Source organism: Taudactylus pleione, unplaced genomic scaffold (genome assembly GCF_031769625.1).
Source record: "Taudactylus pleione unplaced genomic scaffold, aTauple2 ptg000201l, whole genome shotgun sequence".
NCBI lineage: Eukaryota > Metazoa > Chordata > Amphibia > Anura > Myobatrachidae > Taudactylus > Taudactylus pleione.
Genome location: NW_028284603.1, coordinates 57,310,283 through 57,382,371, shown reverse-complemented (window position 1 = coordinate 57,382,371; position 72,089 = coordinate 57,310,283). Strand labels below are relative to the sequence as shown.

The 72,089-nt window shown below is 44.0% G+C and overlaps 1 protein-coding gene across 1 annotated transcript; it reads left to right on the top strand.

The window, feature by feature from the left end:
- Positions 1–41,978: 41,978 nt before the first annotated feature.
- LOC148518424 (HEAT repeat-containing protein 1-like) lies at positions 41,979–70,285 on the top strand. Its single transcript, XM_088477636.1, has 4 exons — positions 41,979–42,125; positions 48,142–48,292; positions 65,860–66,018; positions 69,738–70,285. The coding sequence occupies exons 1-4, from the start codon at positions 42,088–42,090 to the stop codon at positions 69,777–69,779; spliced, it is 390 nt and encodes a 129-aa protein (XP_088333762.1). The 5' UTR covers positions 41,979–42,087; the 3' UTR covers positions 69,780–70,285.
- The last annotated feature ends 1,804 nt before the right edge of the window (positions 70,286–72,089 follow it).

Sequence of the window (72,089 nt, the reverse complement as noted above, 5' to 3'; positions counted from 1 at the left end):
GTCACCCGGTGCAGGTCCAGTCGGACAATGCTACCACCGTGGCCTACATAAACAGGCAAGGAGGAACTCGCAGTCGGGAGGCTCTCGTAGAGGTCTCTCGGATCCTGGTTTGGGCGGAGCGCAATCTTCCGGCCATATCAGCGGTCTTCATCCCGGGAGTGCTAAATTGGCAGGCGGACTTTCTAAGTCGCCAGGACGTTCATCCAGGGGAATGGTCCCTGCACCCGGACGTTTTTCAACTACTGGTGGACAGGTGGGGTCTTCCAGAAATCGACCTCATGGCGTCCCGGCACAACAACAAGTTGCCGGTGTACGGGTCTCGCACAAGAGACGAAGGGGCGTCTCTGGTGGATGCTCTGTCCGTCCGGTGGACGTTCAGGTTCACATACCTGTTCCCTCCGGTCTCCCTTCTTCCACGGGTAGTCCGGAAATTCAAACAGGAAGGAGGGATGCTCCTGTTGATAGCTCCCGCGTGGCCCAGACGGCACTGGTTCTCAGACCTTCAGGGTCTGTCCGTGGACAGTCCTCTGCGGTTGCCGCTACGACCGGACATTCTGTCTCAGGGTCCTTGTCTTCACCCGGACCTGACTCGGCTGTCTTTGGCGGCGTGGCTATTGAGACGGCCATGCTGAGGTCCCGGGGGTTTTCCAGCTCTGTGGTGCGTACCATGTTACGAGCTCGGAAACCGTCTTCCGCGAGGATATACCATCGCGTGTGGCATATGTTCTTCCAGTGGTGTCGACCGAGAGGTTATGCACCGCGGGAGTTTCGTCTGTCTCGGATTCTCGCCTTCCTGCAAGCGGGACTAGATCATGGGCTTCGCCTTGTTTCTTTGAAGGTACAGGTTTCGGCCCTATCTGTCTGGTTTCACCGTAGGATTGCTACAATCCCGGATGTGCGCACCTTTATGCAAGGTGTTCTCCGTATTCAGCCGCCCTTTGTTCCACCTGTGGCGCCTTGGGATTTGGCTGTGGTCCTGAGGGCTCTCCAAGGACCGCCGTTTGAACCACTGGGCTCAGTGGATATTAAATGGCTAACAGCTAAGACTGTTTTCCTTCTGGCCGTTGCTTCAGCCAGACGTGTTTCTGAGTTAGGGGCTCTTTCTTGTAGACCCCCTTTCTTGGTTTTTCATGGGAACAGGGCAGTGCTCCGCACTCGGCCCAAGTTTCTTCCCAAAGTTGTTTCCCAGTTTCATGTTAACGAGGAAATAGTTGTTCCGGCCTTTAACTCACCGGGTCTTTCCGTGGGTGAGGCCTCTTTGGATGTTGTGCGGGCCTTAAGGACTTATGTGGACCGCACTTCTTTGTTTAGGAAGTCGGACGCTTTGTTGTCCTCTATGGCTTCTGTAAAAAGGGTTGGCCTGCTTCAAAGCAAACTTTGGCAGCCTGGATCCGTATGGCTATTTCTGAAGCTTATCTTCATGAAGGCCTACCGGTCCCTCCTTCTCTGAAGGCTCATTCCACTAGGTCTGTGGGTCCTTCGTGGGCAGCTTGACGTGGTGCCTCGGCAGTTCAGATCTGCAAGGCTGCTACGTGGTCTTCTGTCCATACCTTCGTGAGGTATTACAGGTTTGACACCTTCGCCTCTCAGGATGCTTCCTTCGGGCGGCGGATTCTCCTTTCTGCACAGGAGCGTCCCCACCCTTAAAGGATACTGCTTTGGGACATCCCCAAGGTATCCTGTGGATACCCTATGGACCCTGAAGTAGAAAATATGAGATATGGTAAGAACTTACCCTTGTTATCTCTATTTCTACGAAGTCCATAGGGTTCCACAGGACTCCCGCCCTGTCGCACCTGTGCTGCAGATGGGCTTTGCTCTGGTCACCGGTTTTCCGTCTCCCTCTGGTGAGAATGTGATTCTTGTATGTGTCCAGATCTTTGTTCTCTCTCTTCCTTCTCCTCCTCCGGCCTATGGCTTGGTAACTAACTGAGGTGCCTTGGCCTGGGGGCGGGGTATAGGAGGGGGACCTAGTGCATCCTGGGAGGCTGAAAGCTTAACTCTTTGGTGCCCTGCGACTGACGTCACACCTATACCCCAAGGTATCCTGTGGAACCCTATGGACTTCGTAGAAATAGAGATAACAAGGGTAAGTTCTTACCATATCTCATATTATCGTGCAGTGTGTATGCCCAATTTGCGCGTTCCAGCGGTCGCATGTGTTATCGTGCAATTGGCTGTGCTGCACAGTCAATCACACAATATCGCATGTGAGCCTGTATATGTTAATGAAGGACAGAACAGTGATTGTTCTGTCTTTCATTACATCTTTTAAGTGTGTACCGGCAATCATGCGATGTCCAGGGTGAAGACAAATCGCCCTGAACAACGGCATGATGGCGGTCATTTAGGTGTGTACCCACCCTAAGGAGCTGGGGGGAGGGAGTGACAGTAGGAGTGCCTGACAGGCAGCAAATAAGAAGGGACTGGTACTCTGTAGGGTAAGAAAACTCCTGAAGTGCACGGCACTCAACACTAGCAGCCATAAGAAACGTTGCCGTATAGTGCTTACTCTCCGTATGCATAGAGCAGATGTGCAGACAAATAGTCAGTTTATTAAAATTAGCAAAGGGGTCGATCCAATTAGCCGCGATGCTCTCGCCGGCGCGAGTCACCGCGGCAGTGGACGCACTTTACGGCAGCCCGAATTCACGGAATTTTGTTCGCAGCCCCGTAGGGCTGCGACCAAAATTCCGCGAATTTGGGCTCATAGCGGGCCGCGAAGGGCGTGAGATGCCGGTCCTTTGCCACTGTTGCAACGGCAACTCGCACCCTTCGCGTCTAATTGGATCGACCCAAAAGACTTCGTTCAGAGTGAAATTTTCAGTATATTTCTGGCTGCCAATCTTTATAAGACAAGCAACGTCCCCATCTAGTGGCCAGTTGTAGCACTTGCCATCTTTCAACATAACCAAATTGGAACCCTCAGGATGAATACTATTTAATATATAGCTATACCTGTATATATAAATTGGAGATTCATTACTTGTTAACTTTCAACTCATCTAGAGACTAGAATATCGTTTTGAAGTTTATTTAAAATAAATATGCATATATAAATACATCTGTAATAGTTGTGTTTTCCCCTGGTACCAGTACTACACATCTTATAATGTGCTCTTACTGATATTGATATAGGTATATGTTATGAAGCTGTAATTCTAGGTTAACATTGGAAACTATATACTAAAACATGTTAAATTGTAATGACCTAAAATCATTTGCAATGTAAGTTATTGTTGTTGTGTGTGTATATGTATATGTGTATGTATATATATGTGGTAGGGTTTTCCCAAGTAGGCCCACACTATTCACTTATACTTGGATGGAGGCACTAACGAAAGGATGTACACCACTTAGAGGGAGAATATAAGTAGGTACACTTAACCACAAGGGAGCTAGTAACCTGGTGTCCCTGTTAGAGAGTAAAGGGGGGTTACATGCAGAATATGATAAATCTGCCCCATAGCTTGTAAATCTTGCCTTATATTATAACTGCCTTTTTATAGCAATAAAGGTTGAGTCTCCCATATCCAAATATTCCGAAATACGGAATATTCCGAAATACAGAATTTTTTTGGCATGACTAAGAAAATTAAACCTTTGATTTTTGATGGTTCAATGTACACAAACTTTGTCTAGGGCACAAATTATTACAAATATTGTATAAAATTACCTACAGTCTGTGTGTATAAGGTGTACTGAATTTCATGTATGTACACGAACTTTGTTTGAGCCACAAAATTATTGAAAATCTTGTATAAAATGACCTGCAGGCTGTGTGTATAAGGTGTATCTAACACATAAATGCATTCTATGTGTATATTTGGGTCTCATTCCCAAGATATTTCATTATGGTATGCATATATTCCAAAATACAGAATATTCCGTTATCCAAAATACCCCTGGTCTCAAGCATTTTGGATATCGGAGACTCAACCTGTATTTTTATGTATTCCTTTATACAGAAACCTGGAGTGCCCCTTGCCAGAAGTACAGTAATCACACACTGTTACAAGGATATGGATTTTATGGAGATTATTTGCAAGTTGGCCACTCCATCTCTGAAGGTTTGGATTTATTATTACTGTTTCTGATGTCATCTTATGTAGCTGATTCCCTTTTAATGCTCCATTTAGCTTTCCCTCCTGGCAGCAATAGGAGGGTTACCGGAAGCCATACTGTATATTTTGTACATTTGTTTTTCTCTTATTTACTTTTGTACAATTATTTCTTCTTGTATATTCTAAAGTGCTGGGCCATAGCTTTCAGTAATTTTATAGAGCAGGAAAAGTAGGGGGGGCAAATGTGGATATGGGTCCTCTGCTTCTCACAGTGGACTGCATATAAGGAAACTGGCTTGGTTGAATAAGCAACCAGCTTTTTAAGAAAACAGAAGGAATGATGGTCAGTCTGCCCACTCTGGACCGCCTGTGGTGGGAGCCTGTCTACTGCTGTTCCAAGATCACTTGTTCAGTTTCAGGTAAAATTTTTGGATGAGGCGTGTCGCAAAGTGGAGATTTATCATTGATCGCATAAAGTCTACACCTAGAAGTTTTTCATCAAAGGCTTTCCCAGAGCCATTCATACATTAATCATGTCCTGTTTAGTCAACCCAGTGCTGGAACGGCAGAAGGGAACAAGGCTTCCTTTCAAGTCTTTTCTTGGTTCAAACAACACAGATCATTTCTGCCTATTTTAAACCTCAAGAACCTGAACCTCCAGGGTTGGTTGGATTCTCTGAGATCTGTCATACACATGGAACAGACCAAGTTCATGGTCTCCATTGACATCAAGCAGCGCTGTACAGAGCCTCGACTGAGCACCTGTATCGGTTAACTACCTGGTCTTTGGCACATTGTGAGCTTTTTGTGCTAAAGTTGCTAGTTTTGGAGCAAAATTGAATAGCAGTGTTGCTTCTGATATAACCCACAGACCAGTGTTTTCCACAGTATAAAAAAGGAAACCAAATTTTTAGTACTTACGTTGAATCTTCTCTGAATCAATTTGTAGACACTGTGGCCCTCATTCAGAGGCGGTCGCAGGAAGCGAGCGCTCGCTCTGAATGAGGGCAGCCGCTTGTTTTTTTAAGTGCGGCCTCCTGGTCGCTAGCTAAGCTGTGGGTTACCACCCACAGCTTTAGCGACCGACCAGGTTGATGGTCGCGATGGTCAAGACTATCGCGACCATCGGGGCTTGCGACGAGACCCTAAGGTTAGGTCTCGGCAACCGCAAGCCCCAGGGAGCATCCTGCTCTGATCGAGCAGGAAGCTCCCCACTGACATCACTGCTGATGTCAGTGCGGCCGCCCACAAAACGGCAGGCGTTCTTTTGTGAAACCACCCCTCCGCCATGCCTACAAAACGGGTCGAGCTGTCGATCAACATCGACAGCTGCCCTTTTTGTAGTGAGCACCGGAGCGAAATTCTCTCTCGTTACAGGGCTTGCGCACGCACAGTGCGAGCGCTCAGCGCTTGCGACCGGGTCTGAATGAGGACCTGTGTCCCCAACGCTTTATGCTTTAGTCCTCCTATAGATGTTTACTTTGTTAATTGTTTCAGAGACTGCTGCTGGTTTCTTTCTTTCATCTATGCCGGAGTGCCCTGTAGGGTGACGATATAGAAGTGCAGAATTTACTGTAAATGCTAATTTCATGGCTGAACACAGGGCAGCATTTATTTTATATGCTAATTTATTGTAAATACTAATTTCATGGCTGAACATTTATATATAACTATCATCTAGTGTTATCCATTGGGTGAGAAGGATTGGTGGGAACTGATCATTGGCTGAGAGGCGGAAGGCTCACCTCTCTCAGCCAATGAACGCTCAGCGGCGGGGTTTCCATGGTGAAATTCCGCCACTAAGCTCTCATTCAGGAAGTACCGTTCTTATAGGACAGTACTTAAGTACTTAAATCATTTTTTTGTTTTGCCAAGTACGCGCTCTGAATCAGGCCCTTTGTACGGTGTGTGTGACCTGTGTTTATTTTAATATTGCTTTTGCAGTGGAACTACAGGTAGTGTAATGTGGTTCTCCAAGTATCAGCATGCGGGCGAGGCTTGCTGGGACCTGCAGTTCCACAGCAAAATACAATATTTTTAGCTATTTGAAATGCACTACACTATCAACCCGTCACCCACCGCCCAATGGGTGCCGGGGATAGCCCTGGGCTATCAGCTAGGCCTGGGGTGCCCTGGAGAGGGGGACCCCTTTATTGCAGGGGTCGCCAGCTACCAAGGGATCCCCAGCCTGGGCTGACTAGCAGTCACGGTTAATGCTTCGGCTGGGGGGCCCGGGAATTATCCCCCTCGCTAGAAAATGTCTGGTGCTGGTTCTTGATAATACAAGGGGACCCTACTCATTTTTTCCCCCTGTATTTCCAGAACCAGGACTGGATCAGAGCCCAGTGCTGGTTGCTCAAAGTACGGGGGACCCCTACATTGTTTGTCCCCCGTATTTTGCACAACCAGAACTGGGTCACTAAAGCCCGGGCTTCGGGTGGGGCACGCCGTTTTTTTTTATCACAGGTTTTAATTTTTTAAACACAGCAGCACGGGTGATCCCGTCCAAGCATCTGTGTTTATCTTTTTACAGACCGATGCATGCATCACGGATATCCCTGATCCGTGCAAGCATCTGTCTGCTATCCTGCACGATCTAAAGATCGGCAAATCTTTATTTCTACATCAGGGTCCATATTGTATCCACAGGATACCTTGGGGTATAGGTGATGACGTCAGGCATCGGGCACCATAGAGTTAAGTTTTCAGCCTCCCAGGATGCACTAGGGTCCCCCTCCTATACCCCGCCCCGAGCCAAGGCACCCCAGTTTCATTGGTGCCCGGCTCGGAGTCGGAGCACCTGTTTAGAGGGGGGCTAAGGATAGCCCCTGAAGTTTTCTTCAAGGCAGCTGTGGCTGCCCATCTGGAAGTACAGCATGGACAGTCACTACTGACGTCCATGCTATCTTCCCTACACCCCCGCCGGTACCAGAACGCCGGTACTGATCCGGGGATGCTGGTAAGCATCTGGGGTCACAGCTAGCGGTGACCCCAGATGTTTTGGACCATGGCTGGATTCAAGGGGGGCAGCAGGTAAGCAGCGGGGTCCCGTGGTGGGTCCCCGCTGAAACATGGTCCAGAGTCCCCAGGCAGGGGGCTCCCTGGGGACTGGCTGCAGCGTGGAGCCAGGTAACAAACCTGCGCTTCCACTACCCCCCTGGGACAGCGGACCGCAGCTGAGCGGTAGCGCTGCGGCATCCCAGGGGTTAATTGCATGCCAGGGGAGCGCGCCTTCCCTGTACACAGCCGCGCCTCCCCCGCTGCACACAGCCCTCTCTGCACCTGCCGATTGGCCCTGTGGCAGCGCTCCTCCCCCAGGCCAGCCTCCTCTCTGCTCCTCGGTGGCCATCTTTACAGAAGCATGGTGAACGCTGCTGATCGGTGGCATCGTGGTCTGGGTCCCCCAGCATACCTCTCCTCCGTTGGAACAGGTCTGTGTATGCAGCGCTGTGTCCTAGACTCTGTGTCTGTGTAGTTGAGGATCAGGGCTGACAGTGCAGGGATTCATTTCTTTGCATCGTATGTGACTGCTGCTAGCGTCTGCTGCCTGTACTTTCACTTTCTACTGTCAGCCTTTTCACTGTACCTGCTCTTCTTCTGCTAAAGCCCTTGCGGTGCGGTGATTGCAGGGCGGTTCTCCCACTATACTAACGAGTATCAGTGAGAGGGGTCACATACTTGCCATCATGTCTGAGAGTGATTTTCCTCTCCAGCTTCTGTGTACTACGTGCAAGGCACCTATAGCGGAGGGGGGGGTAGCGCGGAGGGGTTATGTCGGCAGTGTTTTTTTATTGGCGCGACCAATTACTGTCACGGCTCCGGTACAGGAACCGCCCTGGACTGGTTTCGCCAAAGCGCTTACAACCCTAGTGAGCCAGTTAGCTCCGCAACCTGCGTTCTCTCAGATGGGATTGTCCCAGCAGTCAGCGGTGTCGTCACCCATGCAGGGGTTCCCGAGACAACTGATGGTACCCCACAGTCTCCCTATTTCCCCTCCTCAGGTCTCTCAGGAGCCTGCGTGGGTTAATTCACTGACAAGCTCTGTACAGCATTTGTCGGACATGTTACAAGGGGTAGTCTGTGTTGCGGCCTCACAAGCGGCCGGTGGCGTCTCTGTCTGCTCCTTATGAGGATGACGACGGGACGTCCGATGATGGGGAGATTCTGGATCTTTCTGACCAAGAACCTCTCCGTACTAAAGAGTCGGACGCTATGTCTAAGGTTTATATTCCTGGCCTTATTCGTGCAGTCCGCACAGCTTTAGTTATTGAGGATGATGATCCTCTGGTGTCAAAGTCCAAATATGCCTTTTTCAAGGATATTAAGGGTGACGCCACAGTGTTTCCTCTTTCGGGTCAGTTAGTAGACCATTTAGAGGAGGCGTGGAAACATCCTGGCAAACGGTATCAGCCTCAAAGACGTTTAGCGGTGGCTTATCCGTTTGCAGACAATTATTTCTCTAAGTGGGAATCCCCTCAGGTGGATTCTCATGTGACACGCCTAGTCCGAAGTGCCACATTGCCCATGCCCTACATGTCCTCCTTGAAGGATGCTATGGACCGTAAGGTGGAGATCTGCCTAAAGTCCATTTATTCCCTCGCGGGGGGGCATCCAGACCGGCTATGGCCGTATGTTGGGTAGCCAGAGCTATGGAGCGCTGGGCCGATAGTTTGGAGGCGTCTTTGGATTCCGACTGTTCGGCTGAACAGTCCGAGTTGATAGGCAACCTCCGGGATTCGGCCACTTACATCAATGAAGCGGCCTTGGATATTAGTACCCTCACTTCTCGCATTTCCCCGGCAGCTGTGGCTGCTCGTCGCACCTTATGGTTGCGATCCTGGAAGGCGGACGCTGATTCCAAAAAGGGATTGGAAGCTTTGCCATTTAATGGATAAGTCCTCTTTGGTCCGGATCTGGACAGAATTGTGGCCACGCTGGCGGCAGCCAAGTCTGCATGTCTCCCGTCTGCTGCGGTCCCTTCCAGTTCGGGTACGTCGTCCTTTCGGCCTTATAGGGCCCAGGGTAGGCCTAAGGCACAGTCCTTTCCCCGACAGGCTGGGCCCAAGAAATCGGCCAAGCCTAGGAAACAGGCCTGGAGTACCAGACGTCTGGCCCCTAAGTCTGATGACAAGCCTGCGGCCTGACGGTCTGGGCCTCCCTTTGGGGGATCCCAGAGTGGGAGGCCGCCTGCTGCAGTTCGCCTAGTATTGGTCGGCAACTACGACAGACACTTGGGTTCACAAGGTGGTTTCTCACGGGTATGCCCTCTCCTTTCGGCACAGGCCCCCATCCCGTTTCTTCACCACAGGTCTTCCCTTAGACCAGACCAAAGCCATGGAACTGCGGAAGGTTTTGCACACTATGCTCCAGGCTGGAGTTATAGTGCCTGTTCCATTCTCCCAGAGGGGCCAGGGTTACTATTCCAATCTATTTTTTGTGCAGAAACCCAATGGGTCGTACCGTCCGATTCTCAACCTCAAGGCCCTCAACAAGTCCTTGCGGGTGCCGCGGTTTCGGATGGAGACCGTACGGTCCATCATTCTGGCGCTGGAACCTGGGGAATACATGGTATCATTGGACATACAGGACGCTTACCTGCATGTCCCTATTCTTTTGCATCACCAACAGTTCCTCAGGTTTGCAATCCGCAACGATCACTTTCAGTTCTGGGCGTTACCTTTTGGCCTGGCGACAGCACCACGTGTATTCACCAAGGTTATGGCGGTCATGGCGGCGTCCCTACAGCTGCAGGGAGTCCGCATGTTGCCGTACCTAGACGACCTTTTGTTGGTAGCAGGGTCCCCAGAGCTCCTTCTACGCCACTTGGATCTGACGATTGCAGTACTGCAACGCCACGGCTGGTTGATAAACTGGTAAAAGTCCACCCTGATCCCGTCTCAGAGGATTCTGCACCTCGGAGCCTTATTGGACTCCAGTCAGCAGAGGATCTTTGTGACGGGGGAAAAGATCTCTGCCTTGCAGTTGAGGGTGCGCAGTTGTCTGCAGAGTCGCCGTGTGTCTCTACACTCGGCGATGAGGTTACTGGGCTCCATGGTGTCAGTATTCGACATGGTGGAATATGCCCAGTTTCACTCCAGACCTCTGCAGCAATTGATCCTGTCCAAATTGAATGGACTGCCTCAGAGTCTAAAATCCCAGACGATAGTGCTCACTCCGGAGGTTCGCCTGTCCCTTGCCTGGTGGTTGCAGATGACCCATCTCAACAAGGGTCGTCCGTTTTGGGTGGCAAACTGGGTCCTATTGACAACGGACGCCAGCCTTCGGGGCTGGGGAGCGGTCACGGGTCCACACTTGTTCCAGGGCAGATGGACTCAGGCGGAAACGGAGCTTCCGATAAACATCTTGGAACTCCGCGCCGTTTTCAATGCTCTCCAGCAGGCACAGCGGGTTCTCCAAGGTCACCCCGTGCAGGTCCAGTCGGGCAACGCCACCACCGTGGCCTACATAAATCGACAAGGAGGAACCCAAAGTCGGGCGGCACTCGTAGAGGTGTCCTGCATTCTGGTCTGGGCGGAGCGCAATCTCCCGGCCATATCAGCAGTATTCATCCTGGGAGTTCTCAACTGGGAGGCGGACTTTCTCAGTCGCCAGGACGTTCATCCGGGGGAGTGGTCCCTGCACCAGGACGTCTTTCAACTTCTGGTGGACAGGTGGGGTCTTCCAGAGATCGACCTCATGATGTCACGTCACAACAACAAGTTGCCAGTGTACGGGTCTCGCACAAGAGACGAAAAGGCGTCTCTGGTGGATGCTCTGTCCGTCCATTGGACGTTCCGGTTTGCTTATCTATTTCCTCCGTTTTCCCTTCTTCCACGGGTAATCTGGAAATTCAAACAGGAAGGAGGAACGCTCCTGTTGATAGCTCCCGCGTGGCCCAGGAGGCAATGGTTCTCAGACCTTCAGGGTCTGTCCGTGGACAGTCCTCTGCGGTTGCAGCTGCGACCGGACCTACTGTCTCAGGGTCCTTGTTTTCACCCGGACCTGACTCTGCTGTCTTTGTAGGCGTTTTTGTTGAGACGGCCATGTTAAGGTCCAAGGGGTTTTCCAGCTCTGTAGTACGAACTATGCTAAGAGCTCGGAAGCCTTCTTCTGCGAGAATATACCATCGTGTGTGGCATACGTTCTTCCAGTGGTGTCGGCCGAGAGGTTATGCACCTCGGGAGTTCCGTCTGTCTAGAGTATTGGCTTTCCTACAGGTGGGACTAGACCATGGGCTTCACCTTGCTTCTTTGAAGGTGCAGGTGTCTGCCCTGTCCGTCTGGTTCCATCGTAGGATTGCTACAATCCCTGATGTGCGCACCTTTAAGCAAGGTGTTCTTCGAATTCAGCCACCATTTGTTCCACCTGTGGCGCCTTGGGATTTAGCTGTGGTCCTGAGGGCTCTCCAGGGACCGCCGTTTGAACCACTGGGCTCAGTGGACCTTAAATGGCTGACAGCTAAAACAATTTTCCTTCTGGCCATCGCTTCGGCCAGACGTGTTTCTGACTTAGGGGCTCTATCCTGTAGACCCCCTTTTCTGATTTTTCATGGGAACAGGGCAGTGCTGCGCACTCGTCCTGAATTTCTTCCCAAGTTGTTTCACGTTTCCATATCAACGAGGAAATCATTGTGCCGGCTTTTAACTCACCCGACCTTTCAGTGGGTGAGGCCACTTTGGACGTTGTGCGGGCCTTAAGGATTTATGTTGACCGCACTTCCTCATTTCTATGGCTTCCGTAAAAAGGGTTGGCCTGCTTCAAAGCAAACTTTGGCAGGTTGGATTCGGATGGCAATTTCAGAGGCTTATCTTCATGAGGGCCTTCCGGTTCCATCCTCTGTGAGGGCTCATTCCACTAGGTCTGTGGGTCCTTCGTGAGCAGCTAAACGTGGTGCCTCTGCAGTCCAGATCTGCAAGGCTGCCACGTGGTCCTCTGTCCATACCTTTGTGTGGTATTACGCGTTTGACACCTTTGCCTCTCAGGATGCTTCCTTCGGGCGGCGGATTCTCCTTTCAGCACAGGAGCGTCCCCACCCTTGAAGGATACTGCTTTGGGACATCCCCAAGGTATCCTGTGGATACCCTATGGACCCTGATGTAGAAAATATGAGATATGGTAAGAACTTACCTTTGTTATCTCTATTTCTACGAAGTCCATAGGGTTCCACAGGACTCCCGCCCTGTCGTACCTGTGTTGCAGATGGGCTTTACTCTGGTCACCGGTTTTCCCGTCTCCCTCTGGTGAAAATGTGATTCTTGTGTATGTCCAGATCTTTTTTCTTTCTCTTCCTTCTCCTCCTCCGGCCTATGGCTTGGTACGTAACTGAAATGCCTTGGCTCGGGGGCGGGGTATAGGAGGGGGACCCAAGTGCATCCTGGGAGGCTGAAAACAACTCTATGGTGCCCGATGCCTGACGTCATCACCTATACCCCAAGGTATCCTGTGGAACCCTATGGACTTCGTAGAAATAGAGATAACAAAGGTAAGTTCTTACCATATCTCATATTATCGTGCACAATAAATCTTGTGACACATCGTGCAGCTTTTGCTGCACAACGTATCCTGGAGTAGCGGGAGCTACCGGGGAGGGTTCAAGGGAAATTGCTCACGATATCACTTCGTGAGAACATCGCATAGTGTGTAGGCACCTTTAGAGTAAGTACAATAATCCTAGTTTATTATATTGGTTTGCAGAGCATGACCCTAATGATATTCATATTTGATGACCTTCTCAGCACAGTATCTGAACTCCATTGTGTATTAATGGTATATTCTGGAACGGTGCTTGATACAACATTATCAAGCATGATTAAAATGATACAATTGTCTTATTGAGCATGTAAAGCACTATGCAATACAAAAATATTTTGAAGTCTATGTATTAATTTGAGTGAGTAAAATGTTTTTGAGTCAGTACAGGATAGTTTCTGTGCTCAGGGATTTCCCCCTTTATGTGCAGAAGCTGCTTATACTGGAGGTATTCCACTTCCTACAGGTTCAGGATAGATCAAGGACCTTAGTGCCAGTGCTGCACCTATGTATATGAATGTGGTGTCTATGAGGTGACACTAGCAATGTGTGGACATAAAGCAGTATACAATATTGAGATATAGAGGCCTATTCATCATACCTAAAAAATCGATGGAGGTAATTAAGTTTAGAACTCGCATGGAGTTCTACCTCATTACCGGAGGAATTCATCATTCCTCCTCTCCATAAGTATCTATTCCGAAAAGCTGTCAATTTTGTGATAACAGCTTTTCTGGAAATAGTTTTCCCTATCTACACTACCTTAGCGCAGCTGTCATCAGTGCTGCAGATGCGCTGTTACAGCTGTAAAACCAGCGCATGCGCAGCACTGCCTACACCTGCGGTAATTTTGTGCCCCACCCCTCCCCCATCCGCATATCTCCCCCCTGTCCCGCACTTACCTGGCCGCTGCAGCGCCACTGGCTCCGGTGTCTGCTCTGACACGTGTTCTCCCAGCAGACCACAGTACGGTTTGGTAGGAAAAAAAGCCACTTTTTTTTTTTTTTAAACTTTATTGAGTTCTGCTGGGAGAACATGTGTCAGAGCAGCCACCTGTGCCAGAGGACAGACCAGAGCGCCATAGGGAGACGCCGGGGGACCTGCACACGCTGACACAGGTAAGTGTCACCTGCTATACGCCACCTCACAGTGGCGGATAGTAACTCCATCAAATACCGAAAATACATAATTTTCGGAATTTGATGAATACCATAATTTCCGTATCCCCATACTAATGTATGGGGAGTGTGGAAATTAACGTAGGCAGACTTAACCAGGAGATATCAGTGATATCTCTGTATTAAGTCTCTTCATGAATACTAAAATAACGTTAATTAAGGAAAGTGTCCTTTAAAAATTTTATTTTAGTGTTAATGAAAAGGCCCCATAGGCGTTTTATCAGTGAAAGTGCACACTTGCAACATGCTGGGATATTCAAAAAGTGAAAGTACGCCAACACTGAGGGGAGAATTAATTTCAGCAGATATTGGGTGCCAGAGGGAGCAATTCAATTGTTGCTCCGTTCAGGGCACGAATAGCCGCGGGAACACACATTTCTGCTCGCAGACTCCTGAGGGGGCTAGCAGAAATATGCAATAAGGTGGCGATCGCAGATGCAATTCCGCACAGAACGCAGCTGCAAAAATATGTGAACGATTCCAAAGAGAGCCCAAGCATAAGGACGCCCACTCCTGCCTTCTTACATGCGTATGACGTTGCTTACCTGCGTAAATATCGGTAACATCGATGCACAACTAAATACAACTAAACACTGGAACTTTTAACCATCTTACTGACCATCTGATGTATGTGTACTAAACCACTAACCACTGTTGCAACTAAAGCTGCCCACACTCATAGCAATTTTTCATCCAATTCGACGAATCGTGACGATGAATCGGTTAAAATAAGTCCAAATCGTGAGTTTATACTCACGAGCACGATGACGATGCACGTCCCGCTCGTCGTACCTTGTATCCTCTGATCTGCCGTACTGTAGGGCAGATTAGCCAACCTGGAACATGATGGGAGCCGATCATGAGGGTTTTTTTTTACTTGGGACGAATCGTACGATTCATCGCACAACACGGATTTTGATTGACAGAACCCTGTACACGCCCCTCCGCCATCTTGTGCAGCATTGTGTATGGAGGAAGAAAGAAGCACAGTCCAGAGCCTGCACACTGAAGTGTTTTTTTTGTGAAAGTTCGGTGAGTATTTGTACTGTTTAAATGCAACCACACTGCCCACCAATGTGTGCTCCCCAGGTAATAAATGCATGACACATCCACCGCCTGCCGAAATGAGGCGGGCGGTGGCTGGGTTATGCATTAGGCTCCCACTGCCCACCATTGTGTGCACCCCATGTAAAAAATGCATGACTCAGCCACCACCCACCGTAATGAGGTGGGCGGTGGCTGGGTCATGCATTAAGCTCCCACTGCCCACTAATGTGCGCTCCCCAGGTAATAAATGCATGACCCAGCCACCGCCCGCCGTAATGAGGTGGGCGGTGGCTGGGTCATGCATTAAACTCCCACTACTCACCAATGTGTGCCCCCCACCTAACCAACTGGCCACCAATGTCATGGGCCCATCTAATAATTACTTAGAAAACAATTCAACTTTTTGAAAAATTAATAAACAAATATATTTAAACAAGATAAACAAATACATTACAGGAAGATTCTTCATATTGAAATAACATAAAATATTTGTCAAAACATGTTTAAAAATAAATACAATACAGATAAAATAAAAATACATTTAAAGGAAAACAAACAAAAAAAACCCCACGTCTTTACTGTAACCAAAAAAACACCATACATTACATTTAAAAACACACATCATTCCGGTAAAACAGGGGTCTTCAACCTTTGGTCCTCCAGCTGTTGTGGAACTACAGATCCCAGCATGCCCTGCCAAGGTTTGGAAATATCAGCATGCTAAAACTGTAGTTCCACAACAGCTGGAGGGCCAAAGGTTGAAGACCCATGCTGTAAAACAAAGAAAAACATTAAAATACCACAAAATAAACACATGACATACCTGTAAAAGAAAACACGATTACAATACCATACCAAACCTTTAAAAACCTGTAAAAAAGAAAATATTAAAACATTCAAAAATGTAACCATAACAACATAAAATATAACAAAACTATATACACTAAAATATTTATATGTTCTTTTTTTTCCTCTTCATAGATATGTCCATGGATAGTGAACGTGAGTTCGTTAGTGGACTCACCGAAATCCTGCACTCTAAAGAGTGTCTGTGGAGGATAAGTTTGCGCAAATACCACAAAAGGTCGCAGAAGTTGGCCGCATTACAGCTGCTCTTGGAGTATACGAAACGGTACATTGTCAATGCTGACCTGAGAACTGTCAGGCACAAAATTCAAAACCTCAGTGCAGTGTACATAAAAGAAAAAAAGATGGTGGATGACTACAAAAAATCAGGAGCAGGACCAGATGATATATATGAGCCCACGCTCTGGTACTACCATATGGTGTCATTCATCAGTGATCAAGAGCCACAAAGGGAACCTATCATTTTGATGGCTGAGCGAGAGGGAGAAGAGGAGGTTGCAGAAGTGCCTGGACCGTCTGCTGAAGTGTTGGTAAGTAGTGACACAGTTAATACACCAAAATCCTTAATGTTTTTGTTGTTCAATCCCAAATGTCCAATATAGTCAGTTAGTTCACACAGTCCTCCTGCCATGGCACCGCACCTGGTCCGTTGAAATAGGCCATGTACTCCTCCCTCACTTCTTTGGAACGTGCGGTCGATGTTGTAGAAATTGGTGGTGCACACCAGATGGGCAATGTCCTCCGGAGGTCCTACATTTTCTGGTCTAGCTGGGACTGGTCCTCGTTGGGTAGTTTTTCTTCGCAAAAAGCTATGCAGCAGACAGCACGCCATCACGACCCAGTCTATCTACTCCACACGTAAGTTGATGGTGGTGTGGAAAATGCGGAAGTGGTTGCTCATTATTCCAAAGGCATTTTCCACAATGCGCCGTGCCCGGGATAGACGTTAGTTGTAGATCCTATTCTCTCTGGTCAGGCCCCTATGTGCAAATGGCTTCATCACATGTTCATGTAATGGAAAAGCATCGTCAGCGATGAAAACGTAATTTAGGCGGTGCTTTGTATCGTCCACTGATGGCAAGTTGAGGGTTTTGTTGGTGAGTCTCTGGTAGAAAGTCGTCTGTTTGAAGGACCCACCATCCGAAGCACGGCCATTCTTGCCGACATCCACAAACAAAAATTTGTAGTTGGCATTCACCACTGCCATAAGAACGATGCTGAAGAATCCTTTGTAGTTGTAGTAATATGATCTGGTGTTGGCAGGTGGGTTGATGCGGATGTTTCCCATCGATGGCTCCTCCACAGTTAGGGAAATTACAACGTTGTTCAAACTCTTCAGCGATCCTCTTCCACTCCTCCACGGTGTTAGGAAACCGTAAAAATAGTAAAAAAGGGGTTAAAACATCTTTTTTTTTCTTTGTTTCCTATATAGACTTCCACCCACGACCTTGATTTGGGATCCGCACCGGACCTCAGACTGCTTGGGGAAAGTGATGTGGAGAATACCACACAACTGGCAACACCCATTGCACCTGGACCCTCATATTCTTCCCAACAACCCCCCAAAAAAAAACAGAGGAGAAAGAAGAACCATACGGAACGGGAGGACTTATTTCTCATGAATGCAGAATGCCTGCTTCAAAACCTCCTGATGCAATCGATGACTTTACGGCACATGTAAACAGCACTATGAGGAATATGGATGAAGAAGATACAAAAACTGTTTTCCTAAGGCTAAATTATGACCTATTGAGTAGGTGTATGAGCAAAAACATACACAATTCAACATATATAGCTGACCAAATGCTATATTCCCCTGCCCCAAACACCTATGTCAGCCCCCCCCAGCCAAGTTAGAGATTACTCCCCCACCCAGTACCACAATCACTACTGTGTTTAATGCAGTGCTGGATGTAGCGGATGAATCGCCCCGTTATACAGATATCTATTTTTTTTTGTTTATTTTGTTCTTGCTTTTACTATCACCAAATTTTATGACTCCCAATAGGTGCTGGCTGCATGGGATAGGGTGGTGATGACGTTGTTTGGACAAGGTCACTACACACATGGCACAAGTACACATTGCTGGAAGCCGGGGCCACAATGTGTACTTGTGCCATGTGTGTATTGGCCTGTTCAAACTGGCGTCTGACCCACCCTATCACATACAGCAGGCTACCTATTGGGATTCATAAAATTTGGTGATAATGCTGTTTTGTAAAACAAAAAGGTTATTGCAATCTAAATTGCATACAGTTTAGTGCACAATTTGGGTTGCCTACAGGTCGGTGCACATTGTAGTTAATGCAGCCTATTATTTGCTGCCTAAAAATAAAAAAAAAGTTGTATAAAAAAAAATACATTTGTGAGGACATAGGGCCTGATTCAGACCCGCTCGCGAGCGCTGAGCGCTCGCAAGCGGGTCAATGGTGCCCAAGTGCGCATGCGCACGACGGAGGCGCCTCCGTCGTGCGCATGCGCAAGACCGAATAACGACGGCCAAGCCGTCGTTATGGATCTCGCACCAAAGGGGGCGTGCTGCCGATGTTGATTGACAGCACGCCCTCTTTGGTGGGCGTGCCGGGGGCGTGGCAGCCCAGACGGAGGCGTTCCCATGGGAACGCCTACCGTCTGGGTCCGGCCCCACTGACATCACGAGTGATGTCAGTGGGAGTGCTTTTGGCTCTGATAGAGCCAAAAGCACTCCTGGGCTTGCGGCAGCGAGACCCTACCGCAGGGTCTCGTCGCAAGCCCGAGACCATCGCGACCATCTTTTTGGCCGCTTGCATAAGCTGTGGGTGGTCACCCACAGCTATGCGAGCGGCCAGGAGGCCGCTCCAATAATAGGTAGGACGGCCCTGATTCAGAGCGAGCGGTCTTGTCAGAGCGTCTGGCTCTGAATCAGGACCATAGTGTGCAAGTGTTTTTTTGCCACAGTGGCTGTGTATGGTTCGAATGTTTAAAAAAACCTTTATTACTACTATGTAGTGTTGTTTAAACAAAATGGTTGATATGCAGCACAGTTTTCTGCCTTAATGGCATAGTGTTGTAGTGTTGTTTACACTAGATGGCTGCTATACAGCTCTGTTTTCTGACTTATTGGCACAGTTAAAAACTAAAATTTCAAACAATATTTAACAAGAAATAAAAACAAAATATTTTCTTTAAACAAGAAAAAAATGTGTGGTGTGTTTTTTTTTTTTTGTTTTTTTTTTACTTACTCTGCAATACTGGTACTGCAGAACTTTAACAATCGCTTTGCAGGTCTCCGGAATGATGACGCCCAAGGATTGAGGTTAGATGAGTGTCCCAAACTTCAGGTCTTCAAATGACCTTCCTGTAGCCAGATACCTCAGGGTAGCCACCAGTCTCTCTTCAGCAGGGATTGCCCTCCGTCACCTTGTGTCCTGTCTCTGGATATGGGGGGGTCACTAGATGCAGCAATTCCAGGAAGGTGGCGTCATCCATGCGCAGGTAGTTACGATAGTCGTCCGGGTTGTTCTCCTTGATCTCCATCAGCTGGGCCCTCTTCCTAATCTCCCGGACCCCAGCTTCAGCGACCAACACTCTATACCGATAGGGATCCATCAGCACAGAATTCAGGAACAGGATAGAATGCAGGTAGGTAGCACACACTTGCAGGTAGAATAAACTTTGTAAAAGGCAAGCCAAATACAAAGAGCACAGTAGCAATGTACAGGATTCAGCAGGAATACACCTAGCCTCACTAGTAGCAGAGCAGAATGTGCACAGAGTTTAAAGGGTGCCTGCTTTTTATACTCCCTAGATAGCCCCTCCCATTGTTATGACTATTTAAATTTCCCACCAGTAGTCAAGAGCCTATTTTTTTTGTTTTTAAACTCACGATTTGTTATGCCCAATCTCACGATGCGTATGATCCGATAGATCGTAACACAGATTGGGTGATTTTTTTTCCCCAAAATCGTGATCACGACGACAAGGGAGCTCCCGTGAAAGTTCATGAGGAAGTTGGACAAGAAATCGGATCGTGGGCACATCGGTATGTGTGTGGGCACCTTAACAAACAGATACAACAACAATATTGGAGACCAATGGTTATATTTGCACTACTAATCACTATCAGACTGTTTTCTCATTTAATATGATTGTCTGGTTAGATTGCGACTTATTGTGATTATATTTGGTCAGTTTCTATTAGTGTGTTGGCTATACTCTCTCTGTGTGCACGCAGATACGTTGATATCGTTTTTTTTATTATCCATTTTATAGCTCTTTCGCCTGTCCTTGGTGTATGTTTTATATAATTTCTTTGATCAAATTCTTTATTATTCACACTGTATATTTCCTTATATTGGTATGAAATATTTTTGTATGTGAATTGCTTCAGTGCTTCCTGCAGATAGTTCTTGTATATCCATTTGGGGGATTCAGCTCCCTTGTTTTTAGGTAAGCTGCAGAAGCATTATCACTTTTTGTATTTTTATTATTAGCTCTCATCTGGTTGGACACGCTCATTCTTTAGTGCCCAGTTTTCTCTCTTTTTATTTTTCTTGTGGCCATCGTCCCCTCTGGCATTTGCCAGAAGTGCCCGATGGCCAGTCCAGCCCTGGGGATGTCTCTGGAGGGAGATTGTTTGGGCACAATAATGGACAATTCACTAGGAGACGTGTTTTTTTATTTTTTTATTTTATCATATTTTATTGAAATTTTTTGCGTTACAGCAAAGTGTACAGGCAGAGAATCCCTTATTTACTGCAGAACGAGGGAAATGAGATGTCAGCGCAGCTGACAAATAGCAGAATAAGATATACACATTTCTCAGACTTTGCTGCTGCTGCTGACTATGAACTTGAAGTACGTTTTTTGGTATTCATCCACAAAATATTTAGTACCGTGTCAAATCAAAATAAACATTCCACAACCTAGAAAATTAAAACATCAATTGTTAAATATAAACAGTATTCACATTCCTTGTAGTTGCAAGTTTTTACAGGTGCAATACTGTACAATACATCAAAAGTCACACAATTTATTATGGACTCTGGGCCTACGTCGAGCAGCCATCTTGGGCCTAGGTCGAGCAGCCATCTTGGGCCTAGGTCGAGCAGCCATCTTGGGCCTAGGTCGAGCAGCCATCTTGGGCCTAGGTCGAGCAGCCATCTTGGGCCTAGGTCGAGCAGCCATCTTGGGCCTAGGTCGAGCAGCCATCTTGGGCCTAGGTCGAGCAGCCATCTTGCCCTTTCAGCAGATCTGACCAGCCACAAACACTGCAGCTCTCCTGACATGCAGAGGGCTCTCATGCTGCGAATGCAGTCACAGACGCATTTGAGTAATAAGACACAGCCGCTTGCACCTCTGTTGCCGGCCCTAAGGGTGTCTTTTCTTTACACCTATTTTTTAATAGTAAATAATATACTGTAAGTTCAGGATTATTGTCAGATGTCTGAGATCACTGGGTGTTACTGATGTCTGGAAATGCACCCACTGAAATACTGTTCTTATTGTTTATTGTTATATATGTTTATGGGGAGTAGTATGGAGTAGTGCCCCTGGCCATATGCCCTTACCTATAATAGCTCTTTATATCTTATATGATCAGCTACCCTGGCAACCTACCATTACTTCTATGCAGCCCCCATCCCATCACTCACTCTCTCTCTTCCTCATCTCTCTGTCCTTCCCCTTTGTTTTTCCCTGTCACTCTCCTGCCCCTCTCTGTCTCTTCCCTGTCTCTCACATTGTGCTTCAAATGACCTAGCGGGGACTCAGCAAAGCCCCTGAAGCTGGCATTGGGGACTGTACTACTTATTTCATCTAAAGATGATGCGAGCAGTAAAGTCAGAAAATCGGAATGCATGTCATAACCCCTTTAGCAACTGCTACAGGGGCTGTGACTTGTTCTTAAATGGAGCTCTTGGGAGGAATTAATATTTGCAGTTTAAATTTATTTAGGGTAGAAAAATGTTATAGTTTTCTTTTGGTGTTGCTATTTTTGTTGTTGTTAGATTTTAAAGTGGATTTAAATGGGTGTGGTATGCAGCCAGGGAGCAGTGATGGGTGAAAGGGATTTCAGGGTGGGGGAGGTCTAGTATTAGGAGGTGGTAATATTTGAAGGCTATTTCTTTGGGTGAGGGATGGTGTCAGTGTGGAGTAGTGGGTAAGCGGTATTATATACTGCACCAAGAGATGTGAGAAGTAGATCAGTAGGTTGGTGGTATATTTGGCGAGGGGTAAGTGTAGTGGTACAGGTATAGGGCCTGATTCAGAGCCGCTCAGTGGTACAGGTATAGGGCCTGATTCAGAGCCGCTCCTAAGCTCCGAGCGATGTTTGCCCAACTGCGCATGCGTACGGATCGTAATACGCATGCGCGAACCAGTCAGTGCGGCCGAAAATCGTGTGCTCGCAAAATAGCGAATGCCTGCTATTTTGAGTGACAGAATGAGGCGTATGTGGGTGGTAACAGGGGAAGGTGCTTGAAAACGGGGAGTGGAGATCCGTGCTTAAAGGTCAAAACGGGCGTTTTAAGGGTGTGCATAATTAATACAGCAGCATCATTGACCACGTCACTGGGTTATTTTATAGCCAGAACTGCTCGCAAAATTGTGGTAGCAAAAACCAACCACAAGAATAGCGAGCAGTTCATACCCTGGTCGATGTACTCGATTAATCTAATAAATAGCGGACATGACGTAGGATGCGAGCGGCCAGGGGGCGTATTTTTTAAAAAAACGATCGCATGTTTTGTTCGCTCGTTCAGACATAGAGGCGTGAACAGACCGCAAAGAGCGAACGGTTCATTTGAATAGCCACCCCTATTTTCTGAACGAGCGAGCGCAAATAGCGTCCGGCTCTGAATCAGGCCCATAGTGTCAGGGGTGCTGGTGTGGGACGGTGTCAGTGTGGAGTAGTGAGTAAGAGGTATTACATACTGCACTAATAGATGTGAGAGGTAGATCAAGTGGGTGAGGGATGGTGTTGGTGCGTAGTAGTGGATAAGAGGTATTACATACAGTACTGCACTAATAGATGTGAGAGGTAGATCAAGTGGGTTGGTGGTGTATTTGGTGAGGGGTAAGTGTAGTGGGACAGGTATAGTGTCAGGGGGTGGTAAGGTTTGGATGCTATTTCAGTGGGTGAGGGATGGTGTCCATGTGGAGTAGTGGGTAAGAGGTATTACATACTGCACTAATAGATGTGAGAGGAAGATCAGTGGGTTGGTGGTGTATTTATTAAAGGGGTAAGTGTAGTAGGGCAGGTATAGTGTCAGAGGGTGCTGGTGTGGGATGGTGTCGGTGTGGAGTAGTGGGTAAGAGGTATTACATACTGCACTAATAGATGTGAGAGGAAGATCAGTGGGTTGGTGATGTATTTTGTGAGGGGTAAGTGTAGTAGGGCAGGTATAGTGTCAGAGGGTGCTGGTTTGTGAAGTGAGTGTGGGATGGTGTTTTTAAGTAGCAGTGGGTAACAGACAATATATACTGGTATATCAGAAAGTGTGTGAAGCATTTGGTGAGGGGTAAGTATGGTGGGAAACACAGACACCATTGATCTTACACAGTCCTATTCCTGCGTATCTAGACTGCTAATGCTATCACTTTACTTTTGGGTTTGGATCCAGCTTGCCCTTTGCGCACATGCAGCCATTTTCAACGAGCATGTGCAAATAGTAATTACTGGAGAGGAATCCTTCAGATCTCTTTCTAAGAAGCCCCCCAACACATGCGCTATTGCACAGATGTTGCTACAGTCGCCCCAAACAGTTTCTCTTGGCATGCCTGATCCTGTAAGTGTCTTAGGACTCTATTTACTACAATCCGCATTTGTAATGCAGATTGTAGTGTGATATTACCGAGTGAATTCACATTGCGAATTCAGGCAATATAACAGGGATTTGCTACAAATCCCTTGCAGGGACAGAGCTTGCGAGAAAGCTCTGTCCCTGCGAATCCCCTCCACACACTAGTCACTGTATTTTCGCGAAAAAATACCGAGACAGGTGCCTCGCGCATGCGCCGACCGGCCGCCGCTGCTACCCCCCCGGCACTAAGCCCCCGCACCTGCGATCGCGGACCCCCCGCAACCCCCCCTCTCCCTTAATTACACTTACCTGCAGTTATGGGACCTCCGGTGATGTCCTCTGTTCCTCCGGTCAACTGATATCCTATACTGCACTGGGAGCCGGTCTCCTGATGACCGGCCCGCAGTGCAGCATGGGAGACCAGCGGACTGGAGAGGAGACATCACCGGAGGCCCGATCACCGGTCGATGGACGCAGGTAAGTTATTTATTTTTTTTTTTTACAGTAATCAGCTTGCAGTCTGTTTAGACCAGACAGCTGATCACTGGGGCCGGCTCCCGCCTCTGCTCTCCCCGTTAGAGCAGAGTAGGAGCCCGGTAACCGGGGGAGACCCTGGATAACACCACCTCCAGGTGGCGTTATTATCACAGGGCCTCCCCAGGTATTTTTTTCACTATTTATTTTTAGTAACTTGCACACAGATCGCATTTCCCATTACAATTATGGGAAATGCGATCTGATTACTAAAAATAAGTGATACTTAGGGGCTGGAGTAGAATTTTACGAACTCTACTCCAATTGCCCTGTAGTAACTTTAGTTGAAACTAAAATAATGTGAAAAGGGCCTTAGGGCTCTATTTATTATTATTATTTTTACTAAAATAAAGTGAAAAAGGGTGTTTTCACACCCTTTTCACATGAGTTTAGTTTCAACTAAAGTTGAATAAGTTGAATAAGGGGCATAGCTTCATTGCCCGAACCCGGTACCTGGCCCGTGGTTAAACTTATCAATGAGGTGGTGGGGGGTGCAGGCATGGGCAGTGCCGGCTCCCTCGCTTTGACAGGAGCCGAGTGCTTCACTTAATTCCACAGTGCAGCACCCGGCTCCTGTCACTGAGGGCTAGCCTGCACCTTGGTGTCACCCCTCGGCGGGTGACACCAGGGTGCCTGCCGCACCCCCTGCACCCCCGTTGTGACACCACTGAGGTTAGGGTGCAGGAGGGAATGTTAGGGTTAGCCTGCGTGAGGGGAGGATAGGGTTAGCCTGCGAGAGGGGAGACTTAGGGTCAGGCTATGGAAAGGGAGGTTAGGGTTAGGCTGCGGGAGGGGAGGAGAGGTTAGGGTTAGGCTACTTAAGGGGAGGCTAAGGTTAGGCTGAGAGAGGGGACATTAGCGTCAGGCTGTGGGAGGGGGGGTTGGGGTTAGGCTGTGGGAGGGGATGTTAGGCTGCGGAAGGGAAGGGGTGGTTAGGGTTAGGCTGTGGGAGGGGATGTTAGGGTTAGACTACGGATGGGGAGGTTAGGGTTAGCCTACATGAGGGGATGTTAGGGTTAGCCTACACAAGGAGAGAGTAGGGTTAGCCTGCGTGAGGGGAGGATAGGATTAGCCTGCGAGAGGGGAGAGTTAGGATCAGGCTGTGGAAGGGGAGGTTAAGGTTAGGCTGCGGGAAGGGAGGGGAGGTTAGGGTCAGGCTGTGGGAGGGGAGGGGAGAGGAGGGGAGGTTAGGGTCAAGCTGTGGGAGGGGAGGTTAGGGATAGGCATCAGACATCACATGAGCGAGTGGCTATTACCGGGAAGAGATCTGTTCTGAACTTCTCTGTTCTGGGGGTAAGAAGTGGGTTAGGCTACTTAAGGGGAGGTTAAGGTTAGGCTGAGAGAGGGGACATTAGGGTCAGGCTGTGGGAGGGGGGGTTGGGGTTAGGCTGTGGGAGGGGATGTTAGGCTGTGGAAGGGAAGGGGTGGTTAGGGTTAGGTTGTGGGAGGGGATGTTAGGGTTAGACTACGGATGGGGAGGTTAGGGTTAGCCTACATGAGGGGATGTTAGGGTTAGCCTACACGAGGAGAGGATAGGGTTAGCCTGCGTGAGGGGAGGATAGGATTAGCCTGCGAGAGGGGAGAGTTAGGATCAGGCTGTGGAAGGGGAGGTTAAGGTTAGGCTGCGGGAAGGGAGGGGAGGTTAGGTTAGGGTCAGGCTGTGGGAGTGGAGGTTAGGGTCAGGCTGTGGGAGGGGAGGTTAGGGTCAAGCTGTGGGAGGGGAGGTTAGGGATAGGCATCAGACATCACATGAGCGAGTGGCTATTACCGGGAAGAGATCTGTTCTGAACTTCTCTGTTCTGGGGGTAAGAAGTGGGAAAGAGAGAGAGAGGGGGGGGGGGGTGGAAGGGGGAGAAAGGGAGAGATGACCTAATTTAATTTATGGATTAAGAGCCTGACTCAGATATGTACGTTATTCTTATGGTTAAGCAAATGAAGCCTCTGAGTCGCACTGCGTGTTCGTGACGTGGTGATGTACACAATTATATAACGCAAATCCCAGCATCAAACATTATTATCTATTGTATGCCAGAGCCAGATGGCACAAACTCTCTCACATTCTCTGGTCTGATGTACAGATGTTTTATTCACGCACCTTCATCTTGTCAAAAAAATCCGCCATCTGATAGCAGTTCCTTTCGAACTCTGTAAATAAAAAGCAAAGTAACAGTCACACTGGTGTCTTAGGTTCCGCAGCTGCCCATTTATGAAGATTGTGGCGGGATGTAGTTGGCATCCTAGCGCATGGGATGCCGGTGCTCTAAATGCCGATGCCAGTATCCTGCCCGCCGACATCCTGACGGTAAGTATTGGCATTAGGGTTAGGCACTGTGGCAAGGTTGGGCAATAAGTGCCCCCCCCAGCTGTTGTAGAACTAAACACCCCAACATGCGCAGCTAAATATTGGAGAGATTTACCATCTCCCACCCTCCCTTCAAGTCACGGATGAGTAATGGATGCTAACCTGTATTTTAGGTTTGGCGAGACCTATTACTGAGGTGCGGAGTCTAACGTGCCGGTGGTGTTACCAGGGACTCCTGCAAGGATGTTTGAACTTAGCTGCATCTGACATGCAGGTCACGGCCCACAGACTAGGTTCCCTAATACAGGTGCTGGCGTGCTCTGGAAGCAGAGTACGATGCAGGCGTACAGTGTAGTTGGCAAGCCGGGTCAAACCAAGACAAGACTGTACCAGGGATCAGACATGTGCAGGACACAGAGGATTGTCAGAGGTCAAACCAAAGGTCAAACCAAATTATCAAGCAAAGTACCAAAGGGCAGACGATGATGGATCACAAACAAGCCAAGGTCAGGAATGAGCAGATGGATCACAGTCAAGAGCACTGGAGTAAGGTTGCCTATACTCTGGCAAATGAGAAGTGGCCAGGCTTGTCCTTAAATAGAGCCACTTCAATTTTGCCACCCACAGTAACGTCACTATTGGCGCCACTGTCCCTTTAAGAAAGGGCCTCGGTGGGCTGTGACAGTTATAGACTAAATCTGTACAAGGGATATACATATATGTCACTCAGGGAGCCCTGGTTTTCTGTTTCTCCAGCATCTCCTATGTGCAGCGTTTCCTATGCTCATCTCTATGCTATCACTTAGTGCCCTTATTAGTCTCACTTCTTGGGCCCACACTTGGCTATTTATGCAGACAGAGATCTTGTTTGCAGTGTATCTGAGGAATGCGCTCAGCTTTCTCATCCCCGTTACCCATCCAAGTTTTCCCCTTTTCTCTTTCCTTCCCTTTATCCAGTTTGTTATTCACAATGGACAAATTTGCAGTGAAATGACTGCAGGTGGCTTAGATCCGTATTACTGATGTTAATGAATTGTTCCCTACATAGACCTTGTTACTTTCTGCTATAATTGTGTAATAAAAATGTAAAATAAAATAAAGAGAGAGTATTACAGCATAACGCCGATTATCAAACGCCAATGATCAGAAGCGCCAATTAGCCAAACACAAGCTACGGGAACCAAACATTATATTTCATAGAACATTAGTCCATAAAATCTGAATTGTATAAGAAAACATACATCATAGTGTAATACACGTCAGTCCCAATGTGTTTGGATAATCAGCATCTACTGTATAGGGGCGTTTCATTAGGGGCAAAGCTTTTGGAAGCAAACCAACATACAGTATATTATTCAGTCAGGGGTGTAACTAGATAATGATATTTGTGGCCCCATAGCAACTGTATGTAAGCTCCCTCATGTACTGCCAAATGATGGAAAATTTATATAACACATAGAACTTTTTCAGAGAAGATGGACGCCCCTCAGCCGTAGTCTGCACCCCCAGTACCTATGGTAGTTACCCCTTGTATTCAGCATAGGGAACTGCATGACTCCCCAAAGGTGTATGCTTTGTAATCACAGAGAGGGTTCATGTAATGTCACAACTATATCTACTTTACTTACCAAACATCATCATATCAACACACAGGTTGATGAAGTCCCACATGGGCATTCCCTGTATGTTGGGCATGTTTGGAGCTGTTTAAATAAAAAATAGTAAAATATATAATATATACACATATTAATACATCTGGTTGAGAAATGCAGAACAGTTACATGGACACATCATCCTCAGTTATTATCTAGATGTTAATGTGTGAAATTGTATGTTATTGTCTCACTTGTTCACCTTGTACTATGGGCCTGATTCAGATTTGGGAATAGAGACAGTAACTGTGCACCTGGTCAAACCATGCTGCCAGGGGCGGATTGGGCCACCGGGAAAGTTCCCGCTGGGCCGGTCCCATTCACCTCTCTGCAGGGCCGGCTGACACTGCCTGCCAGGCCGGCTGCCGGCCCAGGCCAAGTGCTATGTGCCAGCTGCCACGCTTCCTGGATTTGCGTTCCACTGGAACTCAAGCAGGAAGCTGTCAGCAGCTCCAACTAGCGGCCGAGCACTAGAAGCAGCTGTGGTGCATCATAGTGTATGGAGGCTGGAGCTTGTGCTTCAGCCAGAGTGAACCTCTGCGGGGGCAGTCGCTGTGTTAGACAGAGCCCTGTGAAACCAAGGGGTGGTCCGTTTGTGCACAAGACCACCCCTTAGCAGTGTAAGCAGCGGCTAGGGAACGCGGCGCTGGTCAGATGTCGGACCCAGCAGTGGGTCACATGGATAGAAGATTTAGCTGGGGGTGGGGCGCCTTCTCAGCAGCCAGCGCGAGTCAGAATATAACTATAAACATACAGTGATCCTAGAGGACCCTGCAGCTCCTGTGCACTGTTATAGCATAGCATGAAGCTCTACTTGAAAAAGTAAGACGTTCGGGGGTCCTACTGTATGCACAAGTAAATCACTGAGTGCCTGTCCAGCTGTGACGTGATTACAAGTCCCTAGCACACCTTGTCAACTGGATGTGTTGAGACTTGTAGTGCCATCACCGTTATAAGGGCCATGAAAAGACAACTGTTTTATATATATATATATATATATAGAGAGAGAGAGAAACACAGCTGATCCGGCACTCATGGTTGAAGCAATAAGTTATACCTGCTCACGGTGCCCTCCTTGCAAGGGTCAGAGCCCCCGAGATATAAGAACACATAAAGGCGGCACTCAGAGACTTTCAAATGGAATGTGCAAAAGCGATACTTTAATCCATCAACGTTTCGGGACCTCCCGTCCCTTCCTCAGGATGTACAGTACAGAATGAGACTGTACTGTACATCCTGAGGAAGGGACGGGAGGTCCCGAAACGTTGATGGATTAAAGTATCGCTTTTGCACATTCCATTTGAAAGTCTCTGAGTGCCGCCTTTATGTGTTCTTATATATATATATATATATATATATATATATATATATATATACATATAATGTACTCCATGAAATGCCTACTCTTGTATGAATTTGTCAATTCAGTCTGCTTTAGTAATATACACTGTGTGTGTGTGTCACAATAATGGTACCTGCCCAAGTGCCCTCCTAGATGCTGGGAACGTCAATTCATAATGGAATAGGACGCGGCACTCCCGGTGGCATTCACACAAGAAATAGACAGCATATGCATATGGATGCGCTGTTTTTTATATATATATAAACCACCCTCCCTGTAATGTCCCCTCAATGTCCCTGCTCTTAATATCCCTGTAAATCCACTCAGTGTCCCTGTTCTCAACCTCACCCACCCTGTAACGTCCCCTCTGTGTCCCTGCCCTCCATATCCCTGTAAATCCCCTCAGTGTCCCTGTTCTCCACCTCACCCACCCTGCCCGCACTATCCCTGTAACTCCCCTCAATGTCCTTGCCCTCACTATTCCTGTAACGTCCCCTCAGTGTCCCAGCCTTCACCCTCCCTGTAACTCCCCTCAGTGTCCTTGCCCTCACTATCCCTGTAACGTCCCCTCAGTGTCCCAGCCCTCACCCTCCCTGTAATTTCCCTCAGTGTCCTTGCCCTCACAATTTCTGTAACTCCCCTCAGTGTCCTTGCCCTCACCCTCCCTGTAACGTCCCCTCAGTGTCCTTGCCCTCACAATCCCTGTAACTCCCCTCAGTGTCCCAGTCCTCACCCTCCCTGTAACGTCCCCTCAGTGTCCTTGCCCTCATCCTCCCTGTAACATCCCCTCAGTGTCCTTGCCCTCACTATCCCTGTAACGTCCCCTCAGTGTCCCAGCCTTCACCCTCCCTGTAACTCCCCTCAGTGTCCCAGCCCTCACCCTCCCTGTAATTTCCCTCAGTGTCCTTGCCCTCACAATCCCTGTAACTCCCCTCAGTGGCCTTGCCCTCACCCTCCCTGTAACGTCCCCTCAGTGTCCTTGCCCTCACAATCCCTGTAACTCCCCTCAGTGTCCCAGCCCTCACCCTCCCTGTAACGTCCCCTCAGTGTCCTTGCCCTCACAATTCCTGTAACTCCCCTCAGTGTCCTTGCCCTCACAATTCCTGTAACTCCCCTCAGTGTCCTTGCCCTCACAATTCCTGTAACTCCCCTCAGTGTCCTTGCCCTCACAATTCCTGTAACTCCCCTCAGTGTCCCTGCCCTCAATATCCCTGTAATTTCCCTCAGTGTCTCTGTCCTCACCCTCACCCACCCTGCCCTCACTATCCCTGTAATGTCCCCTCAGTGTTCCAGCCCTCACCCTCCCTGTAACATCCCCTCAGTGTTCCTGCCCTCACTATCACTGTATATCCCTCTCAGTGTCCTTGCCCTCACAATCCCTGTAACTCCCCTCAGTGTCCCAGCCCTCACCCTCCCTGTAACGTCCCCTCAGTGTCTTTGCCCTCATCCTCCCTGTAATGTCCCCTCAGTGTCCCTGCCCTCACTATCTCTGAAAATCCGCCTCAGTGTCCCAGCCCTCACCCTCTCTGTAATGTCCCCTCAGTGTCCCTGCATTCATATAAAAACATTGCTGCTTTTTACAGATATTTTTTCATCTGACTCAGAATCAGGCCCTATGATGAGGGATTCTTCCCCCCCCTCGACACACCCCACCCTCATTAGGGCTGCTTCCATAAATTTCCCGGGCTGGTTTCACATGCCAATCCGCCCCTGCATGCTGCAATGCAAGGGGTGTATATACATGCATTGTTTGTGCATGTGGAGTATATATTGGCTGTTGTTGCATGTAGCCCACAAATGCTGGACACCTTTATTATTACTCTACACTTTAGATGACAGTTTGGACACCTCCCTCCCAAATCTAAATCTCTCTGCACATATTACATCTGTCCCACCTGCAGTGCAACATGGGTTTACCAAGATGCACAGTTACCTGCTCTATCTTACTCTATTCCCAACTATGCATCAGGCCCTATGTAATCCTAATGTATGTTATGCATCTACATAAGGTGCTACAGAACCCTTGGAACCCCATATAAATAATAGATAATAATAATTATACCCATATATACAGAGGGTCAGCCTCAGACCATACTTGCCGACTTATGAATTATCATTCCTGTGAGAAGCCTGGGGCGGAGTTGGGGGCGGGGCTGACTGGATTACTATGTTAAGCCCCACCCCTCGCAGGAACGATGTCGGTTTCAAATAGGGGCAGAGCTAAATGACGCAATTCTCATAGAATCGCATTAGGCCCCGCCCCCAAAGCATGGACCAGCAGATTCCCACTATTATTCTGTTCATACTGCCCACTTCACTAGAAAGTGGGCAGAATGTGGAAGAAGTGCAATCCCTTCCAGGGGTGCGGGGGAGGGGGGGGGGACCTGAAAAATCGTGAGTCTCCTGCGAATTCCAGACCTGACATTTGCTTTGTTGCTGCTATTTATTATTGAATGCAGGTTTCTTCTGATAATAAGTATACTGCTATTAGTTTCTGCAGAGTTTTACTGCCCATTATGTCCAATTTAAAGCCTGGGAAATCTGACTTACCAGGTCTTGTTCTTAGTCTGCTTGCTTGGCACTGGCCTGTTACAGCCTGGTAGCAATAGTCTGTATGACAGGGTATGACATCACAATGTACTAATTACAGTTGCCAGACCATGGCATGTACAGGGTGTAACGCCATGACATCACTCTCTAATACATTTCTCCATGATTTGCACATAACATGATATTGCTTCAATAAATAAACTACAATACGAGGGTAAACCAATCCTAATAGAGAACAAGAAAATGTTGACGAGCCGCCATTAGAATTGCATTGCTGTAGTATGTAGTCCATTTATTTTAACCAATATCAACAAGCAGCTTCTGTGTCAAACTCTACGTTTTATAATTTGTGACAGTTTTTGACATTAAAAGGATATAGGACCTCATTTAGAGTCGGTCGTACGGTCGTATGGAAAAAGGGTCCGGATATGCAAATGAAGCGCTTGCAAGTTGCGTCGTTAAGATGGGATCGTTAGCTGGACGAGCGAGGGGAGGATGCGGCCGTAAGACTAAAAATACGCCCCCTTCTTGTTCCCATTCCACGTCATCTCCGGGCATATAAGGATTAATCGAGACCATCGGGAACCATCGGAGCTGGTCATAGAGCTTAAGGTTGACCATACCCTCTCTTAAGCACTACGATCAAGTCAGTGTAAAAACCTCCCATGTCACATGTGCCATGACACTACTTTGTTAATTATGCACTCCCATAAAATGCCCTTTGCATACTCAGGCACGCCTGCGTTCGGATCTCCACTCCCCCGTTCACAAGCACCTTCCCCTGTTACCACCCACAAACGCCTCATCCTGTCACTCAAACTAACGACCTGGCCAAGTTGAAGGAGAGAGCAATTTCTGATCATAATAGCTAGTTTGCGCACGCGCACTGCGAATTTTATGCATGCACAGTATAGCGAACATCGGTGGCGTACGACCGTGCGGCCGCAACGACTGACTCTGAATGAGGTCCATAGTTCTTTTTTTAACTTTAATTTATTTAATTCTTTTTGAATTTTGATATACAGTACATAACATTTCATTTTTCTTTTTCTCATTCTTTCAAAACATAAAAAATGTACATTTTAGATTGTTACTTCTTTACTATTATTTCATATCAGATGTATAATTAACACAAAAGGGATGTAGTCAGGAACCCAACTGTCACAGTGCCGACAGAGCCCGACAGTATTAGAGTTAGGCACTAGGATGTGGGTCAGGGTTAGGCTGTGGGAGGGGCGGGTTATGCACTAGGGGCAGTGGTAGGATTAGGGGGGTTAGGTTTAGAGTTAGGCACTAGGAGGGGGTTTAGGGTTAGGCTATAGGAGGGTGGGATAGGGTAGGCTGTGGGATGGGAGGGTTAGGATGCGGAAGGGGTGGGTTAGGGTTAGGCTGTGAGAGTGGTGGGTTAGGGAGGGGGCTAGATTAAGGGTTAAAATACTTACCAAACTCCATTTGGACCATCATGATGACTCTTTCAGGTTTCTGACTGTCGGCATCCTGATCGTCGGGATCCCGTACCTAATCCCATTACAACACAACTACTGACAACCAGAAGCATTATAGCTCATCATAATGTAAAAGGTGTAAGATGTAATAAGGTGTAGAAGGACAGGTGAATTTAGAGTCCATAAGACAGACATGTGTGAGATATGCACAGACATGTATTTGTATCAGCGACAGTAAAAGGAATGGATGATACCCAATGATGGACGTATAGGTAGATAAACGTGCGCTAAGAGCAGGGCAATAAGGTGATACTCACCAAACAGTACATAACGTATTATCCGGGAGACACTGTGGACGCCTTCTGTCCAGGGATCACATCGCTCATGTTTAGGACTCTCAGGGAGAGAAACAGAGTAAATAATAGGATAGTGGGAAATTGCTAAACACTTATTTATTAGTACAAATTAGGAAACTGAGATTCATATATTGGTTAAAACATCTTAGGGAGATGTATCTAAGCTTCTAAAGAGTGTAGAAGTTCCTTATAGCAACCAATTAGCTTCTACCTCTCCTTCTATTGGATGTACTTGATAAATGCTAGTGATAAGCTGATTGGTTGCTATCGGTAACTTCTACACTTGTTCACTTCTCCACTCTTTAGAAGCTCGGATACATCTCCCCGTTATCTGAAGTGCCAAGTATGTCACCAGCCATTCTGGATTCTTTGTATTACTAATATCACACAACTTTGATGAGTAGGAAATCCAAGATTACGCAGCAAGTCAGAAAATACTATGGGGCCCATTTATTAATGATCGCATTTTGCAATTTGATCAGGGCATGCAGTACCGCCCATGATCGCATTGCAAAATGTGATCATAGCGACCAAATGTATGATCCGGCACATGCAGGGTGACTGGCTCTGAAAGGAGTCCGTTCCTGCGATGTGGACACTGCATACGAGATGGCCCTATTAACTACTGATGCTACACTAAAAATGAAAGGGACACCACCACCAATGATGGCATTTAAAAGGAACCCTAGTTTGAAGCAGTTGTTACTTAGACCAATGGTGAATCCCGAGTCGACTGGTTGTTGCAAAAACCCGGGCTTCGTAAGCTGTGGCAACTGTATTACATGCAGGAGTTTGCTTCAAGGATCTTCCTTCCCGCACCCACATACAGGAAAACAGATTAAGATTAGATACCGCCTACATTGTTTGATGGACTATTGGTGTGCCTGTGTAGCCTCTATTATGTTGGGTTAACGTCACGTACATTCAGAGAGAGAATGGCGAACCATAGGTCATCGATTCGGGCAGCCCTTGTAGTTTGCTGAAATCATATAGAGGTTTGAAATGAATATGCATACTATATAGTCATTATGATAGACCTTGGGAAGATGTAAGGATTGAGGTATTTAATGGACACCTGCATATATTGTTTCATCTATATTTTGAGTGAATGGCATCAGTGAATTATTAATAGTGTTGGGTGTGTACAAAAAAAATGGTTCCACTCTGTGTTGGTTTAGATGAGGTTATCTTAGCGATTAATCATAGCCTTTTGTTGTGGGTTGAATTTTGTCTTCCAGGAAAAAGCCTATATCTGATATATGAGCTCATTCAGACCTGCTCGCAAGCGGCCACTCGCTCGTACACGGTCGATTTTAAGCGACCCCGCATGCGCTCTTCGTTCTGCGCATGCGCAAACTACTTAGAGCGATCGGAATCCGCTTGCTCGCCAAGCAAAGATAGCCCAGTGTAATGAGTGACAGGAGAGGCCGTTTGTGGGTGGTAACAGGGGCAGGACACTAATAACAGGGGAGTGGAGATGCGAACGCAGGCATGTCTGAGTGTTTCAACGCCGTTTCAGAGGCGTGCATAATTAACAGCCAGGATCATAGTACACGTCACATGCCTGTTTATTACACTGAAGTCCTCGCAGTGCTTGCGCTAGGGTAAGGCAACCACAAGCGCTGCGTTCGCTTCCGATTGTGCTCGATGTACCAATGTTTTAATACACTTCCTGGAGATGATGTGCGCTAGTGGGCGTCTCTATATAAGCTAATGGGCGTCTATAGATACAAAGTGATCGCTCGCGAAAACAATGTTGGCGTGCTTATGCATTTACGAGCGAGCGCCTGCCATGCCGTCACTTAGCCGAATTTGCATACGCTGAGGGCGAGCGATCGCATCTAGCGAGCGGCTCTGAATCAGGTCCATAGTGTTTATACATCATACAGTTTTGTGAATAAAATAACACTGACTTGTATCATGTTGGCTGGGTCACCAGACCTGGATTACCCTATAAATAGTGAAATTATAATGGAGATACTTTCTATCACACATGAACCTGATGTCATGCACCTACTGGCGAGCACTGTCTGTACTACCCAACATCATGCACTAGCTCATTGTGTTCTGATATAATGTAGTGGAGCGGACTGTAATGTGAATGAGGAGGTCTGTGTTCCAGCGATGGGATGCCTGGCCACTATGCATGCGCAACGGTCTTAAACCACGTATCTGACATGCCCTATGGGAGGTCAGGGCTCTGTGGTCCAGTGATGGATTACTGGGTCATGACACCCGTGGCGCTCTAAACCAGGTTTCTATCTTTTACACTTGAGTTGATGGGCTGCAGGGCGCATGCTCTGTGGTGTGCGCTCCAGCGATGGAACTCACTGCCACTGCTCATGCGTGACACGTGACTGTGCTGACGCTGGCGTCTGAATTCAGTGATCCTTGAATGGGTCACTGGGTTGTGACTCAGCAGGCGCACAGGTGACGTGTCCCTGTGATGGAGAACGTGGTATGCGTGCTGTGGATGGGGGAATGGCAGACATGTGGTATGGTGTGTGGCATCTTTGTTCAATGTGAGTACACTTCCTTTTTACATAGTGGTATTGATAGAAGTCTGGTTCTTCAGTGTAACCACTTGAACTGGAGGAGGGGTATTAATAGGTGGGACCTGGCCTGAGGCATTTGATGAGGGTTGTGTGCAGAGAGTAGCTGCTATTGATTTTGTTGACTCTTTAATGTATCATGTGATAAAGTGAACATGGATTGCAAGCCTTGAAAAAGGTTTACTCTTAGACCGAAACATCGACTTTGTTGACAAGCGCAACCTGGATTTGCCTGTTTATGCACAGATAAAAAATAAATGAAATTGATGTTTTACAAACAAATCTGGTGAGTGCCCTTGTGACTGCGCAAAACAAACGCGTGGTACTTTTCAATGCGTTAGTATTTGGTTTCAATCCAAAAAGGAGCACCCCAGTGAGTGAGACAGGATGAAGGCGCGAGTGCAGAATTACATTAACTATATATTTATATATGTATGCAGTATATAGAGGGCCGGTTCTAGACATTGTGGTGCTCAGGGCGAAAGTTCCCAGTTGCGCCCCCTCCCCACCCAAAAAAAAATAAAGAAATGACTTTTTTTAGATGGCGTTCCTCTGCGCGCGCTACCGGAAAGGAGGTGTGTCCTTGCGTAACACCCCCAATTCATCACACAATGGGGCATGCCCAGCACTTACGAAGTTGCTGGGCTTCCCCCAAGCTCTCCCCTCGTGGCGAATAATTGCCATGTGCAGTAATGCGCCTTACACAGTATGTCTTACACAGTAATGCCCTTTATAACACATTATGCCACATGCTGTAATGCCCTGTATAACACATTATGCAACATGCAGTAATGCCCTGTATAACACATTATGACACACGCAGTAATGCCCTGTATAACACATTATGCCACACGCAGTAATGCCCTGTATAACACATTATGCCACACGCAGTAATGCCCTGTATAACACATTATGCCACATGCAGTAAAGCCCTGTATAACACATTATGCCACACGCAGTAATGCCCTGTATAACACATTATGACACACGCAGTAATGCCCTGTATAACACATTATGCCACACGCAGTAATGCCCTGTATAACACATTATGCCACACGCAGTAATGCCCTGTATAACACATTATGCCACATGCAGTAAAGCCCTGTATAACACATGCCACACGCAGTAATGCCCTGTATAACACATTATGACACACGCAGTAATGCCCTGTATAACACATTATGCCACATGCAGTAGTGGCCTGTATAAGACATTATGACACACGCAGTAATGCCCTTTATAACACATTACGCCACACGCATTAATGCCCTGTATAACACATTATGCCACACGCAGTAATGGCATTTATAACATATTATGCCACACGCAGTAATGCCCTGTATAATACATTGTGCCACACACAGTGGCCCTGATTCAGAGCCGGATGCTTTGACAGAGCGCTCACTCTGAATCAGGGCCGTCCCTCTGAATTTAAGAGCGGCCTCATGATCGTCAAGACCATCGCGACCATCGGGCTTGCGACGAGACCCTTGCGGTAGGTTCTTGTTGCCGCAAGCCCTGGAGTGCTTTTGGCTCTATTGTGATGTCAGTGGGGCCGGCCCCAGACGGTAGGCGTTCCCATGGGAACGCCTCCGTCTGGGCAGCCACGCCCCCAGCACGCCCACCAAAGGGGGCGTGCTGTCACTCGCCATCGACAGCATGCCCCCTTTGGTGCGAGACCCATTGGCCGTTGTTATTTGGGTCTCGCACATGCGCACGACGGAGCCGCCTCCGTCGTGCGCATGCACACTTGGGCAACATCGACCCGCTTGCGAGCGTTTAGCGCTCGCGAGCGGGTCTGAATTAGGCCCTGTATGTCCCTTTATAATACATTATCCCCAATTCAAATTACGCCACACAGTAGTCCCTTATTCATGTTTTGACACACAGTGGTGCCCCTTTTACGCAATGCCCAAATTAGTGCCCCTTATACACAAGGACCACAGTAGTAGTGCCCCTAATACAATGCCCACAGTAGTAGTGCCTCTTATACAATACCCACAGCAGTGGTGCCCCTTACACAAAAGCCCCCCATGCAGTGCCCTCAGTAGTGCCCACAGTGGTAATGCCCACACTTTCTAATGCCCCCAGTAGTAGTGCCCACATTGGTAGTGGCCACAGTTGTAATGCCCCCTATAGTAGTGCCCACAGTAGGAATGCCCAATAGAAGTAGTGCCCACAGTAGGAATGTCCCCTATAGTAGTGCGCAAAGTAGTAATGCCCCCTATAGTAGTGTCCACTATAGTAATGCCCCCTATAGTAGTGCCTCCAGTAGTAATGCCTCCTATATTAATGCCCACTTTAGTAGTGTCCACTGTTCTAATGCCCCCTATAGTCGTGCCCCCCTATAGCCATGCCCCCAGTAGTAAAGCCCCCTATATATAATCCCTCCTGTAGCCATGCCCCCAGTGCTGGTGCTTCTGAAAAAATAAATACATTTAAAAAACAAACACAATACTTACCTTAAGCCCCGCTCCTGCATCCGCTGCCATCCAGTCTGACTGTGGCTCCACCATGGATCTATGGGAGAGATGTCATGACGTCCCTCCTATAGTGCTCTCTGCGGGAGCCAGAGCTCAGGTGTGAGCTCCTGCTCCTCGGATCTATGGGAGAGACATCATGACGTACTTCCAATAGTGCTCTCTGCGGGAGCCGGAGCTCAGGCGTGAGCTCCGGCTTTCGTCTGCCGCTGCAGGGAGGGAGCCGGGTGCCTGCTGTCGAAGCCGGATGGTTGGCTGAGACTTAAATTGTAAAAATAATATTTGCACAACGCCATTTTGCGTTCTCCGCACGACGCCATTTTGCGGCACCTACACGATACCTCCATGATACGCTATGATTATTTGCGTTGTGCGTCTGCCACTGTCCTATATTAAAAATCCTCATTATACAAATACGTACAACCCCGCCAAGCACGTACCATGGTGTACTTCACTAGCACTTAGATGCACAACGCATACTAGCGTCTTTTCTTAATATCCCCACACTTACACATTGCATACTTACATTAACAGGTTCCCTAGCATTAAGGTTAATATTAAAGGTTTTATTCGTTATCAATTATGTTGCAAAATACATGTATTTGATATCTAAGGTTTAGTACATGATAAGCAGACCATGTTTGGTGCCATTCTAAACCACTGTTTATTTGCAGATCTCCAGTTCCATCGGCAAGGAGATTGCAACATGCGTCTGCAAGTTGTGAATTATGGAGAATTAGGTGATAGAATGTACTTTGGGCCTGATTCAGACCCACTCGCAAGCGGCTGTCCGCTCGCAAGTGGGTCGATGTTGTGCTCTACGCATGCGCACGACGGCGGGAGCTCCGTCGTGCGCATGCGCCAGACGCGACGAGCGAAGGACTTTCCTTCGCTCGTTGTGTCTGATCAAAGGGTGCGTGCTGTCGATGTTGATTGACAGCACGCCCCCTTTGGTGGGCGGGCCAGGGGCGTGCCTCCCTGACGGGGGCGTTCCCACGGGAACGCCTCCCGTCAGAAGCCGGCCCACTGACATCACTAGTGATGTCAGTGGGAGTGATTTTGGCTCGGATAGAGCCAAAATCACTCCGGGGCTTGCGGTTGAAAACCTCAACCGTAGGCTCCGGCTCGCAGTTTTGATGGTCACGACCATCGCGACCATCAAACTGCACGCTCGTATAGGCTGTGGGTGGTGACCCACAGCTATACGAGCGTCCAGGAGGACGCTCCATTTTTATGGAGGGCGGCCCTCATTCAGAGCGTGCGCTCTGCTCAGAGCGTACGGCTCTGAATGAGGGCCTTTGTATGTAGTGTCTATTGATTAGTTATTCGGCGGGAAAATACACACAAAGAGCCGTTGGAGGGCTGAACTACTACTGTACAAACTGACCTATGGGCAGTATCGTAACGGAAGACCCACGAGCAAGAACCAATGGGATTATGCAAACTCGTTTCTATTGTATTGCCACTGTCTGTAAGGGTATATATTCAAGCACTCTATTTCTAGTAGTTAGTCATCATATTCTTTCTGTTGACGGAGGCTTCACCTTTGATGCCAGGAAATCTGGATCCAGAGCGCTTGCGTATGTATCGACTGTACATTGTGAATGTATAATCCTTTGCGCTAACTGTATTTAGATCACAGCGTATAACTTAATGCTTTAATGTGAATAATAACTTTTTGTGCTTTGGAACCACACTCAAAGTCGGGAAAACAATTATTTCTTGTGCGACTTACAAAGCTAAGTAGCGACATTAGGGTATAAAGATTCATAGGTATTTATAGTTGGGGGCTCGTAGTAGTGAAGTCACGCTACCACAATTTACACGGTAACACACGGTTATCGATCTCCCACCAAAGGGTGGACGGTGCCATACGCAGTAAAGGCCGAAAACCTGCTACCACTTGATGTTGAGAGACCGATATCCATTATTGTGTGAGTTAAAGGAGAGCTGACTAGGACCTTGGGACAAGGAAGGAAAAGTTTGTTTTCTCTCATTGTTAAAGTTTTGTGTTAGGGGTAATAGCATACGCATATTTCCTGTATTGCTGCCACATGTTCAAACGGTCATTGTATGCATAGCGTGATTGTTTGTTGCACCTCTGAATTACACTGCTATATTTAGGGAAAAGGTTTTATTTTTTTTCTGCGCAGAAAAGGTGTATGTGTCATGATTGGTGCTTGTGAGTTACTTGTCTCAGGTGATGAGCGGGATTCAATGGAGACCGGCATGACTGGAACCACAGATGAGGTGGATAGCTCTATTTGCAAGATTTGTTTAGCAGTGAAAACTGCCTTTGATGATAAAAGACAGGAACTTGGAGGAACTGGACTGGGACCGGCAGGAGGACTTGTTGAGTTGAACTGATGAACTAGGAACTTGATTCTGGACTGGAACTACTTGGCTCGAACTAATGAGCTTGAAACTTGACTCTGGACTGGAATAACGTGGATAGAACTGATATGACAGGAACTTGACTCGGGACTGGTATAACGTGGATAGAACTGATATGACAAGAACTTGACTCTGGACTGGAATAACGTGAGAATGGCTGAAGGGAAATCAGGTAATGCCGAGACGAGGGTTAAACAGGGTGATCCGGAAATGCTGTGACACAGGTTGAAACTCAGGTGCAGGCTGGATTGGATAATTGGGAATTACAGGTTCAGGAAGGAATGGGTAGGTTTGGGATTTAGGTTCAGGGAGATTGTAGGTAAATAAAAGGAGCAGGAGTTGATCCACAGCAGGAAGCAAGGCAGGGTGACACGATGCAGGTTTACAGGGTGCCAGGGATCAACCAGGAGTAAGGCTAGCAGCACAGCACAGGCCAGGTATTGCTGTAACAGGGCGTCTAGATGCCAGGTATTGCTGTAGCTGGTTTTCGGAATGCACCAGGGGTTGCTGTCAGCAGGTTTACTGGATTGCCAGGTATAGCTGTAGCAGGTTTTCTGGATGCACCGGGGGGGGGGTTGCTGCCAGCAGGTTTACTGGATTGCCAGGTATAGCTGTAACAGGTTTTCTGGATGCGCCAGGGGTTGCTGTCAGCAAGAGTCAGGCATACATTTGTATACAGCCACAGCACGAACCATACACCATGGGAAGACGAGATGTTCAGGCCCAGAATGCTATCAGGAGAGGATATATATACCCTGGGTCTGGCTACAATTGGTGGATATGGACAAGTGGTCTGGTAGTAGCATTCTGAGTGGTGGAAGGCACAACATGCAGAGGGAGTATTCATCTCTGCAGCACTGAGAATCAGAACCACACCTGTGACTCCAATCAGGGATAGCAATGCTCAGACAGAGGAGGCTCAGGTGGACAATCAGTGTGGAAGGGAATGCACACAGAGAAGTGCAGCAGCCAGCATGACCAGAGCAGATCCTCCAGGCAATCACACACAGATCCATGGAGCCAGCTGGCAGTGGAAAGTCAACAGGCAAAAGGTAAAAACCAGACAGGGTTGTGACAGTATGTGTGATTGTGAAGTGCAGGCTACTGTCTGTTAAGCTTAGGTTGAAACTCAGTAGGTGCCTGATGGGGCCGTACAAACTACTGGGACAGTGTACAAAGCAGGTACATTGTGGTTATCGAGAAGCTAAGGGGTTTCTCGGTCCAACACCCATTAATCGCAAAGTCCATTGATCAGTTAGGTTCTTTGGGTAATGCGATCGAACCGCATAAACTGTGATTGTGAAGTGGGTTGTTGTGGGAGTGAAACTGCTGGAAAGGTTAGGAGTTATTGGAACTCCTAGATGCTGTCAGCTGGGAGTAAACTCAAAGTAGGAAGCGAGTGGTGAAGTTTGAGATGAATTCACCACAAGTAAAATAATCAGCTAGGCTGTTATTTTACTCCTCGTTTATGCACACGGACCATATAGCTTATCGGGAAAGTGGTGCATAGCGGGATGAAGCGAGTGGCTGAAGCTTGGTTTGAAATTGCCGCAGGTAGAATAATTTACAATAGGTGATTATTCTACTCCTCGTTGTGCAAGCTGACTGTAACGCCCTGCTGGCCGACTGTGCATAATGGGAGGGAGTACGTGAATGTAGCTCACTGAAAATCGTTCACCAATCTAACCTCTCTAGAGATTGCTAAGCGTTTTCTCAGATGGGTGCGAAGAAATCTCTGGTAATGGTCGATGATGTGCTGCTGGTGGAAGGGCCGACTGGGTCGGCCAGGTATATCATGTTTAAAAAGTATGGTGCGTACGCTACGGCGTACTATGACATATGGGTCAAGATGACCAAGGAATGTAGAAAACCTTTTCCTAAGATTGGTAGCTTTGATTCGGAGGTTCTCAATAATGTTAGAGCGAGTATATGTTTAGTGAAATCTCTAAAGAAAAGGATAAAGTTTAATGATTGCTTAAAGTTGTGGCAGCACGAGGGGAACATGTGCCTTAGCAGTATACATGCGACGCAAACTAGTGTCGCGCTCATGACGCAAGGGAGCGCGTACACAACGCAAAATAGTGTTGTGTGCGCGCTGCAAGGTAGCGTGCACGCACGGCAAAGTAGTGTTGCCGAAGGGAATGTTAGTAGCGCACGCACACCACCTCCGCCCTATGCGGATGGGGGTGAAGGTACAGTCGATCTCAAAAATCATAAAAATGTAACAAGTAACTTGTACCCTCTCCTGAGTAACTATAAGGAACATGTTTATAATGCAGATGATGAACCTGTTGTAATGTCAGCTCTTTCCAATGTTGCCCAAATGTTAAATGTTCCATCACAGCAAGCACAGGTAGCTGCCTCACCAGCACCAGTAGTGGAAGTAGCCCCACCATTGATAGTGCAGGAAGTATTAACACCCGCTGTAACAGTACCAGAGATTGTTAATACCATACGTAGTAGTAGTAGGCTGAACCCTCCACCAGGTAATTAGGCCAAAAGTAGCAGTGTGGCAGGCATCAATCCCATCCGGACAATAACTGTTCCCACTGGGAATCTGGATGCACATGGTGTAGTGACCACAAGGAATGTAGCGATAGATTGTCCATGGACGAGAGCAGAGCTACATTCCATAATGACAGATTTCCCTGACCCTAGGAAAGAACTAGCAAAGTGCCAGAGATTTGTAAAGGATTTAGGTAATGCTCATGAGCCAACCAACAAGGATTGACGAGTGGTATTACGGGCATGTCTTCCATACAATACCGACGTGAAAAAGCTTATCACGGCCTATGTATTAGATGGAGATAGTCCCATAACCGATGAAGGTAATCAGGACAACATAACCCGCATTGTCACCCAATTGGCCGTATATTTCCCAGTAGTAGTTAACTGGAGTAAGATTTTTACAATTAAGCAGAAAGAGAGTGAGTCTGCAGCAGATTATTTCACCAGAGCGCTGCAGACTATTACCCAATGCACAGGTATAGAAGATATAATAGACAACACACACCACAGGGAAATATAATGACAATCACAGTGCTTATGGATGGTCTTAAAGACACTCTAAAGGCCAGGGTTCAGACCTCACTTCCTGGATGGAGGGGAGTTACGGTAGACACACTCAGAGAATCTGCAATTGAACATGACAAAAACATCCTTAAGAAGAGAAAAATGCAGAGCGAGAAACTAATGGCTGTTAGTATTCAAGCTCTGGAAGGAGTGCAATTATCACCGCAGCACTCTTATCACATACAGCAACAATACACTCATTCCATACAACCTCCAAACCCTTATCCCCATACACAACCACAATCTTTTCACACTCCCCAACCCACACAACAACAACCTTCCAATACACGTCAACCACGAAGGTGTTATATTTGTAACAAGGAGGGACACATAAGTAGGTTTTGTAAAGCTAGAAAGTGGGAACCGCCAAACCAGGGAACACCGGGATAGCCACAGAGGGGGCACTCACCACAGTCAGGGCAGTTCCAGCAATCACCTGCTCACATTATAGCAGTGAATGCTTTGGTGGAGGAAGACAGTCAGCTCTAGGGGTCGGGTCACACCTGTAGTTTACAGCCAGTTAGGTTAACTGAGGATACTAGGGAAGAACCTGTAATGATAGTTGATGTAGCTGGTACCAAACATTCTTTTCTTGTAGACACAGGGGCGACCAGATCAGTGTTAAATTCTCCATCCAGAGCAGCATCAGGGGCGTGGCCACGGAGAACATTCTGTAACACGCGTTTGACTGAGCTCTCCGGACCACTATATCCTGCTCATCTATCCTGATCGCTCCCCTGGGACTGAAAACCGGAGTCGGGCCAGTGGAAGGTGTGGTGACGGCAGCGAGCGGCGTTTGAGGGGACAGGTCGGCCGACTTACACGGCAAGAGGCTGCGGCAGTGAGACGGGGCCGGATCACGTGCACCGCCGGCGCCATCTTTTCCTGACCGAGCGGTGTCTGCACGGCGGCTCCTCAGAGTCGGGAGGAAGCACATCCAGGCGGCCAGCGGCAGAGTGTGACATATCCTGTGGCCTCCCAGCGTGGCAGACGGTGAGACAAACTCTCCAAACAGCCTGAGCGTTCAGTTCAGCTCTTCATAACTGCAGGGCTGTGTGTGTCATAACCGCAGGGTGACTCATATGCGGCCCCAGTTCATCATTTTACACCCTGTCTCCTGGTGGCAGTTACTACCATTATAAACACAGTGCCTGTGTGTGCCTCATATATAGAATATTATAAAGCAAGAGGAGGTGTTACATATATTTATACCTGTATAATACAGTACTTTGCCATATTCTACAATAAACAGCTCCTCCCATCTATATTCTCATGATGGGGAAGAATTCAGCTGCTGCAGCTAAACTGGAAAAGTTCTCCAGAGTACCTCCTGCCCAATCCACTTCTGCACAGGGAGACAAATTCCCTCCTACATCCACTGCAGAATCAGTAACCTCAGTTGAGCCATCTGACGCTGCGTTTCAACGTGTTCTTGAGGCGGTGACGGCTTGTGAGACTAGGTTGTCAGAGAAGATCGTGAAAGTACAGTCTGACCTCTCAATTATACACCATGACCTACAGTGTGTGCACGAGAGAGTTGACGAGGTGGAGACTCGCACATCCACTTTGGAGGACAGAGTGGCACCTTTGGGCGTCCGCGTTGATTCTATGGATTCCCAGCTTGTCTCTATACAGAGGAAAATGTCCGACATGGAGGGACGCCTAAGGCGTAATAATGTCCATTTTGTGGGGTTGCCAGAGAAGGGAATCAATCCTGAAAAATTCCTGGAAATATGGCTGTCTGATACATTCGGATCTACCTCTTTCTCATCTTATTTTACAATGGAGAGAGCTCATCGGGTGCCATTTAGACTCCTGCCGCCTGGGGCGCCGCCACGTACTCTAATAGCGAAGTTCTTACATTTCAGCGATTGAGACTCTGTTCTTCGACTGGCCCGCACTAGCGGCCCTTCACAATGGAACTGGACTCGTGTCTCCGTATTTCTGGATTTCGCTATGGAAGTACAAAAAGATAGGGCCCAATTTCTTCCGATTAAAAGGCGGTTACGTGATCTTAATATTTCATACGCCATGATATACCCATCCAAGCTTCGTGTCATTGCTGATGGTGAGACCAAATTCTTCTCGACTCCGAGGGAAGCGGCACTGTGGCTGGACCACCGCAGACCAGCCAGGGAAGCACTGGCTAATGATTGATATCCTGGTATCTTATTTTGAGTTTCACCAATTATATGTGGTTACAAGACTATTGTATAATGTACTCCCGCTGCAGTGTCTATGGTTTATGCTATAGCGATGTTGATATGATGTTGACAAATCGTTATACTTACATAAGGGCCTGTTGCTGCTAACATTATATATCCACAGATTTATCCACATTTAGGTAATATGTTTCTGTGATTGTATTATTCTGTCCAATATGGGTAAATTGATGTGTGTTTTTCTTTTGTTCTCTGCTGACTAGACGTCGGATGATATATACTATATTTTCTTTAAGACATGTTAATATTCCCAGGGGGAAAACTCAGTGTTCAGAGGCTTTTATGTATTTTGTTCTTTAGCCATTATATTTTTTGCTCCATCCATTGTTTGATAAGCAAGGTAATATACTCTGTACTGCTTAGTTTAGTTTTGTATTGTGGGATAGGGGTGTTCAGGTACAAGGTATGCCTAGGTTGGGTCTGGTATCCAGGGTGGGGGGTAATATAGGGGATGGGCCCATGCTAGTATGGTATAGTTTGTTTATTTTATTTTTTTTATTTTCATTTGTAGTGGTTTCTCTCTATTTTGTGTGGTGCCACATACTCATTCTTCATATGGTTTCATGGATGTTTAAATATTTTTGTAACTATCTGAATGTCAGCTTCACACAATATTGGAATGTGAGGGGCTTGAACGATAAGGTTAAGAGATCGCTGGTGTTCAGATAGGTAAAAAAATATGCTTCAGATATAATTTGTCTAACGGAGACTCATTTGACGGGTGAGAAATTGTTGTCGTTAAAGAAGCCATGGAAAGGATGGACATATCACTCCTCACATACTTCTGCGTCACGAGGTGTGTCTATTCTAGTGCGGAATGTCCAGTTCCTTTTGGAAAAGGTGCAGTGTGATGCATGGGGTAGATACGTGTTCTTAAAATGTAAAATGAATTCTATATCCTTATTATTATTATTGGCAGTATATATCCCACCACCGTACTCCCATGAAGTGCTCAAAAAGGTCGCCGAATTCTTGGCCGTATTCCCGGGAACTCCTGCTCTATGCGTGGGGGACTTTAATAACATATTAGACCAGGATGCTTCCTTTGGGTTGTGGATTCTCCTCTCTGTGCAGGAGCGTCCCCACCTTTAAGGGAACTGCTTTAGGACATCCCCATGGTAATTCCTGTGGACCCTATGGACCCTGAAAAAGAAATGATTTATGGTATAACATACCATGGTTAACTCTTTTTCTTCAAGGTCCTTAGGGTCCATAGGGCGCCCACCCTGACTCACCTGGCCTCATGGGGATCTGTTCTTTAGCCTTTTTGTATCACAGATTCCCTCTTCGTATGTTGAGTGTCCTTCTGTACATTGTCCTTCCTTCTCCACTCTTCATCTCTTGCTGTTAGGCTTGTTTACAAACTAAATGCCAGTGGCGGCGGGCGGGGTATATAGGGAGGAGGACCAGGGCATGCTGGGAGCTTTAAAGTTTTGCTGTTTGGTACAATGGATCACTCCAACTATATACCCTATGGTAATTCTTGTGGACCCTATGGAGCTCGAAGAAAAAAAGTTAACCAAGGTATGTTATATCATAACTCTTATTATTTTAAACTATCTGAAAAGTATACTCAATTGTGTCTGCACTTTAGTGCATATTTGCTGTTGGACCACAATCATGGTAGTAGCTGTAAGAATATTCTTGATACTGTTGATCAGCAGCCTATGGAAAGCTATGATGAATTGCCTATGTTCTCAACAGTGTATACTTTAAAAAATAAATAACTTTGTGTGATATCCGCTGGTAAGTCTTGCCATGTTATTGCTTGTAGACTGATGCCAGCTCTCCTCACCACTCTGAAACAAAGAAAAGAGCTTCTTACTAGTGAGATTCACCTTCTCAGCACAGTGACAGCTCTACAGAAGGTTATAGAGACTCTGCCGCACTTCCTCAGTCCCTACCTACAAGAGTCATTGCTGCAGGTAAGTGCATATGTTTTACTTTATAACGTGTGCACCAGAACATTTCCTCTTCCTTTTGTCCTTCATCATGCTGCAGGAACAAAAGAACTGTTTCTTATGGGTATGAAGACAAAATTGAATAATCCTGGTTATCTACAGTTTTTGGCCTGTGGGTAAAATATGATTCTAATTTACAAAATTAGGTTTGCAAATACAGCTACATTAGTTACTTAATCTAGATGTACCTGTTACCAGTCTGCACAGCTGAAACTCTGCATTTAAATATTTTGATATTTACTCAATATTCAAGTTTTTCCCTTAGGCTTCCATGCCAACTTTATCTTATCCATTGTTTGTCATGGGTTATCTGCAAATTGAGCAGTCTGTCACTGTGTTCCTACCTAGTGCACCCCACCAATCCCAGCTTTGTTATTCAAAGCTATTCCTTTAACCGACATGGGATTATCTGCTTTCTCTGCTCCTCCAATGGCATTTTTGGCATTCACTCAAGTCAGGAAAATAATTTTCTCTCTTTTGACAGCTCTGGGCTGTGATGTCTGTGTTCTTATAAATAATAGTACAGAAATTTCTGGCGCAAAAGAATAAGATTAGAGCTGCCTGTTTCCAAACAAGGTTAACACCCTTTAACCCGAATACAAAATACACCAAACCAGAAAATTGAATGGAGACACCGGCGCTAAACCTTCACCACTAAGTATTCAAAGAAATAGCACTTCCCTTCTTTTGATTGTCTTCTCTTCCTTATTCCAATTGGAAGTGTTAAAAGATCATGTGTAGCTATGTCCCGTATATGAAAAATATAAAGACATAGAACCGCAACATAGTGCAATAAAATTACATTTTAATATATGAAAATAGCATAAAACAAATATATTCCAAGTTGGTAGATTTCCAACAAATATTAAACAGGGAATGAAATGGAGACTTTTACCAAATAGAGGTGGTATTCAGGCATATAGTTGGTAACAATCTGAGGGATATAGGTTCCGGACACCTCCACTCACTGCCTATATCACCGGTGTTTGGTTGGGTCTCCACAATCACTTCTCCAAGATAGAGTCCTTCTGTCACCGACCAACGCGTATTGAGCCAAGCTCTTCCTCAGGGCATGTGACAGAATGGCTAGTTCCCCTCTTAAATAGGGAGCTCAAAATTACTTCCGGGTCAAGGTTCAAAAATCCTTTAAATATTCCAAAGTGCTTTAAAAGTATTGCATATAGGTATCCATCATATCCATCGACTGCGTCTCCCCGGTGAATGACGTTACGAAAGGCCCGTCGCCAGAAGCAAATTAGATGTAGCTGCTTCTCCCATATATGGACTTCCTTTGTATGGAGCGCATGGGTATCCTGTGTTCTTTGTGTTTACTTCCTCTATTTGAGCCGCATGTGTCCTAACATAGGCAGCGTCACTCGGATCGCGTCGTCCTAGATGAATGACGAAACGAGAGGCCCGTCGCCGGGAGCAAATTAGATATTCCTTCTTCTCCCATATATGGACTTCCTTTATATGGAACGCACAGATGTCATGTGTTTTGTATAAATTCACCACAATTAGAAGTCCAACATCATTAATTTCAAACAGAACATTTATCTATGAATAAAAGAATATGAGGAATATGGTTAAACTCCAAATAATGATCTTTATAAAAAAATATGCTCTTTATAAACAACTATATCAAATCTTTCTATAAAAATTCATAATAGCTATCATATACGCAAACAATTATATCTTAAAAGGAGCCAATAAAAATGGGAATATAGAGATAATCCATAAAAACATATAATGAAATGTATATCTAAAAAAGGAGTAAAAAGAGAGAACTAAATAAATATGGAAATCTTAAAAACATCTATTGAAAATACTGTGCTATCAAAACATACAGAAAATTCATAAGAACCACTTAATTTCGAAATCTAAATTTAAACCCGTTGGATGCAGTGTTTTTAATTTATGTATCCACCGCATCTCTGCCCTAGCCAGCATAGCTTCTTCGTTACGGTCTTTCCAGTTTCCTTTAACGTTCTCTATTGCCATGAAGTTTTTTATATGTTTAGTAGAGCAATTATGTATTTTCTTGAAATGGTCTGACAAGGAGTGTGTAGTTAATCCTTTCCGGATATTCCTTAAATGTTCACTTAATCGTGTTTTTAAAGATCTACTTGTGCGTCCAATGTAAATGAGATCACAACTACATTGAACCAAATATACCACATTACTTGTGTGGCATGTGGTAAAGTGTTGAATGTGGTACTCTTTGTTTCCCACAATAAAATCCGTGTATTTCCTTTTCTCTGTTTTCACTTCTTTACAGGCCTGACATGTTCCACACCTGGGAAACCTTTAGTTCTCACCGGGTGGGAATTCTTCACATTTAATGCACTCTTTGTCAGTTTGTCCTTTAGATTCGGTGCTCTCCTATAAATAAACTTCGGTTTATCAGGAATAATGTCTTTCAATAGTTGATCTCTTTTAAGAAGATGCCAGTGTCTCTTTACGATGGCTTCCATTTTTTTATGTTGTCCAGAATAGCCTGTAATGAAGGCAAATTCAAATTGCTTACTTTCTTCTTTTTCTCTTAATTTTCTCCTTCCTTCTTCCAATAATGGTTTTCTATCCAATTTCATGATACTTTCTTTTGTTTCCATTAATTTCTTAGTGTTGTATCCTTTACTACCCATTCTATTGGCCATTTTCCTCATTTGATCTTCACAAACTTCATCCTTGCTGCAGTTTCTCCTCAGTCTTAAAAACTGGCTCTTAGGGACACTGTTCAGCCAGTTAGTGTGATGTTCACTGGTTGTCGCAATATAATTGTTTGCATCAGTGGGCTTACTAAAACACTTAGTTTCCAGACTTCCATTTTCCACATAGATCTCTAAATCCAAAAAATGCACCTTCTGTTCACTAATATCAAAACTCAATGTGATATTTAGCTCATTTTGGTTAAGAGCTTCACAGAAATCTCTTAATGTATTTTCTGTCCCATTCCATATAAATAATATGTCATCTATATACCTATGCCAGGACACCAAGTTCTCACTCCGAGCTACGTTATTCCAGATCTGCTCCTGTTCCCAATATGCCATGAACAGATTGGCGTAGCTCGGAGCAAACTTGGTGCCCATGGCTGTACCCGTAGTTTGTATATAGTAATGTCCATCAAAATAAAAGTAATTGTTGTTAAGGATAAAACTGATTCCTTCCAGTAAAAAGTCTTTTCATTTTCTGAATAATCACTTTGTTCCAAAAACCACTTGATAGCTTCCAGTCCTTTCTGGTGGGGAATATTCGTATATAAAGCCGCCACATCAGCTGTTCCTAAGTACATTTTTTCTTTCCATTCAATCTCACTGATCTTGTTTAGGACATCCGTAGTATCTTTTAAATAAGATTTATTCTTGATGACCAAAGGCTGTAGTTTATTATCAATATACTCTGATAAGTTTGTGGTTAAGCTTCCCACACCTGCCACAATCGGTCTTCCCGGAGGTTTAGTGGCATCCTTGTGGACCTTAGGTAATATATATATTGTGGGTGTAGTTGGATCAATAGTATTCAAATAATCGTAATCTTTTTTAGATATTAAACCTTTTTCTAAATATTTACAGAGTAGTTTATTGAAATTGGATTTTATTCTGATTGTTGGATCATTTTTTAATCCTTGTATATGTCCCGTTGTCGTTTAGTTGTTTATAAATTTCTTCCTTATAGTCCACAATATCTAAAACAGCCACTCCACCCCCCTTATCACAAGGTTTACTAATAATAGTTTCTTCTTTAGATAGTTTTTAAAGACAGCCTTTCTTTGTATGTTAAGTTAGGGTGCTTAATTTTCTCATTTTCTAATTTTTGTAAATCTTCTAAAACAGCAGATTTTTGGAAGCTATCTATTAGGGCTCCTTTGAGATGTCTTGGGTAAAAAGTTGATCTTTTCTTTAAAACTTTAGTATTATCTTTTTCATCTTCTTCTCTTTCCTTTAGATGTTCTTCTATCTCTTCTTTTTCCTCATTTTCTTTTTGTTTAAAATTTTTTTTTTAAGGTAAGCTTTCTAACAACTTTCTCCACATCTATAAAAGCATCAAATTGATTAATATTCCTTGAAGGTGCGAATTTTAGACCTTTTAACAGGAGATTTTTTTCATCTCTTGAGAGCTCCCGCTTACTTAAATTAAAAATTTTTCTTTGTTGTATTTCTTCTCTCATTTCATCTAATATTATCTTCTTTTTTTTATTACTATTGTTGTTCCTCTTTTTCTTTAATCCTCCTCTTTTTCCCCTTCTCCTTATATTTTTCTTATGGATCTCTTCTAATTCCACTGATTTTTCTTCCTTCGACCATCTTCTAAAAAAGGAGATGTATAATAAGGTTCTTCTCTTTGGTATAGTCCATCCTCTCGGTCATATACAATGTCCCTCTTGAAGTTTTTTCGTATTCCCTTCTCCTCTGTTGTGTATAGTCCTGTCGCTCTATATTCCTTGAATGGCAGTTCTTGTATTGCGGGCGATAGTAATCCCTATAATTTCTATCATAGTTTCTATCATGATTATATCTTCTCCTATCTTTATTATATGTATAGCTGTTCCTCTTATGCCCGCTCCTTGGACTGTTCCACGTAGTGTTTCTTTGATATCTGTCATAATTTCTTATGGGTTGTTTCCTCAAATCTTCATTACTTCTTTTCTCATAATCTATCCTTGGTTTTATTGATCTTTTATCTTCTTTAGGTTCACTTCCTGATGTCCTTCTATCTTTACTTATATATCTTGGGCAACCAGAGAAATGAATTGATTTTTTAGGGGTCCTTCTTTCTGGTGTACTTCTCTCCTCTTCCCTCTCATCTTCCAAAAGTGAATCTGAGGAAGTTGATTCTTCTCGTTCCACCCTGCCACTTAAGTAGAACGCATGGTCTCTTCTTAATTTTTTTTGTTTTTTAATAATAAGTTCTTTAGTGTTTTTCTTAATCTTTATTTGTATCTCCCTTTCTTTACTTTTAAATCCAGATGATCCCTGGAAGGGTTCTATCAGAGTTTGCAATATATCGATTTGTTCTTTAATTTCCTTTAATTTATTTCTCCTTTCTTTCAGGATAATGTCCATTAAAGAAAAAGAACATGTTTCTAAAATGTTAGTCCATTCATTAATAAAATCATTGCTTGCATCTGTGAAAGATGGAATTTTTTTTATTCTCAGGCCTTTGGGGATTATTTGATCTGCAATATATTTTTCGATTGTAGCCACCTCCCACCATAATCGATTCTCTTTCAGAAGCCAATTTTCCAATCTTTTCATAGCTGTATCCACATTATCATCACTTAACTCTACATGATGATCATCAAATATTTTTTTCACAGTTTTTCTTTCCTTCAAGTGACTAAACATATTTGCAGCCTAAAAACCTGAGAACTAAAGGTTTTCACAGGTGTGGAACATGTCAGGCCTGTAAAGAAGTGAAAACAGAGAAAAGGAAATACACGGATTTTATTGTGGGAAACAAAGAGTACCACATTCAACACTTTACCACATGCCACACAAGTAATGTGGTATATTTGGTTCAATGTAGTTGTGATCTCATTTACATTGGACGCACAAGTAGATCTTTAAAAACACGATTAAGTGAACATTTAAGGAATATCCGGAAAGGATTAACTACACACTCCTTGTCAGACCATTTCAAGAAAAAACATAATTGCTCTACTAAACATATAAAAAACTTCATGGCAATAGAGAACGTTAAAGGAAACTGGAAAGACCGTAACGAAGAAGCTATGCTGGCTAGGGCAGAGATGCGGTGGATACATAAATTAAAAACACTGCATCCAACGGGTTTAAATTTAGATTTAGAAATTAAGTGGTTGTTATGAATTTTCTGTATGTTTTGATAGCACAGTATTTTTAATAGATGTTTTTAAGATTTCCATATTTATTTAGTTCTCTCTTTTTACTCCTTTTTTAGATATACATTTCATTATATGTTTTTATGGATTATCTCTATATTCCCATTTTTATTGGCTCCTTTTAAGATATAATTGTTTGCGTATATGATAGCTATTATGAATTTTTATATAAAGATTTGATATAGTTGTTTATAAAGAGCATATTTTTTTATAAAGATCATTATTTGGAGTTTAACCATATTCCTCTTATATTCTTTTATTCATAGATAAATGTTCTGTTTGAAATTAATGATGTTGGACTTCTAATTGTGGTGAATTTATACAAAACACATGACATCTGTGCGTTCCATATAAAGGAAGTCCATATATGGGAGAAGAAGGAATATCTAATTTGCTCCCGGCGACGGGCCTCTCGTTTCGTCATTCATCTAGGACGACGCGATCCGAGTGACGCTGCCTATGTTAGGACACATGCGGCTCAAATAGAGGAAGTAAACACAAAGAACACAGGATACCCATGCGCTCCATACAAAGGAAGTCCATATATGGGAGAAGCAGCTACATCTAATTTGCTTCTGGCGACGGGCCTTTCGTGACGTCATTCACCGGGGACGACGCGGTCCGAGTGATGCCGCTTATATTAAGATGTATGCGGTTCAAATAGAGGAAGTAAATACAAAGTAGTATACGGACTCGAGATGACATCATTAATTTATGCGGCTCATGGGTTGGAAGTGAATGCCGCACAAAGATTGTATTTTAAAGACTAGTTTATTTAAGTTATTCTGACCTATATAAAAAAGATTAAAGACTATATTGGGCATTTACACATATGATGGATACCTATATGTAATACTTTTAAAGCACTTTGGAATATTTAAAGGATTTTTGAACCTTGACCCGGAAGTAATTTTGAGCTCCCTATTTAAGAGCGGAACTAGCCATTCCGTCACATGCCCTGAGGAAGAGCTTGGCTCAATACGCGTTGGTCGGTGACAGAAGGACTGTATCTTGGAGAAGTGATTGTGGAGACCCAACCAAACACCGGTGATATAGGCAGTGAGTGGAGGTGTCCGGAACCTATATCCCTCAGATTGTTACCAACTATATGCCTGAATACCACCTCTATTTGGTAAAAGTCTCCATTTCATTCCCTGTTTAATATTTGTTGGAAATCTACCAACTTGGAATATATTTGTTTTATGCTGTTTTCATATATTAAAATGTAATTTTATTGCACTATGTTGCGGTTCTATGTCTTTATATTTTTCATATACGGGACATAGCTACACATGATCTTTTAACACTTCCAATTGGAATAAGGAAGAGAAGACAATCAAAAGAAGGGAAGTGCTATTTCTTTGAATACTTATTGGTGAAGGTTTAGCGCCGGTGTCTCCATTCAATTTTCTGGTTTGGTGTATTTTGTATTCGGGTTAAAGGGTGTTAACCTTGTTTGGAAACAGGCACCTCTAATCTTATTCTTTTGCGCCAGAAATTTCTGTACTATTATTTATAAGATATATACCAAAAATGTGTCGGCGCCACCTTAAGGTGTTTCAGAAGATCAAATACACAAGAACCATATAAAATACGTACTCCCTTAGTGTAAAAGGTGTCAGCTAAAACCAAACATAAATTGACTTTTGGATGAGCCCTATTCAAAAATGTTGCAAATGTGTTAGGTGACCAGCGACTGACGTATAGTGAAAAGTGTGTGAACATAAACCAGTGAATATACAATACACAGTGAAAATTATATAATCACAATTTATTGTTATAAATTTTAAAAGAATATATATCTCTCTCTCTAAATCCTGTGCATACAAGCACGGATGAATCAAAATAACAGGTTACCACAATGTGCAAAAGAGTGCTAATAAATATTTAAGATGACGTTATAAAATACATTTCATACTCATAAATACATCTTAAATACAATAGGAGTATATAAATTTAAATATTTAAAAAGCCAAGCAGCACAAAGAGATCAGTGGATAAAACCAAGTAAAGAGAATATTTTTAAAAATTCTTTAAAAAGTATAAAAACTTTTTCTAAGAATATAAATGGGAAATTTCTGCAAAAAGTGCTTATCTGTATAATTCATTCAGTCATGAAGGCAGCTCTCCCAGAGACATTACTATATACAAACTACGGGTACAGCCATGGGCACCAAGTTTGCTCCGAGCTACGCCAATCTGTTCATGGCATATTGGGAACAGGAGCAGATCTGGAATAACGTAGCTCGGAGTGAGAACTTGGTGTCCTGGCATAGGTATATAGATGACATATTATTTATATGGAAAGGGACAGAAAATACATTAAGAGATTTCTGTGAAGCTCTTAACCAAAATGAGCTAAATATCACATTGAGTTTTGATATTAGTGAACAGAAGGTGCATTTTTTGGATTTAGAGATCTATGTGGAAAATGGAAGTCTGGAAACTAAGTGTTTTAGTAAGCCCACTGATGCAAACAATTATATTGCGACAACCAGTGAACATCACACTAACTGGCTGAACAGTGTCCCTAAGAGCCAGTTTTTAAGACTGAGGAGAAACTGCAGCAAGGATGAAGTTTGTGAAGATCAAATGAGGAAAATGGCCAATAGAATGGGTAGTAAAGGATACAACACTAAGAAATTAATGGAAACAAAAGAAAGTATCATGAAATTGGATAGAAAACCATTATTGGAAGAAGGAAGGAGAAAATTAAGAGAAAAAGAAGAAAGTAAGCAATTTGAATTTGCCTTCATTACAGGCTATTCTGGACAACATAAAAAAATGGAAGCCATCGTAAAGAGACACTGGCATCTTCTTAAAAGAGATCAACTATTGAAAGACATTATTCCTGATAAACCGAAGTTTATTTATAGGAGAGCACCGAATCTAAAGGACAAACTGACAAAGAGTGCATTAAATGTGAAGAATTCCCACCCGGTGAGAACTAAAGGTTTTACTAGGTGTGGAACATGTCAGGCCTGTAAAGAAGTGAAAACAGAGAAAAGGAAATACACAGATTTTATTGTGGGAAACAAAGAGTACCACATTCAACACTTTACCACATGCCACACAAGTAATGTGGTATATTTGGTTCAATGTAGTTGTGATCTCATTTACATTGGACGCACAAGTAGATCTTTAAAAACACGATTAAGTGAACATTTAAGGAATATCCGGAAAGGATTAACTACACACTCCTTGTCAGACCATTTCAAGAAAATACATAATTGCTCTACTAAACATATAAAAAACTTCATGGCAATAGAGAACGTTAAAGGAAACTGGAAAGACCGTAACGAAGAAGCTATGCTGGCTAGGGCAGAGATGCGGTGGATACATAAATTAAAAACACTGCATCCAACGGGTTTAAATTTAGATTTCGAAATTAAGTGGTTCTTATGAATTTTCTGTATGTTTTGATAGCACAGTATTTTCAATAGATGTTTTTAAGATTTCCATATTTATTTAGTTCTCTCTTTTTATGTCCCGTATATGAAAAATATAAAGACATAGAACCGCAACATAGTGCAATAAAATTACATTTTAATATATGAAAATAGCATAAATCAAATATATTCCAAGTTGGTAGATTTCCAACAAATATTAAACAGGGAATGAAATGGAGACTTTTACCAAATAGAGGTGGTATTCAGGCATATAGTTGGTAACAATCTGAGGGATATAGGTTCCGGACACCTCCACTCACTGCCTATATCACCGGTGTTTGGTTGGGTCTCCACAATAACTTCTCCAAGATACAGTCCTTCTGTCACCGACCAACGCGTATCGAGCCAAGCTCTTCCTCAGGGCATGTGACAGAATAGCTAGTTCCCCTCTTAAATAGGGAGCTCAAAATTACTTCCGGGTCAAGGTTCAAAAATCCTTTAAATATTCCAAAGTGCTTTAAAAGTATTGCATATAGGTATCCATCATATGTGTAAATGCCCAATATAGTCTTTAATCTTTTTTATATAGGTCAGAATAACTTAAATAAACTAGTCTTTAAAATACAATCTTTGTGCGGCATTCACTTCCAACCCATGAGCCGCATAAATTAATGATGTCATCTCGAGTCCGTATACTACTTTGTATTTACTTCCTCTGTTTGAACCGCATACATCTTAATATAAGCGGCATCACTCGGACCGCGTCGTCCCCGGTGAATGACGTCACGAAAGGCCCGTCGCCAGAAGCAAATTAGATGTAGCTGCTTCTCCCATATATGGACTTCCTTTGTATGGAGCGCATGGGTATCCTGTGTTCTTTGTGTTTACTTCCTCTATTTGAGCCGCATGTGTCCTAACATAGGCAGTGTCACTCGGATCGCGTCGTCCTAGATGAATGACGAAACGAGAGGCCCGTCGCCGGGAGCAAATTAGATATTTCTTCTTCTCCCATATATGGACTTCCTTTATATGGAACGCACAGATGTCATGTGTTTTGTATAAATTCACCACAATTAGAAGTCCAACATCATTAATTTCAAACAGAACATTTATCTATGAATAAAAGAATATAAGAGGAATATGGTTAAACTCCAAATAATGATCTTTATAAAAAAATATGCTCTTTATAAACAACTATATCAAATCTTTATATAAAAATTCATAATAGCTATCATATACGCAAACAATTATATCTTAAAAGGAGCCAATAAAAATGGGAATATAGAGATAATCCACAAAAACATATAATGAAATGTATATCTAAAAATGGAGTAAAAAGAGAGAACTAAATAAATATGGAAATCTTAAAAACATCTATTAAAAATACTGTGCTATCAAAACATACAGAAAATTCATAAGAACCACTTAATTTCGAAATCTAAATTTAAACCCGTTGGATGCAGTGTTTTTAATTTATGTATCCACCGCATCTCTGCCCTAGCCAGGATAGCTTCTTCGTTACGGTCTTTCCAGTTTCCTTTAACGTTCTCTATTGCCATGAAGTTTTTTATATGTTTAGTAGAGCAATTATGTATTTTCTTGAAATGGTCTGACAAGGAGTGTGTAGTTAATCCTTTCCGGATATTCCTTAAATGTTCACTTAATCGTGTTTTTAAAGATCTACTTGTGCGTCCAATGTAAATGAGATCACAACTACATTGAACCAAATATACCACATTACTTGTGTGGCATGTGGTAAAGTGTTGAATGTGGTACTCTTTGTTTCCCACAATAAAATCCGTGTATTTCCTTTTCTCTGTTTTCACTTCTTTACAGGCCTGACATGTTCCACACCTGTGAAAACCTTTAGTTCTCAGGTTTTTAGGCTGCAAATATGTTTAGTCACTTGAAGGAAAGAAAAGAAACTGTGAAAAAAATATTTGATGATCATCATGTAGAGTTAAGTGATGATAATGTGGATACAGCTATGAAAAGATTGGAAAATTGGCTTCTGAAAGAGAATCGATTATGGTGGGAGATGGCTACAATCGAAAAATATATTGCAGATCAAATAATCCCCAAAGGCCTGAGAATAAAAAAAATTCCATCTTTCACAGATGCAAGCGATGATTTTATTAATGAATGGACTAACATTTTAGAAACATGTTCTTTTTCTTTAATGGACATTATTCTGAAAGAAAGGAGAAATAAATTAAAGGAAATTAAAGAACAAATCGATATATTACAAACTCTGATAGAACCCTTCCAGGGATCATCTGGATTTAAAAGTAAAGAAAGGGAGATACAAATAAATTCTTTAGTGTTTTTCTTAATCTTTATTATTAAAAAATAAAAAAAATTAAGAAGAGATCATGCGTTCTACGTAAGTGGCAGGGTGGAACGAGAAGAATCAACTTCCTCAGATTCACTTTTGGAAGATGAGAGGGAAGAGGAGAGAAGTACACCAGAAAGAAGGACCCCTAAAAAATCAATTCATTTCTCTGGTTGCCCAAGATATAGAAGTAAAGATAGAAGGACATCAGGAAGTGAACCTAAAGAAGATAAAAGATCAATAAAACCAAGGATAGATTATGAGAAAAGAAGTAATGAAGATTTGAGGAAACAACCCATAAGAAATTATGACAGATATCAAAGAAACACTACGTGGAACAGTCCAAGGAGCGGGCATAAGAGGAACAGCTATACATATAATAAAGATAGGAGAAGATATAATCATGATAGAAACTATGATAGAAATTATAGGGATTACTATCGCCCGCAATACAAGAACTACCATTCAAGGAATATAGAGCGACAGGACTATACACAACAGAGGAGAAGGGAATACGAAAAAACTTCAAGAGGGACATTGTATATGACCGAGAGGATGGACTATACCAAAGAGAAGAACCTTATTATACATCTCCTTTTTTAGAAGATGGTCGAAGGAAGAAAAATCAGTGGAATTAGAAGAGATCCATAAGAAAAATATAAGGAGAAGGGGAAAAAGAGGAGGATTAAAGAAAAAGAGGAACAACAATAGTAATAAAAAAAAGAAGAAGATAATATTAGATGAAATGAGAGAAGAAATACAACAAAGAAAAATTTTTAATTTAAGTAAGCGGGAGCTCTCGAGAGATGAAAAAAATCTCCTGTTAAAAGGTCTAAAATTCGCACATTCAAGGAATATTAATCAATTTGATGCTTTTATAGATGTGGAGAAATTTGTTAGAAAGCTTACCTTTAAAAAAAAAATGTAAACAAAAAGAAAATGAGGAAAAAGAAGAGATAGAAGAACATCTAAAGGAAAGAGAAGAAGATGAAAAAGATAATACTAAAGTTTTAAAGAAAAGATCAACTTTTTACCCAAGACATCTCAAAGGAGCCCTAATATATAGCTTCCAAAAATCTGTTTTAGAAGATTTTACAAAAATTAGAAAATGAGAAAATTAAGCACCCAAACTTAACATACAAAGAAAGGCTGGCTTTAAAAACACTATCTAAAGAAGAAACTATTATTATTAAAGCTTGTGATAAGGGGGGTGGAGTGGCTGTTTTAGATATTGTGGACTATAAGGAAGAAATTTATAAACAACTAAACGACAACGGGACATATACAAGATTAAAAAATGATCCAACAATCAGAATAAAATCCAATTTCAATAAACTACTCTGTAAATATTTAGAAAAAGGTTTAATATCTAAAAAAGATTACGATTATTTGAATACTACTGATCCAACTACACCCACAATATATATATTACCTAAGGTCCACAAGGATGCCACTAAACCTCCGGGAAGACCGATTGTGGCAGGTGTGGGAAGCTTAACCACAAACTTATCAGAGTATATTGATAATAAACTACAGCCTTTGGTCATCAAGAATAAATCTTATTTAAAAGATACTACGGATGTCCTAAACAAGATCAGTGAGATTGAATGGAAAGAAAAAATGTACTTAGGAACAGCTGATGTGGCGGCTTTATATACGAATATTCCCCACCAGAAAGGACTGGAAGCTATCAAGTGGTTTTTGGAACAAAGTGATTATTCAGAAAATGAAAAAGACTTTTTACTGGAAGGAATCAGTTTTATCCTTAACAACAATGACTTTTATTTTGATGGACAATACTATATACAAACTACGGGTACAGCCATGGGCACCAAGTTTGCTCCGAGCTATGCCAATCTGTTCATGGCATATTGGGAACAGGAGCAGATCTGGAATAACGTAGCTCGGAGTGAGAACTTGGTGTCCTGGCATAGGTATATAGATGACATATTATTTATATGGAAAGGGACAGAAAATACATTAAGAGATTTCTGTGAAGCTCTTAACCAAAATGAGCTAAATATCACATTGAGTTTTGATATTAGTGAACAGAAGGTGCATTTTTTGGATTTAGAGATCTATGTGGAAAATGGAAGTCTGGAAACTAAGGCCCTCATTCAGAGCCGTACGCTCTGAGCAGAGCGCACGCTCTGAATGAGGGCCGCCCTCCATAATTATGGAGCGTCCTCCTGGACGCTCGTATAGCTGTGGGTCACCAACCACAGCCTATACGAGCGTGCAGTTTGACGGCCGCGGTGGTCTTGACCATCGCGACCATCGCCACTGCGTGCCGGAGCCTGCGGTTGAGGCTTTCAACTGCAAGGCCTGGAGTGATTTTGGCTCTATCAGAGCCAAAATCACTCCCACTGACATCACTAGTGATGTCAGTGGGCCGGCTTCTGACGGCAGGCGTTCCCTTGGGAACGCCCCCGTCAGGGAGGCACGCCCCCGACACGCCCACCAAAGGGGGCGTGCTGTCAATCAACATCGACAGCACGCCCCCTTTGATCAGACACAACGAGCGAAGGAAAGTCCTTCGCTCGTCGCGTCTGGCGCATGCACACGACGGAGCTTCCGCCGTCGTGCGCATGCGCAGTGCACAACATCGACCCACTTGCGAGCGGACAGCCGCTTGCGAGTGGGTCTGAATCAGGCCCTAAGTGTTTTAGTAAGCCCACTGATGCAAACAATTATATTGCGACAACCAGTGAACATCACACTAACTGGCTGGACAGTGTCCCTAAGAGCCAGTTTTTAAGACTGAGGAGAAACTGCAGCAAGGATGAAGTTTGTGAAGATCAAATGAGGAAAATGGCCAATAGAATGGGTAGTAAAGGATACAACACTAAGAAATTAATGGAAACAAAAGAAAGTATCATGAAATTGGATAGAAAACCATTATTGGAAGAAGGAAGGAGAAAATTAAGAGAAAAAGAAGAAAGTAAGCAATTTGAATTTGCCTTCATTACAGGCTATTCTGGACAACATAAAAAAATGGAAGCCATCGTAAAGAGACACTGGCATCTTCTTAAAAGATGAAAACTTTTAAAACTATTGAAAGACATTATTCCTGATAAACCGACGTTTATTTATAGGAGAGCACCGAATCTAAAGGACAAACTGACAAAGAGTGCATTAAATGTGAAGAATTCCCACCCGGTGAGAACTAAAGGTTTTCCCAGGTGTGGAACATGTCAGGCCTGTAAAGAAGTGAAAACAGAGAAAAGGAAATACACGGATTTTATTGTGGGAAACAAAGAGTACCACATTCAACACTTTACCACATGCCACACAAGTAATGTGGTATATTTGGTTCAATGTAGTTGTGATCTCATTTACATTGGACGCACAAGTAGATCTTTAAAAACACGATTAAGTGAACATTTAAGGAATATCCGGAAAGGATTAACTACACACTCCTTGTCAGACCATTTCAAGAAAAAACATAATTGCTCTACTAAACATATAAAAAACTTCATGGCAATAGAGAACGTTAAAGGAAACTGGAAAGACCGTAACGAAGAAGCTATCCTGGCTAGGGCAGAGATGCGGTGGATACATAAATTAAAAACACTGCATCCAACGGGTTTAAATTTAGATTTCGAAATTAAGTGGTTCTTATGAATTTTCTGTATGTTTTGATAGCACAGTATTTTTAATAGATGTTTTTAAGATTTCCATATTTATTTAGTTCTCTCTTTTTACTCCTTTTTTAGATATACATTTCATTATATGTTTTTATGGATTATCTCTATATTCCCATTTTTATTGGCTCCTTTTAAGATATAATTGTTTGCGTATATGATAGCTATTATGAATTTTTATATAAAGATTTGATATAGTTGTTTATAAAGAGCATATTTTTTTATAAAGATCATTATTTGGAGTTTAACCATATTCCTCTTATATTCTTTTATTCATAGATAAATGTTCTGTTTGAAATTAATGATGTTGGACTTATAATTGTGGTGAATTTATACAAAACACATGACATCTGTGCGTTCCATATAAAGGAAGTCCATATATGGGAGAAGAAGGAATATCTAATTTGCTCCCGGTGACGGGCCTCTCGTTTCGTCATTCATCTAGGACGACGCGATCCGAGTGACGCTGCCTATGTTAGGATACATGCGGCTCAAATAGAGGAAGTAAACACAAAGAACACAGGATACCCATGCGCTCCATACAAAGGAAGTCCATATATGGGAGAAGCAGCTACATCTAATTTGCTTCTGGCGACGGGCCTTTCGTGACGTCATTCACCGGGGATGACGCGGTCCGAGTGATGCCGCTTATATTAAGATGTATGCGGTTCAAATAGAGGAAGTAAATACAAAGTGGTATACGGACTCGAGATGACATCATTAATTTATGCGGCTCATGGGTAGGAAGTGAATGCCGCACAAAGATTGTATTTTAAAGACTAGTTTATTTAAGTTATTCTGACCTATATAAAAAAGATTAAAGACTATATTGGGCATTTACACATATGATGGATACCTATATGCAATACCTTTAAAGCACTTTGGAATATTTAAAGGATTTTTGAACCTTGACCCGGAAGTAATTTTGAGCTCCCTATTTAAGAGGGGAACTAGCCATTCTGTCACATGCCCTGAGGAAGAGCTTGGCTCGATACGCGTTGGTCGGTGACAGAATGACTGTATCTTGGAGAAGTGATTGTGGAGACCCAACCAAACACCGGTGATATAGGCAGTGAGTGGAGGTGTCCGGAACCTATATCCCTCAGATTGTTACCAACTATATGCTGGAATACCACCTCTATTTGGTAAAAGTCTCCATTTCATTCCCTGTTTAATATTTGTTGGAAATCTACCAACTTGGAATATATTTGATTTATGCTATTTTCATATATTAAAATGTAATTTTATTGCACTATGTTGCAGTTCTATGTCTTTATATTTTTCATATACGGGACATAGCTACACATGATCTTTTAACACTTCCAATTGGAATAAGGAAGAGAAGACAATCAAAAGAAGGGAAGTGCTATTTCTTTGAATACTTATTGGTGAAGGTTTAGCGCCGGTGTCTCCATTCAATTTTCTGGTTTGGTGTGATGTCTGTGGTCTGTATGACCGTTGACCTCATGAGGGCTTTGTGCACCCCAGAATGTCTTAAAATACACATTCTGGATCAGCATCCAAATAGAAGACTTCCAATATGCTTGTAGTTCCCCTCTCTAAACACTATACTGCTGCTCTCTGCACTCAGAGCTCCCAAGTGTTACAGAGCTTATCTCCACTACTTCTTTCATAGAGGTGACTGATCAGTCCCCTCTGAGCTGCAGGTCCCATGCTCTGCATACAGCACTGTATCTGGGAGGGGGGGTGGAGCAAATAGGATGATATATGGCCGAAGGTGGGCGACCGTTGTGAGGATAATACTAAAGGGGAGAGATGAAAATATGCAACAGCGGCTGTAATGCTACAGGGATCACATGGTAGTCCAAGACACCCCATTATATATTATTATATATATTTAATTTATTTACTAAAGTTTTTCAGATGGATGGTCTTGACTTAATAAAAATAACTTATTTCTGATGATGTTTTTGTATAAAAGGTTTACTTTATATTGATGGTTACCTGTGTGTTTGTATTTGGGATATGAGCTCACCTAGTCATAGACATATCAGTGTCCATGGTAACTTGTAATATTTTTTGTCTTTTATTGTATTATGAACTGACTTCTAATTTCCTTCAATGTAACCTAAGTTTTGTGCTTTCATATTCAGTGATGGTTAAAGGAAAACCTTACAAGTACTTGCTCTGGCATCACATTACAGAACAGTTCTTGAGATGCAGTTTATATATTGGGCTTTTTATATTCAGATTTCCTAGTGTACTTTAACATTCAAACTCCTCTATAGATGACTGGTGTCATGGTGTTCTGCTCCTGATGTGTGAATTTTGTGGTCACCCAGGTTACACGTCTGAACAAGATTGCTGTCAAAGTTGGACCAACTTCTCAGCTTTCTATAAGGGTGACAGCGCTGAAAACAACCCTGGCAACAAGTCTGGCAGCCAGAGTTCTTCTCCCAGCCATCACCAAGTGCTACTGTCATCTTGTGGACACGCGGCAGGTAATACAGGCCTTTGTCACTGTACAATTATCTGTACTTAGCCTAACTACACCTCTGTAAGTGACATTTGGTAACAAATACCAGAATATCTCTTCATTGAGGACGCAATTAGGATGTTTTCTCTGTTGTTTCTGCCCTTAGGTTAAAGACATTTAATTTTCATCTTTATTCATCTATTCAGTGTTTAGCACTTATGTATGTCATCTATATTAAATGACCTGGTCTACCCTGTATAACATGTTGTAAATTAAATGGTTTCCTGCTGTGTTTGTAACTTGCGTTGTAACGCCTGTGTTCGTACCACCACACCCCCTTTTCCATCAACCTACCCGTCACCACCCACAAACTGCACATTCTGTTCGCAAAGATCCTGGTTAATAGACTGAACTTGTACTTGTTACAATTGATTGAGACAGGCTCTAGACAACACCAAACGGATAATTAATTTGATCTCCTACATAGATAGACGTAAGATACCAGCCGTAGTATTTTCACTGGATGCAGAAAGGTCCTTTGATAGGTTATCTTGGCCTTTTATGTTTCAAGCTCTACAAATATATGGTTTCTACGGTAGTTTTTTGTCGGCCATTAAGGCTCTATACTGTAAACCATCGGCTATAGCATCAACTAATGTCTGTGCAAAGATCACAATACAAAATATCTTTGTTTGCAGACGATTTACTGCTTACTATGACATCACCTATGACTTTTGCTAATTTAGAGGCTGAATTAAACGCTTATGGTAAATGCTCGGGGCATAAAGTAAATAGCACCAAATCGGAGGCTTTGGCATTCAACCTCCCTCCTCCATCACAGAAGCTTCTAGAGATTAACTTTGAATGCATTGGGTGACCTAAATCCTTCAAATATCTAGGGATTACTATTACTAAGAAATGGGAACACTTATTTCAGGCTAACTATATCCCTCTACTGCAATTAATTAAACAGGATCTGTCCAGATGGGCTCCACTCTGTGTCTCATGGACAGGTCGTATTAATGCAGTTAAGATGTCCATTCTTCCTAGGTTACTATACCTATTTCAAACACTCCCAATAGTGGTACCAACCTCTTATCTTCGCTAGGTTCAATCAGTATGTGGCTCTTTCGCATGGTCAGGTAAAAAAACAAGACTTAGTAGAACTTGCTTGTCCAAATCGATGATTAATGGTGGTTTGGGCCTTCCCATCTTTGATAGATATTTCTCCGCAGCACAATTGAGCCATATTACATCATGGTATTCGGAAGAGGGGAGTAGGAAATGGGTACTACTTGAAAATGAACTGGTGGGCACCCATCCGGCTAGCTACCTTCCTTGGCTACGCCCTAATTTGAGACCAGCCTCGGTTCGAGAAGATCCTTGTGTAAGAGCTGTCCTACAAGTTTGGGATAACTTGAATAAACGCCTACAACTGGCACCATATCCATGACTATGGCGTCATCCTCACTTCCCATTGGGGTGTGTGTACTCTTCTATGCATCCTTGGATATCAGCTGGGTTACCTGGACTTATGCACATTCTAGGTGATTATGCCCCCCCAAAATTTTGCACATTGAGCAGATCTGAGCGAAAATCATGGTTTATCTCCTAATTTTCTGTTTGCATACTTACAAATTTGTAGTTCATTCGCTCACTCAGCAAACCTCATAAATTATGACAACCTACCACATTCGAGCACAAATCTACTTTGTATTTGATGTTAGCCCCCTCATCCCTTGAATTTAGGGAACCATTTGAACAGACCTGGGAACGAGACCTAGGGATTAGCTTGGAGGACGACGATTGAGCAAATATCAGGCAATGGGTGGCTAAGTCCTCCATTAACACTAATATTAAGGAAAATTCCTTCAAAGTTTATTCTCGCTGGTACATGGTTCCTGCAAAACTACATCAGATTTTCCCAGGGTCTTCGGACCTATGTTGGAGACAATGTGGCCAAATAGGTTCCTATTTAAATGTATGGTGGGACTGCCCTACGATATCCAAATATTGGGATGAAGTCACATCTTTGGTGTCCAAGGTGCTCAATGTTTCTCCCCCTAGAGACCCTTTACATATGCTTTTATGCAAACCCACTGGCTCCTTCTCTAAACCCCAGAACAAACTTTGTGGCCATATCTATAATGTTGTTAAACTGTTGATCGCCACAAACTGGAAGCAAACTGAAGCACCGGCAATAGCCTCATTGTTGAATAAAATATGGTACCTGGCTTCTATAGAATACATCACTGCACTCCTTCACGATACAATTAATTAGTTTCATGCTACCTGGGGCCCTTGGTACTCTGCATTTCACAGACAGTTGCCCAGAATGGAGTGATTTTGGCTTTTTGTGAGTGAAATACTATACCATAGTTTGTCTTTCTTTAATCCCCTCCCCCACCCTTTTTTTTTTCTTTCTCTTCTTTTTCTTCTCTGTTCTTATTGTTTTATGTATGTTTGTTACAAATCAAAATTCGATTGATATGTATCATCTGTGTAGTTTTATTTTCTGGATATAAGTGATATATCTGAGTTGTAGATTATTCAAATAATTTTTGTGTGTGGTAACATTGGTGATGCATTCACTATTAAAATTACAAATAAAGAGATTACAAAAAAAAAACATCATTATACGTATATACATATATTGTCACCCAAAGCACTGCTTACTCCATAAACACATTCTAATAAATGCTATAGATGTGATGAAATAACTATTCTGTCCATTCTATATATAAGTACTAGAATAGAATGTTGTACTGTCATTTGAGCTAACCCCTTCATTTACTAACTCGCATGATATTAGCCAGTCTGGTGGAGAAAGCACTTCATAGGCAGTGTGAAGGATACAGTGTATATTATTTTTTTTGAACGTGGCATAAAGAAAGAAGGCGATGGTGTTGGTTGTTCATTGGCTTCCTTCTATATCTGCCCCTGATCTCTGAAGCTCGTGTCCCCACTCAAGTACTGTATGTCTCTCTCTCCCTGGGTACAGCACTGGACAAACTGGGAGGCATGGCTCTGCTCACCTTCTCTTGTGAGCTCCAACTCCTTGACACAAACTCTCCTGCAGAGGGGCTCTCTTATGGTCACTGCTCTTTCACACAGGTTAGCTCATCTGCTCTTTCACACATGTTAGCTCATCTGCTCCACTACCTCCTGCGTTCTTCCAAGAATCCCCTCCTCAGTGGATCCGGGGGAGTATTGTGCTGCTGGCACTTTGTTTAGTGAAGGGGTTTCTGGCAGGTTTCCCCTCCTGAGTGCGTGACTGCAACTATTGACCGGGCACTTGAAAAAATTCTGCTCTTCATGGAAGGGTGGCAAAAAGAAAACCATTGCTGGTGATACAGTATCTGATATGAGGTCTCACCTAGGGTTCTGCGGAAAGTATGCGGAGGCCTCGCATATTAAGTGGAGGAATATTACTGATTCTGATGAAACAAAATTGCAACTGTTAAGCCTCACTATTAGGTGTTGTGTTTAGATCATCATCCTAAAACATTATACCTACCATGAAGCATTGGACTGAGAAAGTAGCAAAAATAGATGGGAATGAATTGAGCCATATATAGACCATTTCTATTTATATGTAGTTAAGAGAGAGCTTTATTTTTTTTTATTATTGATTAGGAAATTGAGAGTTCTGCATTGCTTAGTGGTACATAAATGAATAATAAATACTTTTTATTTGATAATGACAAAGATGATGTCTGATAGCTTGTTTTTTTTCTTTTCTAGATGAATGTGAGGAAGTGGAACAGCAATGTCAGAAGACCATAAAGCAACTGGAAACTATTCTGGGAGAATCACTCCAGAGCTATTTCTAACAGACCTTTATTCTTCTCCACCCCAGACTCTATCCTGATATGAAGAACTGACCAGAGAAAGCGACGAAGATCAAGAGGATTTATTGAACTATGCACAGTCCACACTGGGCTATAGATGTCATCTGAGATCACCCTACAATTGCGTTTGCCTCATTCCTAATAATGGTGTCATTAATCAGATTATTATAAATTATTGCATTTGTGAGCCACACACTACAGTATTGGGCTAATTGCCTACAGAATTGCTATGTGTGGCCAGAATATGTGCATGCCTTTACCACATTGGTGCCTTCTATTATGAAAACATTGAAGTCATGTTTGTAACTGTATCATGTTTTGTATACTTACATTTTCCAGTATATAATACATAATCTAACATTAAATACATTAACTGGCCTCCAGGTTTCCTTGAATTATCTTAGTTTACTTACAGGGGGGCTAACTGTGTATATTTTTTCTTTTGAAGTTATTAATTGTAAATATTAAGATATGATTAAAAATATTCTTTCTAGAAGACTTTACCTTGTTTATTTTATGGTACTAATATTTGTATTTTTTATGTACCCACTATAAGAACCTTTCTTTGTAATCTATCTGGGGGACACTGCAGTGCTGACTCTGGGTAAGAGGGCTGGCACTAAAGTGTTAACTAGCTAAACCCCCTCTAACCCTTCCTGCTTCCTCAGAACCTCAGTTATTCTACTAACAAAGCCGCCTGGAGAAAACTAAACTTGAAAATCTAGCAAGAGAAGTGAGATATAAGATGAACAAGCAGAACAGGACTAAGAACAACATGACAGGAAGGGATCACAGTGTCGCTCAGATGGATTACAAGGAAAGGGTCATAAAAAAATCACATTTCTTCACACATCCCATCTGAGAGACACTGCAGTGCTGACTTTGAGATTTCCAAAAGCAAGCTAATCGGGGGGGACCTCATCTGGCAAAACCAAATGTAAAATCTTATGGCCAAAACTGGCGTGAGGGTAACCAAAGGTATGAAAGTGGTAAAAGTGTGCACAGATGACCAGGTATCCGTTCTGTACAATTTCTCCACCAAGGCTCCATGACAAAGTGTCCAAGACGCGCCAACTGCAATGGTCAAATGACCCCGGAGGGAACACTGAACCGGCATATTGGAAAATAGATATGCCTGTCAGATGGCGACCGTGAAACACCTAGCAATTGAACAGTTGGAGGCTGGCCAGCCACACTTGGGTGCGTCCACCAGAATGAAGAGACTCTTAGTATGTAGAATAGAAGAGGTATGAATGATATAAACCCTCAAAGCACCTATTACATCCCAAAGGTTTAGGGTAGACGAGGTAGAAGACGACAAACCCGTAAAAGCTGGAAGAAACAGGTCTTGATTCAAATGGAACTTTAAAACTTCTTTTTGGGTTGGAAACCATGAGGTCTATGTCAGACACATCCCCAATTATCCAAAATCTTTTGAAAAACCTGATGAAATTCCCTCACCCCCTCTATGACTGTGCGGTGATTGAGGAATCCTCCCAGTTGTCCACACCACAGAATGTGGACAGGCGATGTAGCAGGAACCAAGAGTTCTTCCCAAGAGAGGATGTGAGCTGCCTCCTCCATCGCCCATTGACTTCTGGTTCCTCCTTGACGAATTATATAAGCCATCATTGTGGCATTGTCCAATTGAATATGAAGCGTCCGGTTGTGCAGAACATCCTGAGCCTGAATCATAGCAAGTGTTACAGCTCTCAACTCCAGAATGTTGATGGGGAGATCCAATTCTGACTTGGACCAGCGGCCCTGGAGATGCATGTCCAGATTCATCTAGGCGGGCATCTGTGGTGACTAAGGTCCAAATCGAGAAAAGCCTTGTCTAGATTCTGGGACTGAGGCCACCAATGCAGCAACTGGTGAATCTGAAGAGACAGTCGGAAGATCTGTCTGTCCAAGCAGGGCCCTGTCCTGTTCCAACAAGCAAGGATCTGGCTCTGTAGAGACTGATACAATACAAGTGGAGCGCTTGTTTGAAAAAGTGTACCACAATTTAAAAGAAAATGAAATGTTTACTAGATCAGCGTAAAAAGGTAATACACACATATATAATTAATAAGGTGCATATGAACGCTCACTAAATGTATAGGTGAGAGTGAAAATGCAATCCAACAGAAGGTAATACATGGAGTGTAATACGGAACCAGAACTCTTGTGAAATATGTCCATGGATCGCACTTTTCAATAAAGTCAAAAACTTACTGTCCAAATAAAGTGCCAAGAGTGTCAC

Coding starts and splice junctions, on each gene's coding strand:
- LOC148518424 (XM_088477636.1), top strand. CDS start 42,088: ATGGAGCCAGCTGGCAGTGGAAAGTCAACAGGCAAAAG. Junction 42,126..48,141: donor GGAAAGTCAACAGGCAAAAG/GTAAAAACCAGA, acceptor TATTGCTTGTAG/ACTGATGCCAGCTCTCCTCA. Junction 48,293..65,859: donor TACAAGAGTCATTGCTGCAG/GTAAGTGCATAT, acceptor GTGGTCACCCAG/GTTACACGTCTGAACAAGAT.